The sequence below is a fragment of the Erinaceus europaeus genome, chromosome X (genome assembly GCF_950295315.1).
Source record: "Erinaceus europaeus chromosome X, mEriEur2.1, whole genome shotgun sequence".
Taxonomy (NCBI): domain Eukaryota; kingdom Metazoa; phylum Chordata; class Mammalia; order Eulipotyphla; family Erinaceidae; genus Erinaceus; species Erinaceus europaeus.
Genome location: NC_080185.1, coordinates 7867462 through 7939550, shown reverse-complemented (window position 1 = coordinate 7939550; position 72089 = coordinate 7867462). Strand labels below are relative to the sequence as shown.

The 72089-nt window shown below is 41.5% G+C and overlaps 1 protein-coding gene across 1 annotated transcript; it reads left to right on the top strand.

Moving 5' to 3' along the window:
- Positions 1–14203: 14203 nt before the first annotated feature.
- Positions 14204–51313, top strand: FMR1NB (FMR1 neighbor). The gene is made up of 6 exons (XM_060183402.1): positions 14204–14531; positions 23669–23782; positions 30241–30381; positions 32435–32531; positions 49378–49529; positions 51154–51313. The coding sequence occupies exons 1-6, from the start codon at positions 14204–14206 to the stop codon at positions 51168–51170; spliced, it is 849 nt and encodes a 282-aa protein (XP_060039385.1). The 3' UTR covers positions 51171–51313.
- The last annotated feature ends 20776 nt before the right edge of the window (positions 51314–72089 follow it).

The window sequence follows — 72089 nt, the reverse complement described above, 5'->3', positions numbered from 1 at the left end:
ACAGGTCTTTTACTTTGGTGCCCTACTCCAAATTTAGTCAAATTCTGCTATTAATCTTCCTTTCTATTATTCTTTCTCAACTTCTGTTTATGAGTGGAATCGTCCCATACTCATCTTTATCTTTCTGACTTAGCTCAATTAACATAATTCCTTCAAATGCCATCCAAGATGGGTCAGAGAAGGTGGGTTCATTGTTCTTGATAGCTGTATAGTATTCCATTGTGTATATATATACCACAGCTTTCTCAGCCACTCTCTTTTGTTGGGCACCTGGATTGTTTCCAGGTTTTAATTATTACAAATTGTACTACTGTGAACATAGGTGTACACATATCTTTTTGGTTGGGTGTTATGGAGTCTTGGAGTATATCCCCAGGAGAGGAATTACTGGGTCATATGGAAGGTCCATGTCTATCCTTGTGAGTGTTCTCCAGACTGCTCCCATTTTCAATTTTCAATTTGGCTGTGCAGAAGCTTTTCAATTTGATGTAGTCCCATTGGTTTGTTTCTGCTTTAGGGTCCCATTGGTTTGTTTCTGCTTTAGGGTTCCTTGCATTTGGGTAAGGAAAGGTCTCACCCAAGTAATGAAGCTGAAGGGTTGTCATCCACACGTGAAGTCTCTGGACACAGTCTGAGCTGAAGCATGTTGAGGTGGCAATCGTTGTGTTGATTAGGTTGCGATCGGCAGATGCAATATTATTTGATATGGATTGGGAGAGGCATACGGGAAAGTGGGCCCTATCCAAAGGTTCAAGGACTGGGGGAAGTAGAGGCTCTATAGTGGAGATGTGAGGTTCCTGCTGTCTTAGGGTTCAAAAAGACAATGTAAAATTAATGTTATCATCACATTATTTGGTAATTTGTTAACTTTGAAAAGTCCTTCTGTTAGGGTTTGCTGTACAGTACCCAGTATCTTGTATATAGCTGTGCTATTGGTTGCTTCTGATCTACTTGGTCTAGGCTTTTGAGAGAGTCCGCACATCAAATACACATCCTATATATTAAAAAGCCTGTGTTTTAAAAAACAGTCTGTGTTTTAAAAACTTCGAGACATACAGTTAATTTTCCCCCTCTTATATTAATTATCTAGTGATTTATATGACTACACTTTACTAGGAGTGTACATAAACACCATGCCCACCACCAAAAGACAGTGACCCATCCCTCCCATCCACTCCCACCCCCCACTGTCCCAGGAACAGCTGACTGGTTTTTTTCACCAGCAAAATAAATGAGACTGGTTGAGGAAAGCATCAGGATTTAAGTAAGGACTGTTGCAGTAATAATAGAAGGGGAGAATGGGATTAAGAATATTTTTGAAGCAAAAATCAGTTCTCCACAAATCCAATCCATCCACAAAGAAATCAAGAAAGCACAGTGGTTTTCTTTTTCTTTTTGCCTCCAAGGTTATCACTGGGGCTCGGTGCCTACACTACAAATCTGCTTCTCCTGGAGGCCATTTTTTTCTCATTTTGTTGTCCTTGTTGATGCCCTTGTTGTCATTGTTATTGTTGCCATTGCTATTGTTGTTGGATAGGACAGAGAGAAATCGAGAGAGGAGGGGAAGACTGAGAGAGGGAGAGAAAGAAAGACACCTGTAGACCTGCTTCACAGCCTGTGAAATGGCCCCCCCTTGCAGGTGGGGAGCCAGAGGCTTGAACTGGGATCCTTTGCACTTTGCCCTATGTGTGCTTAACCCGCTGCACTACTGCCTGGCCCCTTGTGGTGTTATTTATGTATTACCGCCACCAGGGTTATTGCTGAGGTTGGTGACTGCATGGTGAATTCACCATTCTTGGTAGCCATTACTTTTAATTTAATTTAATTTAATTTTGGATAGAAAGAGAGCAAAATGAGAGGAAGTGGGGAAACAGAGAGGGAGAACAAAAAACAGACACAGACCACACTGCTTCATCACTCATGAAGCATCCCTCCTGCAGGTAGGGACCCAGATCTTGAACCTGAGTTCTCGTGCATAGAAACATGGAAACTCTGCTGGGTGTGTCACTGTCCAGCCCCTGGTACAGAGACTTTATTTTTCCTCCAGGGTTATTGCTGGGGCTCGGTGCCTGCACTAAGAATCCACCGCTCCTGGAGGCTATTTTCCCTCTTTTGTTACTCTGATTGTTTATTGTTGTTGTTGTTGTTGTTGTTATTGCTGTCATTGTTGTTGGATGGGAAGAAAGAAATGGAGAGAGGAGGGGAAGACAGAGAGGGGGAGAGAAAGTCAGACAGCTGCAGACCTGCTTCACCACCTGTGAAGCGACCCCCCTGCAGGTGGGGAGCCGGGGGTTCGAACTGGGATTCTTATGTGGTTCCTTGCACTTCGTACCATGTGCACTTAACCCGCTGCACTACTGCCCAGCCCCCTGGTATAGAGATTTTAAGTAACAGAGATCAGAAGGAAGAGGACATCCACACGGAATAGGAGAGCTTAGACTTGGACCCACTTTTCTGTATGGCAGACTATTTATCCCTGATCCCCAATTATGCCATGCCTATTCTACCCTTTAATTCCTCCAATTCTCTGTTCAGCCACACCAGTGAAAAATACTTCTCCCACTCTGTTTGTCTGGACATTTTCTGTTCAGTCTTCAAAGTGCAAATTAAATGTCACTTCTCAGGAGCTATCACTGACAACCTTGGTCTGGATTAATCGTCCTCTCCTCTGTTCAGAGCACAGTGTGTCCTTGCTTTTGCTTTCAAGGGCATTCATCACATTGTGTTATAATTGAACTTCAGTTGCTAGCTTCTTGCACCAGTTTGGAGGTCCCAGAGCCCAGGGCCTCTGACTTAACTCCATCTGGTTCTCATTGAACTTGTTTGCTTGATCTCCAGCTTGGAGCTGGGGACAGAGAGAAAGCTATATATAGAGAAAGGTGATTTCTGAAGAAATTAAAATGCATCTAGCATACAGGAAAAGGCCCAGAGATCAAAAAGAATAGGAGGCAGTGGTCAAAATCTTGAGGCATTGTTATGTTTAGCTAAGGAGACAGGTGTTTTTTAATATTTATTTATTTATTCCCTTTTGCTGCCCTAGTTGTTTTATTGTTGTAGTTATTATTGTTGTTGATGTCGTTGATGTCGGATAGGACAGAGAGAAATGGAGAGAGGAGGGGAACACAGAGAGGGGGAGAGAAAGATAGACACCTGCAGACCTACTTCACCGCCTGTGAAGCGACTCCCCTTGCAGGTGGGGAGCCGGGGGCTCGAACAGGGATTCTTATACATTTTGCGCCACCAGCGCTTAACCCGCTGCACTACTGCCCCACTCCCTAGGAGACAGTTTTTTTTTCCCCTTTTGTTGCCCTTGTTGTAGCTTCGTTGTGGCTATTATTATTGCCCTTGTTGACGCAATTCGTTGTTGGATAGGACAGAGAGAAATGGAGAGAGGAGGGGAACACAGAGAGGGGGAGAGAAAGACAGACACCTGCAGACCTGCTTCACCGCCTGTGAAGCGACTCCCCTGCAGGTGGGGAGCCGGGGGCTCGAACAGGGATTCTTATACATTTTGCGCCACCAGCGCTTAACCCGCTGCACTACTGCCCCACTCCCTAGGAGACAGGTTTTTTTTGTCCTCCCTTTTGTTGCCCTTGTTGTAGCTTCGTTGTGGCTATTATTATTGCCCTTGTTGACACAATTCGTTGTTGGATAGGACAGAGAGAAATGGAGAGAGGAGGGGAAGACAGAGAAGGGGAGAGAAAGATAGACAGCTGCAGACCTGCTTCACCGCCTGTGAAGTGACTCCCCTGCAGGTGGGGAGCCGGGGGCTCGAACCCGGATCCTTAGGCCGGTCCCTGCGCTTTGCGCCACATGTGCTTAACCCACTGCGCCACCGCCCGACCCCCAGGAGACAGTTTTTAGGGAATGAAAGTTGTCCCCTAAAAAGGTCGCAGATACGTGGCGCAAAGTGCAAGGACCGGCCTAAGGATCCCGGTTCGAGCCCCCGGCTCCCCACCTGTAGGGGAATCACTTCACAGGTGGTGAAGCAGGTCTGCAGGTGTCTGTCTTTCTCTCCCCCTCTGTCTTCCCTTCCTCTCTCCATTTCTCTCTGTCCTATCCAACAACGACATCAATAACAACAATAATAACTACAACAATAAAACAACAAGGGCAATAAAAGGGAATAAATAAATATAAAAAGAATTCAAAAAATGGTCACAGGTAGAGGGAAGAACATGAGGACATTGAGATCCTGGGTTCGATGCCTGACACCATACATTTCTCCCTCTTATGAAATACACATTTTCCCCCCAAAAGAAGCACATGAGGGATTATTCCTAGGTGAGTAACTAAGGAGATAAAAGGCAACTACCAGATGGTTTCACACATATGTAAAATAAAGATAATTGAAGCACCTGAACTCATGAAAAATAAGAGTAAAAGAATTGTCTTTTAGACTTTGTGAGAACTATGCTGGTTACCAGATGGGCTGGGGTCAAAGAACTTTGGTGGTGGATGTGATGTGGAACTACAATCCTGTAACCATAGAAACCATTATTAAATCATTAATAAGATAATGCTACAAATAAAAAAAAGATAAGGAGCCAAGATTTGTCATAAAAATTCCTTATTAAATATATGTATTTCATGGATCACAGGTGTCACTCACTGCTTAGGTGATGAAAATGCATCAATAAATAACAACAACAACAAAAAAATCCCTGCTTTCACAATTTTCCTTTCACGCTAGCAGAAGAGTGGCCTTCAGGTTTGAAAACTCGAAGAAACTATGTAGTCAGTTTCTTTCTTTCTTTCTTTCTTTCTTTCTTTCTTTCTTTCTTTCTTTCTTTTAATGTGCCAGTCAAAAGCAGGTTGGTATAATCTTTTATTTTTTATTATCTTTATTTATTAGATAGAAACAGCTAGAAATCGAGAAGGAAGGGGTTAACAAGGAGACAGAGAGACACCTGCAGCACTGCTTCACCACTTGCAAAGCTTTCCTCCTGCAGGTGGGGGCCAGGGGCTCGAACCTGGGTCCTTGTGCTTTATAACATGTGCGCTCAACCAGGTGTGTCGCCACCTTGCCCCTGGTATTTCATCTCAAGGATAATGGTCAAGAACTGTGAAGGAAGGGAAGTCAGATTGTCACGTGCTAAAATATGGCAAAAAAGGCTAGAGTTTTCTGGAATTTTCATGGGGCTTTGCAATATAGAAAATGGGACATGTGGTGTGATTAGGTAATGTGAACTCCAAAAGAGAGAAGAGTTACTGCTTCCTTCACCTGGAAGTGAAAGGAAGACCGTCATCCATGGAAGGTAATATCCAGGGCAGTGAGGAACCCAAGGAGAGGTCATCAGTAAGAAGTTAAACCTCACTTAATTCCAGAGAAAGGACAGTAGGGAAAACAGGATGGGGGCTCACAAGGTGGAGTGGAAGGAGTTGGGAGAGTGGGAGAGACACACATGGAACAGTAAAGGTCGAGAGGGGCATTGGCCTAGCCAGTCCAGTCAGCCAGATCAACCCTGGATATCAGTGATGTGACAGATGTCACAGTCAGATCGCCCTCACCTGCAGGAAGTGGCATTTGAATTCTATATCTTCAATTTTTTTTACACTTTGTTTCTCATTTCTACAACTTCAATTTATGCTCTTTTAGAAACTCCTTTTCCAGGAGAGAAATAGCTCTTTTATGGTACACGGTTATAGTTCCCCTGAATTGGAAGCTGAAATTATATACCATCTCCTGCCAACAGGCAAATCAACACAGAGAGAGAATTGCTCTGTTGACAGGGGAGACTGATCTTGACCAGCGTTATACATCAGTACGGGGTGCAAATGTTTGAATGTTTTCTCTTCTACTCCCCTAACAAAATAAAGAATGAAGACACTCTTTATTTTGTTCTCACTTTGACAATGAGTATCTTTGCTTTTTAATTATTTTTTCCCTTTTATATAGAGACAAGATGGCAGAGAGAGAGCAAGAGAGCTCAGCCCTGAAGTTTCCTTCAAAACAGTGGGTGCTAGATTCAAGCCTGGGTCACACACAAGGCAATGCTGATCCAATGTATATTCAAATATATATATATATATGGAGAAAGAGAGAGAGACCAGACCTGTCTTAGCTTTGGATTATGTCAGGGGATCAGGCAGTAGCGCAACTGGTTAAGTGTTAACATTATAGTGCTCAAGGACCCAGGTTCAAGCCCTGGTCCCCACCCGCAGGGGGAAAGCTTCATGAGTTGTGAAGCAGGGCTTCAGGTGTCTCTCTGTCTCTCTCCTTCTATCTCCTCTCCTCCCCCCTCAATTTATCTCTGTCTCTATCTAATAATAAATAAATAAAAATAAGCAAATAAAAAATAAATGGATTACGCTAGGAAATTGAGCCTAGAACCTCTGAAACCTCGGGTATGGAAGGGCTGTGCTCTCACAAATGGAGCTATCGCTATTGCACTATTTCTACAAGTAGTTTTATTTATTTATTATTGGATAGAGGCAGAGAGAAATTGAGAGAGGAGGGTGAGATAGGGAGAGATACCTGCAGCTCTGCTTCACCACTTGTGAAGCTTTACCCCTGCAAGTGGGGACCAGGGGCTTGAACCTGGGTCCTTGCACACTGTAATGGGAGCACTTAACCACTTGTGCCACCGCCTGGCCCCTCACCCTATATTTTTATTAGTATTTTAACTGTGGTTTATATAATCACAAGACTTCAGAGGTATAGTTTCACACTCATATGTGTGTACATCTAACCCACCAAAAAGTTCCAGTGCCCTCTCCCCCTAGATAGCAACCACAACTTTTACAAAATCTAGGCGATAGTTTAGTTACCTTTTTATTTAACTTCATTTAACATTTTTTAAAAGATATTTGTTTATTTATTCATTAACTAAAGAGAGAGAGAACCAGAGCATCACTCTGGTGCATGTGATGACAAAGATCAAATTCAGAGAGAAGTTAGAGCATCCCTCCAGGGGGCATGGGACCAGGAACAGTGCAAATCCAGGGCTCTAGCAACTAAGCTAGCTGCCAACCACAAGCAGAACTTCTTTCTGCGTCACTCCTCGTACACCTGGGTGACAGAACAGAAACCCTCACAGTCAAATTTCTGGACCACAGATTAAGTGTATATTTTATTTATATTATTATTATTATTACTATTGTTATTATTATTATTGCCTCCAGGGTCATCCTGGGGCTCAGTGCCTGCATTATGAATGCTCTGCTCCTGGTGGCCATCTTTTTTCCATTGTTGTTGTTGCTGTTATTGTTGTCGTTGCTGCTGCTGTTGTTGTTGTTGGATAGGACAGAGAGAAACTGAGAGAAGAAGGGAAGACAGAGAGGGGGAGAGAATGACAGACCCCTGCAGACCTGCTTCACCGCTAGTGAAGCGACCCCCCCCTCCCCCGCAGGTGGGGAGCTGGAAGCTCCAACCGAGATCTTTGAGCTTGTCCTTGTGCCTCACACTCTGTGCACTTATCCCGGTGCGTTACCGTCCAGCACCCTAGGTGTATATTTTAACTTTAGGAGATGTTGTACAGTTAGTTTCCAACGAGGCTCCACCCACTCACAGCCCACCAGGAATCTGGGCATTCCTACATCTGCACATACTGGTGAAGATTGACTTTCGCCATGATGAGCAACAAACACTCTCCCGATGTTGTCTAATTGCACCCCCCCTAAACCCCTGAGGTTGAGAGCCTTTCCTTTTTTTAAAAAAAATTATTTATTTATTTTCCCTTTTGTTGCCCTTGTTGTCTTTTTATTGTTGTTGTCTTTTTATTGATGTCGTCATTGTTGGATAGGACAGAGAGAAATGGAGAGAGGAGGGGAAGACAGAGAGGGAGAGAAAGATAGACACCTGCAGACCTGCTTCACCACTTGTGAAGTGACTCCCCTGCAGGTGGGGAGGTGGGGAGCTGGGGCTTGAACCGGGACCCTTAGGTCGCTCCTTGCAATTTGTGCCACGTGCGCTTAACCTGTTGCTCTACCGCCTGACTCCTGAGAGCCTTTATCATGTCTGTATGTAATGATATTTTACCAGGTCAATTCTATGTTTCCCAGAAGAACTGTAGTTAGTTACCTTGTCATCTATGGTATGTACCGTCTCATGAAGCAGCTCTTCATTCAAGTTCCTGTAATGAAATCTCCTCCTGAACTGGATCTGCATTGTCTGATGTAATACTAAGCTCCTCTGAGGATATATGATGAAAGTAGAAAAAATATTTCAAATCTTCAGCAGCTACTCTACAAAATAGATACTTCATATGGTCTTGATGTAAAAAAAAAAAAAAGCAGCATTTTTTTATTGTTAGACCATAGGAAAAAAGGGGTACAATTTCACACTGTGTCCATCACCAGAGTTCTGTGTCCCATCCCCTCCCATGAAAGCTTTCCTATTTTTTATCCCTCTGGGAGCATGGACCCTGGGTCATTATGGGGTGCAGAAGGTGGAAGGTCTGGCTTCTGTAATTGCTTCCCCACTGAACATGGGCATTGACAGATCAATTCATACTCTCACTCAGCCTGTCCCTATCTTTCCCTAGTGGGGCAGGGCTTTGGAAAGGTGGGGGTTCCAGGGTACATTGGTGAGGTCCTCTGTCCAGAGAAGTCAGGTTGGCATCATGGTAGCTTCTGCAAGGTGGTGGCTGAAAAAAATCATTAAGAAATAAAGCAGAACATATTTGTTTAATAATCAGGAAACTAAAAAGGCAAGATATTGCAGATGAGTTTTGGGTTGTCCATTTTGGAAATAGCTAGTAGGTCTATTTTAGGTATATTCCAAGGGGCCCATGACTTTACTAGTTTTTGCCTGAGCCTGACAGCTAATATGCTGGTGTAACCAGGTTATTGTCTGGGGAGATGGTGTCATAGTCGGAAAAAGGAAAGGACTAGAAAGCTGGATCAAGGAAGAGGGTAGCTCCCAAATATGGGAAAGTATATAATATTGTGAACTGTAAACACCATCGATTTGATCTGGGGCCATATTCAGCACATGAGCCTATGCAACCACTGCATCCCTGCAGGTCCAAGCTCCCATTCTGTGGTCATGGCTAGGAACAGTCCAGGCTGCACTAATTTCAGGACCCATCTTCCTCAGGTAGTAGGAAGAGTATGTTGTCCAACCTCTCTTTGGAGAATGGAACATTCCCTACCAGTGTTGAGCCACACTGAGGGCAAGGTCCTATAGGGGCCCACAAAGTGTTTCATTATGTTGTTCCTGATGGAGATGACCAGTGGAAGTATCTAGATGGATCTGTTAGAGGTCTAGGCCCATCATGTCTGTGTGGGAGTCCCAAGACTCCCTAACTAGGGCTCCAGGTGATGGGGTGGGCTGATAGTGACTGAAGAGTCATCATTAAAGTATGCCAGTCTCTTGCCCTTATTCAGCTTTTGTAGTCCTTACTTTGTTTGACAAGGTTAGCTTTGGAGTGATTGGGGAAGTGTAATAGGAAGTAGGTGAGGAGGGCATCTAGGTCTAAGTAGAAACTATTTTATTAAGTACTTTATGGTGTCTTTTTATGTTTTTCTGCTTGATTGCTGCATTATTGACTCACTGAAGACTATTGTGCATTTTTGCTTTAAGGTATCTATTTTGCCCTAATTTATGGATACATGTGTACATCTTCCCTATCTCATGGAACCTGTTCTATCTACCTAGGTTTTGGGGGGCCTTGTTAGGAAGTGAGCCACCCAAAATGGAATTAAAGAGTCCTGTGAGAAAGGAAAGGTCCCACCCAATTAATGAGGCTGAAGGATTGACATAGTACACCTGATGTCTCTGGACACAATCTGAAATGAAGCATGCTGAGGTGGTACTGGTTGCCTTGATTAGGTTGGGATCAACAGATGCAGTATCAGTTGGTATGAATTGAGAGAATCAGGCAGGAAAGTGAGCCCCACTCTAGAGGTTCCAGGCCTGAGAGAAATATGAATTTTATAGAGGAAGTGGTAGATTCTACCATTCCGTGAGGGGTCTCTTTGTGTGATGGTTTCTCTTGCTGTGAAGAAACTTTTCAATTTGATGTAGTCTCATTGATTTGTTTTTGTCTTCCTTGTAATTAGGTTTGTGTCATCAAAGATGTCCTTGAAGTTTAGGTGGAAAAGTGTTCCACCAATGTTCTCTAAGTAGTTGATAGATTCTGGTCTAACATCCAGGTGCTTGATCCATTTGGAGGAGTTGGCTTTTGTTTCTTATGAGAAAAAGTGGTTCAGTTTCATTCATCTGCACATTTCAACCCAGTTTTCTCAGCACCATTTATTGAAGAAAGCCTCCATCCTCCATTTAATAGTTTTCTTTTTTCTGGTTCTGTTTTTACCAGAGGGGCAAACTACTTGATTCCGGTGAGACTGGGGTTTGAACCCGAAGCTCTGCTGCCTCAGGCATGAAGGCCTATGTGGAGATTCATTACACTAGGTAAGCAATCTAAAAAGAAGGGGGGAGGAGGCGCACCTGGTTGAGCACACATGATGCAGTGCACAAGGACCTGGGTTTGATCCCCTGGACCCCACCTGCAGGAGGAAAGCTTCACAAGTGGTGAAGCAGGGCTGCAGACATCTCTCTCTCTACCTCGCTCTTCCTCTCAATTTCTCTCTGTCCCTATCCAATAATAAATAAAAATAAAAAACCCCTCCTTATCTACTTCCTATTATACTCCCTTCACTCACTCCAAAGCTAACCTTATCAAAGTAAGGACTACAAAAGCTGAATAAAGGCAAGAGACTGTCATACTTTACTGATGACTCTTCAGTCACTATTAGGCCACCCCATCAGCTGGGACCCTAGTCGGGGAGTCCTGGGATTCCCACACAGACATGATGAGCCTAGACCTCGAATAGATCCCTCTCTCCATTGTCACTGGTCACCTCCATCAGGAACAACATAAAGGATCCCTTTGAGGATCCTCATAGGACCTTGCCCTCAATGTGTATCAACAATGGTAGAGTCTGTTCCATCCTCTGAAGGGAAGCTGAATAACATACTCTTCCTACTACCTGAGGAAGTGGGGTCCTGAAATTAGTTCAACTTGCAGTGTTCCTACTCATGACCACAGAATGCAAGTTCAGACCTACAGGGATACATATGCTCCTATGCTGAATATGGGCCCCAGATGAAATCTATGGGATTTACAGTCAACAATATTTATGCACTTTTCCCATATTTGGGAGCTACTTTCTTCCCTGATCCAGCTTTCTAGCCCTTTTTCCAGCCATGACATCATCTCCCCAGACAATAACCTGGGTCCACCTGCATATCAGAGAACAGGCTCAGACAAAAAAACTAGTAAAGTCATGGGCCCTTTGCAATATACCTGAAATAGACCTACCAGCTATTTCCAAAATGTAGACCCCAAATCTTCATCTGCAGTATTCTTGCCTTTAGGTTCCTGATTAGTCAACAATTTGTTCTGCTTAATATCCTAACTCTTTTTCAGCCACCAGGTTCCAGATGCTACCATGATGCCAACTGGACTTCCCTGGACAGATGACCCCACCAGTGGGCCCTAGAGCTCTGCTTCCCCAGAGTTCTGTCCCCTAGGGAAAGAGAGAGACAGGCCGGGAGTATGGATTGAACTGTCAATGCCCATGTTCAATAGAGAAGCAATTACAGAAGCCAGACCTTCCATCTTCTGCACCCCATAATGACCTTGGGTCCATACTCCCAGAAGGTTAATGAATAGGAAAGCTATTAGGGGAGACGATGGGATACAGAGTTCTGGTGGTGGGAATTGTACCCCTCTTATCCTATGGTCTTGTCAGTGTTTACATTTTATAAATAAAAAATTTAAAAAATCTTGAATTGGTGTTGGTTAAACCAGCGTGTTCCCAAGAAAGATATTAAGGATTGTGGTGGTCTGGAAGGTGGTGCAGTAGATATAGCATTAGACCATCAAGCATGAGTTCCTAAATTCAATCCCTGGCAGCAAATATACCAGAGTTACATTTGGTTCTTTCTCCTCCTATCTTTCTCATAAATAAATAAATAAATATTTACAAAAAATATTTAAAATAGTAGCCTCTATAGAGGAGACGATTTATCTTTCTCCTTCTCTGTTTTCCCCTCCCTTTTCAATTTCTCTCTGTCCTATCCAAAAAATTGAAAAAAAAAATGGCCACAGGAGCAGTGCATTTGTAGTGCAGGCACTGAGCCCCAGCAATAACCCTGGAAACAATAATTAATTAATTGATTAATTAAGGATGTGCTTTATAATTGACAGGACCTTAGGTGTGAGGACATATTATAGACAAATAGATGAATATCAAGCAAGGAACAAATATTTAAACATAGGGAAAATGTATAAGCATAGGAAAAGTATATAAGCATAGGTAAAAGGATCACACTATATAGTTACTAATGATTGTCTTTAGTGGTCAAATTGAAATGACAGTGAAAATCTTTCTTTTAAAATATTACCAAATTTAATCCAATTAAATAATTTTTCATCTTAAAAGCAAAAAAATAACAATTAATGAACATACAAGAGACGGGAATCCTTTGATCAAATTAGTTTGGGAAAACCAGAGGCCCAATAAAAAATGATTTAAGAAAGATCAAAGGTTGGCTTACCTGGCAGAGTGTTCATGAAACCACATTTGAGGAACTGGGCTCAAGCCCAACTGGGCTCGAGTATGTGGTGGAATGGTATTGCAGATCTTTCTCCTTTTCTGTCTGTCTCCCTCTGTCTCTCTCTGTAGCTTGTCTTTAAAACAATTTCCCAGGAATGGTGTAATCATGCAGCCACTGAGTTCCAGCAATCACTATGGCAGCAAGAAAAAATGAAAGAAAAAAAAGTATATTCCAAAGAAAGTACGGAAGGCAAATTCTTTCCGCTGTAAGATAATTTAATAAACTAAAGAGAATTATGAGTGCCCCTGTATATGTGAGTGATATGGAGGTGGATTGTACACCCAGTTAAGTACACACACTACCATGCTTAAAGACCCCCTGTTCAAGCCCCTGGTCTTCATCTGTAGTGGGGAAGCTTCAGGACCAGTGAAGCAGTGCTTCAAGTGTTTCTCTTACCTCTTTCTCCCTATTTTTCTCTGTCTCTATCCTAAAAGAAAAGAAAGAATTTGGGAAGCATGAACAGAATAAAAATGTACCAAGAAATAAGGAAGTGTAGTTTTACATCCTTTGAAAAGTAAAATGAAGTAGGCCCACAGGTATTCCAGCATCATGATCTATGTTATTTTAATAATAATACTATTATTATGACTCTGAATTATTTTCCCAGAGCACTGCTGAACTCTTGTCTCTTGTGGTATTGGGGGTGGAACACCTGACACCTTTGATGCCTCGGGTGTGAAAGTCATTTTGTATAACCAATAGCCTCCACAGTATCCTTTGTTAAGTGCCTTACTGAGATTTTGTCCAACATTCCAGTTGTAAAGCGCTTTAGAGGCAAAGCTAACTCTCATTTCACATATGCAACATTGAAGTTGGTGGGGGCATCTATTCCTTGGTAGCAAATAGTGGGAATAAAATCCAAGTGTTCTGAGCTACTCTTCCCCAAATCTCTCACACCCTTTGTTCTCTTGTCCTGTTCTTTCATCTATTTGTAAGTCAACATAAAGGTCTATGAAGGCAAAAACCTTTCAGAACCTTTTATGAAGCACAGCAGTGTACTGAACATTTACTGTATTCATCATAGCAATCACTCAAGAACAGAGTGAAAAACTCATGGGGAATTGACAGTATTGCTATAGACTTGTTCAGCACAATTTTCTGCCATGCTGGAAATGCTGGCGTCCAATATGTGGCCATGAGCCAGATGTGGTTATTGAGTACTTGACATGAGACTACTGTGACACAGGGACTGACTTCTTAATTGCTTTTTGAGTTCAATTACTGTCAAGTGTGCATTTCAATGGTCATTTCTGGCTTGTCTAGTATAATCAAGGGCTGTAGCAACCACAGAGGCTACAGGGTGTGTGTGTGGCAGGAATGAATGTGAGGGATCTTCTAGCGCAGGCCAGTTGGAGTGAGGGTCTCTTCATTGGTCTGGGACTGGTATAGCGCAGGCCTCAAGCTGGGAAGTCACATTTCCGGTACATCCCAGAGGTTGGGTTTTGAACGGAGGAGGGGCTACCAGACACCCCGGGCAGCTGTTAAAAATAGGCGGTGTCCAGGGGCAGTTACTGGCACGTGTCGCCACAGTGCGCATGCGCAGTTCGCCAGTGGCGTCACCCCAGCTGGGGTTTGTGGTACCTGGTAACCGCCGAACGGTCTTTTTAGCGATAGCTCAGCTGTGTGGCAGCCATCATGCGCATTGAGGGAAGGCCTGCGTGGGGTCGAGACAGGCCTTGGGTGGTTTTGCGGGCCACCAGGCCCAAGGCCATTCCTCTGGAGGAGGAGGAGGAGCTCATTCTGGATCCGCCGGCTCTGGGCTCCCACCCGGGCGGCGTCCACGTTTGGGGGCGCCGAGGAGCTTTCATGGCGGCCACACCTCGGCGTGGCTGGCAGGCATCTCTGAGGGGCTCCGGGTCTGGGGGCGGCTTAGGCCCTGTGACCCTGCAGCCCCTCAAACGCCTGGGGCTGCTCCTGCTGACCTTCTGGGGCTTGCTCCTGGTGTGCTTCTGCTTGGCCGCTGGTGAGGAGGACGGTGGGGGTGGCGCAGATACTGGGGGGGCCGGGCTGGGGCATCCGGGGCCCAGTGGACTAGAGGCCACAGGACCACAGAGGCCTGGGTATGGGAAGGCGGTGGGCGGCCCGCCAGGCTGGCTCTGGGCTGGGCGGCTTGGGGGCTCTGGGGACTGGAGGTCGCTGGAGGGTGAGGGGCGCTGTGGGGGCTCTGGGGCGTGGAGGCCGAGCCTCCTGGAGGGCCAGGTGGCGGTGGGGGGGCACAACAGGGCGCCCGGTGCCCACATCGGCTTTAGGGTTCCTTCGAGCTCTACAGCCTGGGCGGCCAGTCCCGCCCCGCCCCCACCTTCCCCCCTACTGCCCCTCCCCCCTCTGCTCTATAAAGCCATGGGGTGACATTTGCACTTCACAGAATAGAACTTGTTTCCAGCCCCTTGGTCTTGAGTGTTTAAGTGGCTAGTTCTCAGCACCCCCAATGAACCCTCTGGCCCCATCTCCTGTTTTTTTTTGGTTTTTGGTTTTTGTCTCAGTGGCTTTTCCTATTCTGGGTTGTGATGAAAGCAGTAAAAGCAAGATGTTTGTTAATTTCTTTTAGCCTTGGTTTATTTTGCATCGGGTTTTCCAAGTTCGTGCAGATTGTAGTAGCAGGTTGCTGCAGTAGTTCTGTCCTTCTTCATGGCTGAGTACTATTCCAGTGTGTGACTAGACAGCATCTGCTTTGCCCATTTACCAGGTCATGGGCGTTTGTGTCGTTTCAAATTGTTGACGTGTACAAAGACTGTGATGAATTATGAACCATGCTGCTATGGACATCAGTATACACGTATCTTTTGTGTCAACCTGTTGTTAGTGCTTTGGGGCATATATGTAAGTAATGTTTCTGGACTGTTGGTGAATTTCTCAGGTTAACCCAGACTTTTTTTTAGACAGTGGCTGAATGACTTTACAAAGTACAAGCATCTTCATCTCACCAGCATTTGGGTCCTCTCCTCTTTCTATTTCTGTCATTCCAGGTGGTATGGAACACTGTTTTATGGTTGTTTTCATTATGGTTTCTATAATGACTAATGGTGCCTGTTCATGTGCTTGTTGTCAATTTGCGTTTTTCACCATTTGTAACTGGATTGCTTTTGATTTCATTCCAGAATTCTGAGAGATCTATCTTAGAGATATATGATTTGTACAGATTTCTCTGCCACTGTTGATGTCTTTTTAATCGACAGTGTTTTGGGTATGGGGTTTTTAGAGATTCAGAGCTGAGGAGATGACTCAGGCTGTTAAATAACAGCGATTTGTATGGCTCAGATCTGAGAAGCCAAAGACTCAGTCCCTGGCACCACTTTATGGCAGAGCAGAACAGTGCTCTGATTCTCTCATATAAATAAATACATATTAAAATAGAAGACTTTTACTTTAAGGAGTCCAATTTACCTATGTATTTTATTTATTTGTACTTTGTGTCACATCAAATAATTCATTGCCAAATGAAAAAAAAGATACCTATTGTGATGTTTTAAAAGTTGTGTAGTTTCAGCTTTTAAATTTTGATTGTTGAACTGTTTTAATTGATTTTACAAAAATCATATACAATAATGATCAAGAAGTGAATGTCACCCTTTAGTTGATAAGTAGATTTTCCAAAGAAGTCTATGAATTTGAGTGAGAATAGAAGTTATTATTGGATGCAATACAAACAGAAACTGGAGTGCTTAGGAAAATGTGAGGTTGATTCACAGAGAAGATGCCCTTAACTGTTTTTTGGTTTTTTTTTTTCCCACCAGGGAATTAGTTTCCTGTAAAGTTCCACCAGTCTTGGTGATTATTTCCCCCTTTTTCTTTTAATCGTTTTTAATGAGAGAGATAAAGAGAGAAAGATAGAGACCAGAGCCCTGCTCGGGTCTGGCTGATGGTGGTACTGGGGATTGAACCTGGGGCCTCAAAGCCTCAGGCAGGAATAACTGTTGCATAACCATTGAGCTATTACCGAGACCTCCCTCTGTTCGTTTATTCATTCATTCATTCATTTATTTATTTATGTATTGCCTCTAGGGTTATTGATGGGGCTCTGTGCCTGCGCTACAAATCCACTGCTCCTGGCAGACATCTTTTTTTTTTTTTTTTACCCCCCATTGTTGTTGCCCTTGGACAGGATAGAAAAACAGGAGGGGAAAACAGAGAGGGGGAGAGAAAGACGCCTGCAGACCTGCTTCACAGCCTGTGAAGTGACCCCTCTGCAGGTGAGGAGCCGGGGGTTCCGAACCGGGATCCTTAGCCAGTCCTTGCGCTTTGCACCCTGTGCGGTTAACATTGTTGCTTTACCACCCGCCTCGGGTTTTGTCTTTTCTAATGTGTTAACATTCTCACAGGTATAAACTTGTGTCATTGTTTTTATTTGCATTTCCCTGGTCATCTGTGACTTTGAGCATTTTTTTTTTCATGTGTCTGTTGTCCCTTTAGATCTCTTATTTGGAGGAAATTCTGCCCATACCACCCCCATTTTTCTTTTTCTTTTTAAATTTTTATTTATAAAAAAGAAACACTGACAAAAACCATAGGATAAGGGGTACATTCCACACAATTCCTACCACCAGAACTCCATATCCCATCCCCTCCCCTGCTGGCTTTCATATTCTTTAACCCTCTAAGAGTATGGACCCAGGGTCATTATGGGATGCAGAAGGTGGAAGGTCTGGCTTCTGTAATTGCTTCCTCACTGAAATGGGTGTTGACAGATGGATCCATGCTGAACTATCTTTATTTTTTGGATAGAGACCGCCAGAAATCAAGAGGGAAAGGGGTGATAGAGAAGAAGAGAGACAGAGAGACACCTATAGCACTGCTTCACCACTAGGAAAGCTTTTCCCCTGTAGATGGGGACTGGGGGCTCAAAGCCGGGACCCTGGGCCATCTACCATGTGCTCAACCATGTGTACCACAACCCGGCCTCTCCCCCTCCCATTTTTTCAATATGGTTTTGTCTTTTTATTGTTGAGTTTGGTGAGTTCCTCGTGTATGTTGGTTATTAGTCCTCTTATCTGATTTATGATACAATTTTTTCTCCTACTCTCTGTACGTGTGTGGGGGGAGGCTCTCTGTTATGGTGATGGTTCTCTTTGCTGTGCAGAAACACTTTGGTTTGATTTACCCCCATTGATCTGGTTTTGCTTTTGTTTCCCTTGCAGTTGGATTCGAATAGGGGATGTTGCAAAACCTTACCTGGAAGACATTTCTGCCTGTGTTTTCCTCTTAAGTATATGATGGCTTCTAGTCTAATTTATAAATTTTTGATCCATTTGGAGTTAACTTTTGTAGATGATGAAATTTGGTGATCCAGTTTCATCCTTCTGTGTGTTTCAGTTTTCCCAACACCACTTGTGGAATGGGATCTCCTCTTTTTTATTTTATTTTACTTATTTATTTTCTCTTTTGTTGCCCTTGTTATTTTTATTGTTGTTGTAGTTATTGATGTCATTGGTTGTTGGATAGGACAGAGAGAAATGGAGAGAGGAGGGGAAAATAGAGGGGGAGAGAACGAACCTGCAGACCTGCTTCACCTCCTGTGAAGTGACTCCTCTGCAGGTGTGGAGCTGGGGGCTCGAACCTGGATCCTTATGCCGGTCCTTGCTCTTCGCGCCACATGGGCTTAACCCACTTTTCTACAGCCCGACTCCCATGGGCTCTCCTCATTCTATCTGATGTTTTGGGAGCCCTTGCCAAAATTAGTTGGTTGTAGATGTGGGGGCTGATTTCTGGGTTTTTAATTCTGTTTTTCTGATCTGTGTATCATTTGGTTCCAGTACCAGTCCGTTTTTGATTATAGTGTACTCCCAGGCCACCTTGCTTTTCAGATTATCTTTATATAGAAGGCATACAGACCTGTGATTTAAGGATGAGAAGGCTAGGACTGACTGCTTGATCCCACTTCCTCTACCAATTCTTGGTCCCCTAGTGTGCTAGTCTCTAGCAAATATGCTTTTTTAGGGGAGATAAAAAATGAGAACTAAGGAGTGACTAATAGGTACATGTAGCTCGTTTCTGTGTTATTAGATAATTTCGTTCATCTGCCATCCTTGAGGAATGAATCTAACAGAGTATCTGGCTGTCTGCCATGGGCCTTATTAGGCACCAGTCTTGCTTTAACCATTTCTGCAGGTGGTATACTTGAAGGAACTTGGAACTAGGGGCTAGGGGGCCCAAGTGGTGTTGATTCTGAGGAGATTGGGCCTGATCAGGCTGGAATAGCCCTATGACCTTTGATGAGTCCTCTTACCTCTTCAGTTACCTTCTCTGAAAATAAGAGAATTTACTAGATGGTGTTTCTCTAGCCTCAGATGTCTGTGTAGCACCTTCATAACTGTTAGTTATCTTTTTTTTTTTTTTTTTTTTTTTGCCTCCAGGGTTATTGCTGGGGCTTGGTGCCTGCACTATGAATCCACTGCTCCTGGAGGCTATTTTTACCCCTTTTGATTACCTGGTTGTTTATCATTGTTGTTATTGCTGTCCTTGTTAGATAGGACAGAGAGAAATGAGAGAGGAGGAGAAGACAGAGAGGGGGAGAGAAAGATAGACACCTGAAGACCTGCTTCACATCATCCTGTGAAGAGACCCGCCCCCTGCAGGTGGGGAGCCAGGGCTTGAACCAGGATCCTTATGGAAGGGCAGGTCCTTGTGCTTTGCGCCATGTGCGCTTAACCCGCTGCGCCACTGCCCAGCCCCCAACTGTTAGTTATCTTAATGCTATTACTTATTCATATTTTTCCTTCAACCTGCTTTATTTTTTTAACTGTTAGTTATCTTAATAACTAACTGTTAGTTATCTTACTGCTATTACTTATTCATATTTTTCCTTCAACCTGCTTTATTTTTTTAACATAAATATATTTATTTTAACAGGATGCTCTAGTGTAGCAGTTATAAATATAAAACTGGCCATATTTGTCACTAGAATTATTTATGACATTTAAAACTTTAGATCATAAAAATAAACAATGAAAGACATTTAACAAATGCTAACTCATGTTACATTGTACTAACCCACTTCGTATATGACTTTATTTAATCCTTATGATCCTTCAGAATGAAAATTCCCAGTTTTCCTGACCGGTTTCATGAAGTAGTATGTAACAAAGCCAGTATGCATGTTTAGGTTTAATTGAGGCCAAGGTCCAGAAAAACAGCAGCACAGGTAGATCATCAACCTCCCAAAGTCCCTGCTGTAAACTGATTTCATTAGTCATTCTTCCCACCTGTGTCCTTAAGCTTTAATCCAGTTCGCCACCACCACCTGAGAGACTTTAAGGCATTAGCAGGACTGGTGATGTAATTTGCAAAATGAAAATACAGGACCCCTTGTTCAGAATTTATTAGGAATTTCAAGATGATCACAGAACATTAAACCGGAATGGGGCTTTTCTAAGAGCTTTTCTGTACAGATGGTATGCCCTCTGCCTCAGAGTGTGTATCCCCCCCTTTAAAATGTTAGTTTTTAAGTCTTTTTTTTTTGGTGACTGAGAAAATAAGTAAAAACTTTTTTGTGACAAAGAAATAGAATTGATTCTTTACTATTTCTTAATGCCATATAAGGGAGCTGACTCCCAATCTTTTGTTTGCTGAGTGTGCTATGCAAATTAGAGGCCTAGAGGATGGGATCATTCTGCATATGAAAAGCAGCTGGGGGGAGGGGAATGGGTCTGAAGCCTGCTTGGGTATAAAGGGAATTCTGACCTGATCTGAGTAGTGACTGAGGGGAAATATTGGACAGGCACAGAATAAGGGACCACTTGTTCCCAGGAAGGAAACAAGAGTTGTATTTATGGGATTTTTTTTTTGCCTCCAGGGTTATTGGTGGGGCTCAGTGCCTGCACTATGAATCCACTGCTCCTGGAGGCCATCCCCCCCCATTTTGTTGCCGTTGTTGTTGTTGCCATTGATGTTGTTGCTGGATAGGACAGAGAAAAATGGAGAGAGGAGGGGAAGACAGAGGGGGAGAGAAAGACAGACACCTGCAGACCTGCTTCACCGCCTGTGAAGCAAATCCCCTTGCAGGTGGGGAGTTGGGGGCTCGAACCCAGATCTTTACAGGGTCCTTGCGCTTCGCACCTTGTGCGCTACTGCCCAACCCCCTTAAGGGAAGGGAATTTTTTATAAAGTTTTTCTTTTTTTCTTTCTTTTTTTTTTTTTTTTTGTTATGGAGGTTTTACACTCTGGACCAACATTATTCACACAGAAAGGGAGATGCTAGAGTATGAGAGTGAATGAATGATTTGGTGGAGGGTGAGGTACACTGACACCTAGCTTGGGGAAATGTGGGAATGACCCTTGTGACAGCAACCCTGTGAATCAATAGTAGTTTATCAATGAAGTGATATTAAAGTTGAAAAAAAGGGAGAGAGAGGCAGAGGGAGAGACACAACAGCACTGAAGTTTCTTCCAGTGTCATAGGGACTGGGCTCAAACCTGGGTCTTCTGCATGGCAAGGGGAGCTATATCCCCAGCTCATACAGAGGTCTGATGTCACGTTTTCTTAGGCCATGGTATTTTTAATGTACTTGTCACAACATACACTTGGTCACGGAGGTGATACAGTGGATATAGCATTGGACTCTCAAATCTGAGGTCCTAAATTCAGTCCTTGGCAACACATGTACCAGAGGGATGTCTGGTGTTATCTGTCTCTGTCTTTCTGTCTCTGTATCTCTCTCTCTTCCTGAATTCTTCATGAATAAATAAAATCTTTTGTTCCAAATATATATTTTAACATTTTCTTTATTAGATATAGACAGCCAGAAATTGAGAAGGGAAGGGTTGATAGAGAGGGAAAGAGACAGAGAGACACCTGTAACACCTCTTTTCCCCTGCAGGTGGGGACCGGGGGCTCGAACCCGGATCCTTGTGCATTGTAACATGTACGTTCAACCAGGGACCCTTCTTTTTCTCCTCCTCCTCCTCCTCTTCTTCCTCCTCATATAATGCTGGGTGTTCTCGCATACACTTTGAGGAATACTGCTCAAGTCAATTTGTAGCTGTTTCTTTGGAGTAGGGAAGACTGGTGACAGAGGGCAGGTCACTGCTGGGTACTACAGATGCGGGTCTCCACTTACAGCACTGCTTTGAGTGCGTGTCACTTAACCTCCGCTACTTCCATGAGCATGGAAAAGACAGTCAGGTCTATAGTTGCTGATGACCCAGAGAACCACGGAGGCTGCCATTTGCCAAAAGTCTACCAGAAATTGGGAGGGACTGCTGAAAGATAAAATGCAGGTCAGGCCAGAGACTATCTCAAGTCCCTTGGTTTCACCTCAGGCCGAGGCCTAGTGTTCTGGCAGTGACTGGAGGCTAGAGTACTCACAATCAAATTGTCCGTCTCTCCCCTGGAGGGACTTCAGAGGGTGTACAACTTGCAGAGAGCCTAGAGTGGCAACTCAGGCCTCAGTGAGATACTGCCAGCCAACACATGTTGAGTCAGGTGCCAGTGACTGGGAAGGGGTCTCTGAGCAAACCAGTGGCAGCAGATGCTGCTGGGACTGTTTCTGTTTCTAGGTCTATCATCATCATCATCACCTTCTTCTAATTCTTCTTTTTTTTAAATTTTGCCTCTAGGGTTATTGCTGGGGCTTGGTGCCTGCACTATGAAACCACTGCTCCTGGAGGCTATTTTTCCCCTTTTGTTGCCCTTGTTGTTTTATTGTTGTTGTTATTGATGTCGTTGTTGTTGGATAGGACAAAGAGAAATGGAGAGAGAAGGGGAGACAGAGAGGGGGAGAGAAAGATAGACACCTGCAGACCTGCTTCACCGCCTGTGAAGTGACCCCACTGCAGGTGGGAAGCCAGGGGCTGGAACTGGAACCCTTACACCAGTCGTTGTGTTTCACGCCATGTGTGCTTAACCCACTGTGCTACCGTCCTACCCCCTTTCTTCTTCTTAAAAAGAATATATATTCTTCTTAAAAAGAATATATATATATACACACACATATATATATGTGTGTGTATATATATATATTCATGAGGCTTCCTTGCAGGTATGGACTAGGGGCTTGAACCCAGGTCTTTGTGCATGACAATGTGTGCATTCTGCTGAGTGGTCCATTTGTCTGACCCCAAGGAATACACTCTTAACTTAATAAAAATATCTGTCTTAATCCAGCATCCAGTGGGACACTTAATGATGAAACACTAGAGCAACTATACAAACTTTACTTAGGTGCATAGAAATCGACTTGAATGAAAGGAGAAACAGTTATAATCTTGGATAAACTATTTTTGCACAGTTAACAGTTTTTTCAAAGTGAGCATGCATTTAACCTTGCATATAAGACACAACAAATCATTGTGAATGAATCTTAAAATAAATAAACATGGTGATAATAAAACATCATTAGCATTTTTGACTTGACCATGATTCTAAGGTTCATTTAAAACTTCTTTGGAATTGAGAATAGTACAGTTTTGATAATAAAGTCTAATGAAAGATTATCAGGTTGCCTATTAGAACACATTCTATAGTTACTATAAATATCCATAGAAAATGGGGGCTGGCCGGTGGCTCACCAGATCCACAGGAGGAGCCCCCTTTGAGCCCTCGGCTCCCCACCTGCAGGAGGTTGCTTCACAAGTGCTGAAGCAGGTCTGCAAGTGTGTCTCTTTCTCTCTCCTGATCTATCTCCCCTCCCCCTCAATTTCTCTCTGTCCTATCCAATTAAAAAATAGTGGAAGAAATGGCCTCCAGGAGCAGTGGATTCATAGTGCCAGCACCGAGTCCCAGCAATAACCCTGGAGGCAAAAAAAAAAAAAGCCATAGAAAATAATAAGTGCTGGGAGCCAGGTGGTAGCACAGCGGATTAAGTGCACGTGGCGCAAAGGTAAGGACCAGCATAAGGATCCTGGTTCTAGCCCCCGGCTCCCCCCCTTCAGGGGAGTCCCTTCACAGGCAGTGAAGCAGGTCTGCAGGTGTCTCTTTCTCTTCCCCTCTCTGTCTTCCCCTCCTCTCCATTTCTCTCTGTCCTATCCAACAATGATGACATCAATAACAACAACAATAATAACTATAACAACAGTAAAAAAAAGACAACAAGGGCAACAAAAGGGAAAATAAATACATAAGAAAATAAGTGCTTTATATAATTAATTGTTTGCTTTCTTCTTAAGGTTTTGAGAATTCTGAATATTCAGGCAAACTTATTCTGTGGGATGATACTAATGAACAATCTCTGGAACATAGCTCAGTATGGACAACTCTGCAAAGCTTTTTCTTTCCAAAAAGTAAGTTCTTGTTTTATTTATCTATTTTTTTCCCCAGTGTCCTTAGATAGTTAAATCTTTAAGAGACAATGTGGTCTATCGGCGTTGGGTGGGACAGACCTCACTTTTAATTCTGATTTTACCCTGACAAAAGAACCACTCTTGACTCTGTGTCATCATCTTTAAAAGGAAGATATTGACTATAGTTATTGTGAGGATCAGCTTAGACAACAGGATTCCACAAATATCTGTTACACTTTTTAATTTTTTCCCTTTGTAAACATCTAAACCTGTCACAGTTACCTTACTGGCAGGGTCTGAAATTTAGTCACTGATTCAGTATTGTGAAATCAATGTCCTTTGTGGCATTAATCAGGTACCACGTGGCTCTGATGTTATGGAATATACCAGATGTTTACCCATCTGTTTTAATGATAGAAAGTTCAGGTTTCAAGTCACATTGTCTTTTTGTGATTCTGTATATAATATGTTTATCAGGCTCATGATGACCCCTGAGAATTATTACCCACAAATAAACACGTTTCATTTTGTGCACCATGTGGTGCCCTTTCAAGGAGATGCTTCAAATAAATTGGCATGTGTGAATTACAGATATGAAGCTTTTATTAAACATCATGCAGAGCTTATTCTAACAAAATTTGATGTACATATATAAATAACCAATCATTTCTATTGTTTAATTCCAAACTATACTATTGAATTCTTTTGTGACCATGCATAACTGTATTCCTGTTTTGCTGTATTGATTTTATCAAGTACAAAACAGGCATTATAATACCTATTGCCCACATGAATAGCAAAATAAACAAGCACTGTAAGTAAATTAAAAACACTGCCATGATCAAGCTGAGTGGAGAAAGATTTATTTGTCAATTAATTTTTGTTAGCGATTTAGATTTAGTAGTTATTTATAAGATTATAAGATAATGGGGGTATAGTTCCACATATCCCATCACCAAAGTTCTGTGTTCCTTGACCCTAAGGGTAACCACTATATTTCTCCCAAGATCTTAGAGATGGTTTTGCTACTATTCATTTTTTTACTTATTTTTTTCAAGTTTGTGTGTTCCAAAGGTATTTGAGAAGGTGGTATGCTGTAAATATGTAAGAATAGTTAAATGAGTGCTGGATTTGGTCATAAGCAACAGATAACTTAAGTCTTAGCATTTACGAAGGTAACATATACACACTGTACCATAGCTAACTACATTATCCAAACACTGAAGTAATCTTGAAAACATTTTAATCTATCTGTATTTCCAAAATATCTTCCAACTCAGTTCAGTCTAAATCAGTTGTGTGAAATAACTGTTTTGCTCTTCAAAATCAGACTGTTCTGGGTTGAGAAGTTAGCATGATGATTATACAATAAAAAAAAAATTATGCCTGAGGCAGCAAAGGTCCTAGGTTCTATGTCCAATATCTCTATAAACTGGAGATTAGCTTTGCTCTTGTAAAAGGAAAACAAAATCTGAGCAAATCAGATTTTTGGCAGCACGGCTACCACTGGTTTTTAGTGCCTGTACAACTCTACCACTTGTGGAAACCATTTTTTTTTCTCTCTGGTTTTTTGATAGAAAGTGAGAGATAGAGAAATGGAAAAAGACACACACTGGGAGGAGAAACATCTGCAACACTTCTCCATTGCTTTTGAAATTTCCCTGTTGCAGGTTGGGGACCTAGGGCTTGAACCTGGTTCCCCAAGAATGGTAACATGTTCACTGTACTATGTATGCCACCACCTGGCCCCTAGACTGTTTCATTTTAAGAAAGTCATCTGATCTTGTTGATCTAAATCTTTCATAGTGTTAATGATGTATTTATAAAATATATATTACTGTCTCAAAAAATAAATGCAAGTTCATAAAATGTGAAATAGTTTTAACCAATTTATTTCCCCTGTAAAACTGAAAATGAAGTTTTTTATTACTTAAGCACTAAAAAGTCTATCGTATTGCCATTAAGCTATTTATAAAAGATTCATATTTTGCAGATTAAAATGATAACCTTGAGGCAGACAGGCAGGAAGGCTTGGGAAGTCACATGATTGATCCTTCTCCCTTTGGACACAATTATAAACTTATACCTGAAAAAATTATTGTACCCTTTTATCCTTCAGAATTACAAGTGCCTTGCCAAAAATTGAATAAAAGTGATTTTTAGTACCTAGCGTAAATTCCATCAAAAGCAGTTTAAGTATAAAACAATAAGCTCAGTTATTGGAAGGAATCCTAAAGATCATTTACTGTAGAATTTTCCATGATTTAGAATCTCTTCTTGATTTCCATTCCTGGAGCTTGGTTTTTGAACAGTGGCAAGAGCGATTTAGCACTTAACAAAACCACCCCGCAGTATTAGACCCTGAGGTCCATCACCCTTTACTGGGTTATGAGATGCTTAGAACTGACTTTGGTATTCCAGATGCAGATCAACCCATGAAGGGGAGCCACTTTGAACTTGGCAGAACTGAAGACCAGTCTACTTAGAGTACATAATAGCAAAGCAGACTAAACACTCTAAACAGTTTAAATGTTGGAGAAAGGAATCTTTAGGCGAGCTAGCCATGCATTAAACTTGTGACCTTGTAGACTTTACTTAGTTTCTGTTTCTTTTTGATTTTTTCTTTGCCTTCAGGTGGCTGCTAGGGACCACTGCTCTAGATGGACTCTTTTTCTTTTTTCAAGCTAGCAGGTGAAAGACACGAAGAAACAGAAAGAAAGAGAGATACCACAACACTGCCTCTCTGTTTGTGAAGTTTCCCCTTTGTGTTGGGCTGCCCATAGGATAGATAGGGGCTCACATAGGAGTGTGGTAAAGTGTGTGTTCTGTTGGGTGAACCATCTCCTGGTGGCCTGTTCATTCTCTTCTCCCCTTCTTTTTCTGCCACAAGGCTTATTTTTGGGAGAGGAATTGCAGGGTCATAGGGTAGGTCCATTTCTAGCCTTCTGAGAGTTTTCCAGACTGTTGTCCACAGAGGTTGGATCAACTGACATTCCCACCAGCAGTGCAGGAGGGTTCCTTTGAGCCCACACCCTCTCCAGCATTTGCTGCTGTTACCTTTTCTGATGTATGACATTCTCACAGGAGTGAAGTGATATCTCATTGTTGTCTTGATTTGCATTTCTCTGACAATCAGAGACTTGGAGCATTTTTTCATGTGTTTCTCGGCTTTTTGGATCTCTTCTGTGGTGAATATTCTGTCCATATCCCCCCCCCCCCCCATTTTTGGATGGGGTTATTTGTTGTCTTGTTGTTGAGTCTGGCAAGCTCTTTATATATGTTGGTTATTAAACTCTTATCTGATGTATGACATGTAAAGATCTTCTCCCATTCTGTGAGGGGTCTCTTGGTTTGGGTAGTGGTTTCTTTTGCTGTGCAGAAGCTTTTTAATTTGATGTAGTCCCATAGGTTTATACTTGCCTTAGTCTTCTTTGTAATTGGATTCGTTTCATTGAAAATGTCTTTAAAATTTATGCAGAAAAGAGTTCTGCCAATATTTTCCTCTAAGTATTTGATAGTTTGTGGTCTAACATCCAAGTCCTTGATCGACTTGGAATTTACTTTTGTATTCGGTGAAATACAGTGATTCAGTTTCATTCTTCTGCATGTTTCAACCCATTGTTTCCAACACCACTTGTTGAAGAGACTCTGCTTTCCCCATGTAATAGTCTGGGCCCCTTTGTCAAAGATTAGATGTCCATAGGTGTGGGGCCTCATTTCTGGGCTCTCAATTCTATTCCACTGGTCAGAGTGTCTATTCATGTTCCAGTACCAAGCAGTTTTGATGACAATGGCCCTATAATACAGTTTGAGATCTGGGAGTGTGATGCCTCCAGTTCTGTTCTTTTTTCTCAAGATTGTTTTGGCAATTCTAGGTCTTTTCTGGTTCCAGATAAATATTTGTAGCATTTTTTCTATTCTCCTAAAAAATGTGCTTGGGATCTTGATGGGGATAGCATTAAATTTGTAGATGGCTCTGGGTAATATATTCATTTTGATGATGTTAATTCTTCCAACCCACGAACATGGAATATCTTTCCACTTCTTTGTGTCTTTTTCAATTTCTTTGAGTAGTGACTCATAATTTTCAGTATACAAGTCTTTCATTTATTTGGTTAGGTTTACTCCTAAATATTTTATTGTTTTTGTTGCTATAGTAAAAGGAATTGATTTCTGGATTTCAATTTCTTCTAAGTTAGTGTTTGCATAGAGGAATGCCACTGACTTTTGAATGTTAATTTTGTAGCCTGACACCTTACTGTATTGCCTGATGATTTCTAAAAGCTTCTTGCTGGATTCCTTAGGTTTTTCCATGTATACTATCAAGTCATCTGCAAATAAGGAGAGTTTGACTTCTTCTCTTCCAATCTGTATCCCTTTAATTCCTTGCTCCTGCCTGATTGCTATGGCAAGAACTTCCAACACTATGTTGAATAGTAATGGTGATAGTGGGCATCCCTGTCTAGTACCTGATCTGAGGGGAAATGCTTCCAGTTTTTCACCATTGAGTATGATGTTGGCTGTAGGTTTGCTATATATAGACTCGACTATCTTCAGGAATTTTCCATCTATTCCCATTTTTTGTAGTGTTTTGATCATAAAGGGATGTTGTATTTTGTCAAAGGCTTTCTCTGCATCTATTGATATGACCATGTGGTTTTTGGTCTTGCTTTTGTTGATGTGGTGGATCACATTGATTGATTTACGTATATTAAACCAACCTTGCATGCCTGGGATAAACCCCACTTGGTCATGATGAACAATCTTTTTGATATACTGCTGTATCCGGTTGGCTAGAATTTTGTTCAATATTTTCGCATCTATGTTCATCAGAGATATTGGTCTCTAGTTTTCTTTTTTGGTTTTGTCCCTGTCTGCTTTTGGTATCAGGGTGATGGTGGCTTCATAGAAGCTCATCTGCTTTTTAGTTGTCATTTGTTTCTCTTATAAAACATAATTTAAAAACAGCTATTTGAGCTTATGAGTTTTATGGATTCAAATATGTGTGAATTTATTACTGTTGCATACATTTGGGGGTTTGTGTCATAAATCATTGCTTATTTGAACTATAAATTCATAACTCAAAGTCAAAAAGAATAACCACAAACTGTAATATAGAGCCAGGGTGATGAGTGCTCACAAAAGTAAGTCAATACCATTAGTATCACTTTACCTTACCCTCTAGCAGTAAGTTGTGAATTTTACTTCTCATTGATGAAGTCAGTGAGTTTCTATAGCTGACTAAAATTGTGAGAGAATATCCCCAGTATTATTTTAAAGCAGTATTTGTTCAACATTTGGCCTAGCACCATACGCTTTATATTTGTACCATCACCTCTCAGCTTATGACTTAAAAAGACTGTACCAGTGATTGGTTAACAATTTATAATTTTTTTCAGTTCATCTAGCTTTGAGAACGTGACATTATTAGGGCTGGGTGGTTGTGCACACCTTACCATGTGCAAGGACTCAGGTTCAATCCCCAGGTCCTTACCTGCAGGAGGGAAGCTTCACCAGTGTTGAAGCAGTGCTGCAAGTCAGTCTCTTCCTTTCAGTCTCCTTTTCCCTCTCCCTCTCCCTCTTTCTCTCTCTGCCAATTACTGTCTGCAAAATGTATAAATACATCTTTTAAAAGGTATTTTCAAAAGAAAATACAGTGCTAAGCAACAATGTGGCATTATTATTATTATTTATTATTATTATTGTTGTTGCCACCAGAGTTTTCCCCTGGGGTTAGTGCCTGCAGTATGAACTCATCATGCCTGGCAGCCATGTTATCTTTTAAAAATATTTTATTTATTTGTTGTATAGAGCTAGAGAGAAATTGAGAAGAAGAGGGAGAGGGAAAGAGAGACTCCTGCAGTATTTCTTTACTGTTTGCTAAGCTTTCCCCCTCCAAATGGGTCTTTGAACATTGTAACGTGTACAGCCAACCAGGTGTGCCACCACCTGGCTCCGCCCCTTTCTTTTTATTTTATAAGGCAGAGAGAAATTCAAAGGGGAGGGAGAGAGCGAGAAAGAAAGACACTTGCAGTACAGCTTCACCTTTTGTGAAGCTCTCCTCCATCTGCAGATGGGGATCGAATGCTTGAACCCTAGGTCCTTGAGCATGGTAACATGTGGCTGAACAGAAAACTCTATTTCCTGACCCCACTTTGTAGTAATTTCTTTTTCCTGAAGCTTTTCCCCTGCAGGTGGGACCATGGATGTGACTTTTAAGTCCTTGTGCATTGCCCTGACAAGTGTGCCACCACCTAGCTCCCTTCTGTCTAATTCTTCAAAAATTTTTTTAAAATTGTAATAGTTTTTCAACATTCATCACTATTTGTATAAGTACTTGATCCTTTCCTTTAACATGCTATCATACTTTTACTTTTGTCTTTGAGTTATTATTTAATCATGAAAAGTGCGTAATAACCATGATGACTTAACCTTTCTTGGACTTTGTTTTTTTAAAGAATGCATCATAATGGATAACCAGGTGGGAAATACTTGTGGTAAGCGTCAAGAACCTAATGAGAGTGAATGCTTGAGTTTCAAATGCTGTTATTCACCATTTGCAACCAGCAACTTCAGCTGTTTTGCTCCACGGAATGATAGTAAGTTATTTAAAAAAATATTTTATTGTATTTCTGTTTTTAAAAACTGAGTAAACATGTCACAGTGGCATACATTTGAATTTACTGCCCGCGGGGGTCAGGCGGTGGTGCACTAGGTTAAGCACACACAGCATGGAGCTTCAGAATCTGCACAAGGGGAGTTGGGCGGTGGCGCAGTGGGTTAAGTGCACGAAGCGCAGGGACCAGCGCAGGACCGGTGTAGGGATCCCGGTTCGAGCCCCCGGCTCTCCACCTGCAGGGGAGTCGCTTCACAGGCGGTGAAGCAGGTCTGCAGGTGTCTATCTTTCTCTCCCCTCTCTCTCTGTCTTCCCCTCCTCTCTCCATTTCTTTCTGTCCTTTCCAACAACAAAGCAACGTCAACAATGGCAATAATAACCGCAACGAGGCTGCAACAATTAGGGCAACAAAAATGGGGAAAAATGGCCTCCAGGAGCAGTGGATTCATGGTGCAGGCACCGAGCCCAGCAATAACTCTGGAGGAAAAAAAAAGAAAAAAGAATCTGCACAAGTATCCGGGTTGGAGCCCCAGTCTCCCCACCTGCAAGGGGCTTGCTTCACAAGCAGTGAAGTAAGTCTGCGGGTGTCCATCTTTCTCTCCTCTTCTCTGTCTTCCAACAACAACAGCAAAATGGAAAAAAAAAAAAAAGAAAAAAAAAGAAAGGATGCTAGGAGCAGTGGATTCTTAGTGCAGACACCGAGACCTAGGGATAACCCTGGAGGAAAAAAAAAAAGCTTACTGCTCCCTTCTTGACACTTAAAGAAGGGTCCCAGACCTAGAGCTATAATGTCCATAGAAAGGCCTGAGGTGAGCGGTCCTCTCTTCATGAGTAGTTTGTGTTTAGTCCCTACGTGTGATTCTGGAAATTCAAAATCAGTCACACCTTTTCTTTTGCTCTAGTCACTTTCGGTCTTTGTCTTTAAATATTCCAGCTCTGTGATAAATAATCCTCAATTTGGGGGAAAAAATACCAGTCAGGCCTGCCTTATCTTTTCTCATCTACTCATTCTGAGTAGAATTCTTCCTATTTATTTTTACTTCCACAGCTCAGTATTTAACAGTAGATTGGAGCATTCCTTATTAAGATATGCTTATTGGCTTCTCTTTGTTCTCTTTGTTTTATACTGTGTTGTTTTCTTAAGGTTTTATTCTTTACGAAGTTTTGAGAGATAGAACATCTATTTTTGCTTCTTTCTGATACAGAGGGTGCATCACTAGTTGGACCTATGATTGATGAATGTTTGATATGATGAAACACTACCAGATTCTACAAAAGGGATGCATGCAAAACAATTTCTTTGGTTAATGTAGTCCCTCTTCACTTTACAGCTTTATTGAAAATCTAATACTAATAATGGAAACTGAAAGCTGATCATGAATACAGAAACCTGATCATGAATATAGTATGACAATTTTAACATTGTCACATGTTGTTTCTAATTCATTCATCAGTTTAGTCTTTATATTGTGTGTGAAGAGACATTTGGTCTTATAGAGGAAAAAAATTACACCGTGACTTTCAATTCCCCAACCATATTAGAATGCATTTCCAAATGAATGTAAGAATTAAATATGCTTATTTACCTGCAAATTCATGATTTGTTGTTTAATTTAATGTTTTATAATTTAGAAGTAGGCATTTAAGAAACCACTCCTTTATCAAATGAACTATTCATAGGTTTATTCACTCTTTGAGTGCTCTAGGATGTAACATATGGGCAAAGGAAAAACATCCTTAGGCTATAGGAATAAACTAAATTCATTTTCCTTGCTCCAAAAAGAAAAGAAATATCTAATTGCTCACCAAAATGGTGGGATTTTGTTAAGATTTCCATTCTAGCTTTCAGTTATATTTCAGGATCATTGTGTAATCCCTGCTGCTCATAGAAAAGCAAGGATATTTACATATCACTTAAGAATACTTCCTTATTTATTTTAAGAACTGATCATTTTAAAATAAAGTCTTATAAGAATGTTCCGATTTGCTACTCTTACTGAAGTCATAAAAGTAACAGGATGTAATTAAACCAACAGCTCCTACACAGATGCTCCGGCTCTTTGGGCTTAGTATGTTCGGTATGATCATCCTGGCATGTCTGCCCATTTTTTGCTGCTCTCTGTGGCAGAGGAGGTAGGCACATGTTCTTTTTTATTTGCTGATTGCTAAATATACTTGGGTATTTCTGCATACACATAGACATTTATATGCTCTGGAAATGTGGGATTATGTTTGGCTACCTCTTGTTAAAAAGAAAGTATCTTCAGAACAACCTAAAAGTAGATACCATAGTATTTTTAACACACATATTATTTTATTTCTCCATGAAGTTAAGACATCTCCTTGCATAGTTTACATTCCCACACGAAGCACAATCTAAGTTGGAAGGAAAAGCACATTCTCAAGCTGGGGGTGTATGGAGTGGAGGTGGCTATTAACTACAGATTGGAGGGATTCCCAGAAGTGTTAGGCTCTCTGGAGTAGATGGTCCTTTACCACTGGGTCTTAAAGTGCTGGTCTGTCTTCAAGTAAATTTGTAGCAGATTGATTCTTAACTATTTTATACAAAATCTCAGTGGGATACTGACATGATGCTTTTAAATTTGTGTATTTTTAAAATACGCTGTTTACCTACTTCGACAGAGGGAGTTTGGAATAGGGAGCAGAGCCAGGACAGAGATGGAGTGAGTGAGGGTGAGACAAGGATGGGGCTCATTTCAGTAGGCTTGTACCCTTGGGCTTGTTGCAAGTGCAGAGTCAGAACAGCAAAGCTCTGAGAATGAATGTTTCCTGATAATCTCTGATAAAGAGAAGGTACTTGTTGAAGACTAAGTACCTCTGATAGTTTTGTTAGTGTTAATGAGAAAGTAATATTTGAGTTATAAAAAAATAACAGTTTCTGACACTGCCAAACTGGAGTAATGGCTCTGCCTGTGGACTCTGAGACAGACAGACACACCTCTCAGGTTCAAAACCTGTCCTTCCCAGAAGCTGGTGGTGGTTCACTGAAAAAAAAAATCAGATAAGAGGCTAATAACCAGAATATATAAAGAACTTGCAAATCTCAACAAGAAGACAACAAATAACCTCATCCAAGAATGGGGGGAGGACATGGACAGAATATTCACCACAGAAGAGATCCAAAAGGGAGAGAAACATATGAAAATGCTCCAAATCTCTGATAGTCAGAGAAATGCAAATAAAGACAACAGTGAGATACCACTTCACTCCTGTGAGAATGTCATACATCAGAAAAGGTAACAGCAGCAAATGCTGGAGAGGTTGTGGGGTCAAAGGAACCCTCCTACACTGCTGGTGGGAATGTCAGTTGGTCCAACCTCTGTGGACAACAGTCTGGAGAACTCTCAGAAGGCAAGAAATGGACCTACCCTATGATCCTGCAATTCCTCTCCTGGGGATATATCCTAAGGAACCCAACACACCCATCCAAAAAGATCTGTGTACACATATGTTCTTGGCAGCACAATTTGTAATAGCCAAAACCTGGAAGCAACCCAGGTGTCTAACAACAGATGAGTGGCTGAGCAAGTTGTGGTATATATATATATATATTACTCAGCTGTGAAAAATGGTGACTTCACCGTTTTCAGCTGATCTTGGATGGACCTTGAAAAATTCATGTTAAGTGTAATAAGTCAGAAACAGAAAGGACCAGCATAAGGATCCCAGTATGAGCCCCGGGCTCCCCACCTGCAGGGGAGTTGCTTCACAGGAGGTGAAGCAGGTCTGCAGGTGTCTATCTTTCTCTCCCCCTCTCTGTCTTCCCCTCCACTCTCCACTTCTCTCTGTCCTATGCAACAACAGTGACAACAATAATAGTAACAACAACATCGATAAACAACAAGGGCAACAAAAGAGAAAAAATGGCTTCCAGGAGCAGTGGCTTCGTAGTGCAGGCACTGAGCCCCAGCAATAACCCTGAAGGCAAAAAAAAAAAAAATTCTGGCTGGAAAAAAGGACCAGAAAGCTGGATCATGGAAGAGAGTAGCTCCCAAATATGGGAAAGATACATAAATATTATTGACTGGGGAGGGGATGGGATGCAGAGTTCTGGTGGTGGGAATTGTGTGGAGTTGCACCCCTCTTATCTTAATGGTTTTTGTCAGTGTTTCCTTTTTACAAATAAATTTTTTTAAAAAAGTAATAAAGTTAAAAAAAAAAACTTCTATCTCTTCCTAGGCATCTCTTCTTTTTTCCTCAGGTGATAGGAAACAATAGTGGAATGTTTGGCCTTTCCTTCATCTCTCAGAAGGGAGAAAGGTTTAATATTAATATTAACCATAAATAAAAGTGAAATAATATTTGTAGGGCTGGGAGATGGCTCACACATTAGAGCACAAATTGAACCCTGCACCAAGATTCATGTTCAATGTCCCTCTGACCACCTGCATAGAGAGCACCTGTATGGGGAAGCCCCATGAGCAGTGGAACAGTGCTCTGGTGTTTCTCCTTCTCTGTTTTACTTTCTAGCTAATAACAACAACAACAATAATAATAATGACAATGAGTCTACCTGTAGTAGAGGAATTACGCAGGGTGTGAAATCCCAGTGATAATGTTGGCGGCCAAAATATGAAGTAATGTTTGTGAGAAATTGATGACTAGTATTATGATAGTCAATTTAGAAGTGCAGGCGATGTGCACTGGTAGAATGCATATGGTACAATGAGCAAGGACGGGGGCCAGGTGGTGGTGTACCTGGTTAAGCGCATGCATTACAGTGCACAAAAACCCAGATTCAAGTCCCTGGCCCTCACCTGCAGGGGGAAGGCTTCACAAATGGTGAAGCAGAAGTGTAGGTGGCTCTCTGACTCTCTCTTCCTCTCAACCTCCCCCTCCCCTCTCAAGGAGCAAGGACCTGGATTCAAGCTTCTGTTCCCCACCTGTAGGGGGCCTGTGTGGGTGCAGAAGCATCACAAGCAGTGAAGCAATGCTATAGGTGTCCTTCTGTCTACCCCCACTTCTCTGTCGATTTCTCTCCGTCTCTGTTTGATAAATAAATACATAAAATAAATATATGTGTCTGGGATAATATGCCTGATAAAATCATTTCTTTATGGTTTTTCTATTGTTCCTCTGCCAAGGAGTATCATTGGGATGTTCAGCTACATTGGCTTCTTTCTAAGCTGAATTAGAAAGGATTACTACTCGATAAAACATTTTCACTTCTTGCTAGATAATATAAACTGCTTGAGAGACTTCTCTAGTGTCAATATTACTTATATTGAATGCCATACATTTTGTGTTACTCTGATCTGCTTACTAATTCTGCTATTTTGTATAAAAGTGTTATTTTCCTTCAGTCACCTTGAACTATCACAACCCCAGAGCAGGTGTCAGTGGCAGCCTGGTGTTTATCTGAGTTTCCATGAATGGGATGTGAGAGTGGATGGAGGGGGGGGTGGGGGCTCTCACGTTTTCCTGGAAAGCTGGAAAATCCTGGGAGTCAGGCGGTAGCGCAGTGGGTTAAGTGCACATGGTGCAAAGCGCAAGTACTGGCATAAGGATCCTGGTTTGAGCCCCCAGCTCCCCACGTGCAGGGGAGTTGCTTCACAGGCGGCGGTGAAGCAGGTCTGCAAGTGTCTGTCTTTCTCTCCCCCTCTCTGTCTTCCCCTCCTCTATTTCTCTCTGTCTTACCTAAAAAAAAAAAATTTTTATACCAACTGCATTTCATTCTTTTAAAAATATATAAGTGTATTTATTCTTTGTTTATTATGAGAGAAGAGAGAAAGAGGACTAGAGCCCTCCTGGCCCCTCGGGCATGCAGGTTCTATGGTCTAATAGATTGAGCTATCTTACTCCTGTTATTTCATTCTTTTGGTGCCTACTCTTTGCTTTCCACAATTGACCATATTGAATAATTACTTGCTAGGTATAACAGAGAACATAGAAAAACCCAAGATATAGGTCTTATTTTAAGAAGCTTAAATCTACCTTAAAATAAATACCAAGCAAAACACATTAAATAGCATCATAGAATGAGATATAATTAAAGACTAAAGTGAATGATGATAGTAACTCACAAATGCTCTAGGGCAGTATAGTATAAAATATGGTGAATAGTAAAATATGGGGAATAGTATTGAATAGTAAAATATGGTGAATATATGGTGAATATATTGAAAATATGGTGAATATATTGAATAGTAAAATATGGTGAATAGTATTGAAATACTTTTGCTATTGCTATACTCATAAAATTAGGACACCGAGTGAGTTAGATGATTTCGGTCTTTCTCATCATGATATCTTAGTCTTCTCTAGGTGAATAATTCTTAAAGCTAAACCCTGATTTTTTTTTTTACCTTTACCTGTTCAAATTTCCAATACCCTCCTGAATCATGTTCTGGTAGTACCTTATAAACAGCATATACAACACTGAATTTCAGGGAGAATAGGAGAGGGAGGCGGAAACTCACAAATGCTCTAGGGCAGTGGCTGGCGGGGGTGGGATCAGGGAGAATAGGAGACGGGAGGCCAAGGTATCTTTCTTTAGATAGTGGCAGAGACAGTGAGAGTGAAAGAGACCATAACTTCGAAGCTTTCTTCAGTGCAGTGGGGAGAGGGCTTGAACCACATTGCACACATGGCAAAGCGGCACCCTCTCTGCGTGAGATACTTTCTGAACGGAGTTTTGAAAGGAAGACGAGTTCCATTAGAAGGGAAGAGGGCCCTGCTACTGAATTAGTTACCTTCAGATTGTGTTTCCTCACTATAGACCCCTTAACTATTTGTCCTAGAATTTCTGAGCAGAGGTGACTTAACTTTGTCCCTGAAATAATCTATAGCTGACTGTCTGGTTGACTTACTTGACTGAAGGTCAGGTATGATATGAACTTAGTCAGAGAGAACTCAATCCAACTTGAACTGGTTGTGCATAGACAAAAGGGAACAGAGGGCATTAATAAAAATCTTTCTGAGAATTGCCTACTAATAACCTTATTAAACTTGCATATAATATGTTTTGAAATTCATTACACCCTCAAGGTTATGTAAGATGTTTTTTTTATTTTCACTAATAGGGATCAGAAGCCTCATTAGGTATAAGTGTCACTGCTAGGCTTAAGACTTGCATAGAGATGAAGGAAGGAAAAGATCAGGTGTCTGGGGATAAAAGGAAACAGGAGAGGGGGCTTTGGAGAGGGTGGCTGGATTGTTCCCATTACAGTGATAGAATGCCAATAACAGTAGTCTCCAGTGCCCAAACTAGCTTCTAACTGCTCTCTGTTTTTAGATAAAGTTTAGTCTGTATGCATATGCCAGTTAAACATATGTTTATTAGATATTGCTGTGATGCTTAAGTGTGTACATAGCTTTGGTATGATGGAGATTTCACATAATATAGTGCCATGCCTGTTGGACTCAGATGAAGAGTATTTTCACAGTCACTGTTTGAATTTGTACCTTCAGATTAAGAAAAATTCAGCATTCAGTTTGAACAGGACATAAAATATTTACTCCAACTAATAAAAAGTCATTTTTCAGATTGCAGATCATCTGATACATATGATGTAAATAGCAGTACATATTCCATATAATTTCAATGCTGCTAATGCCAGATGGCTGTTACTGACAATTTCTACATTTAGACAAGTCCTTCTGTGTGATTCTCTGTATCATAATGTGATTTTCAATTTGCAGATAGTCTTAATTCCATGTCGTTCTTAGAATGGGAGGTAAAGAATTGGAAATGAATGTGCCACAATTGCCTAAAAATCATCACCCATTGAATTTTAAAACTAGGCATTTATGTGTTCAAATCCCTACGTTTGTGTGTTTCATTATGCTGCATAGTGTATTTAGTAATGCTATTTTCAAAAGCTCTTTGCTGTAGTTATCCAAATGCTGAAAGGTTTGGCATTCCTAGGAGTGTACACATATTACTTCAGAGAAAGACAATAAAATATCCGAATTTAAAAATATGGCTAAGGTCTAAGAGATTTGGTAAAATATCATCAAATGAGATATTGTGAGCAAACTGGAACCCGACTTGAACATGAGTCAAGATAGATTTGAAATTCACATAAACTGGGATCTTCTTGGATTCTGTTAAAGGTGCTTTAGCTACTGAAATAATCAGAGTACCTCATTATCTGAGGATTATATGTCCGAGGTGTTCCCACTGCAAGGACACCAAGGGCAGCATTTTAGAGAAATCTAGAATAGTAGGTACTGTTAAAACGAACAGTTTGTTGCCAAGAAACGAATAACCTCATTGCAAAATGTAGTGTCCTTTTCTCAGTCTCCATCAAGCTTGACCTTTTTTGTCACATAGCACTGTAGACTGCTCCATTTTTGAAACTTTCTTTCTTTGGACTTCATTCTTTCCTTTACTATTTCGATCTATCTCAATATGATTTTCTTTGTTCTCCCAGCTGTGTTTTTTTGGTGAAAGCCTTGTTCTAATCTAACGGGATATTATAAGCATGTAGCAAAAAAGATCATTTGAAAAGATCTGTATTCTAATTCTGCTTTTACACCAAGTTTTATAGTATAAAATATGGTAAATAGTATTGAAATACTTTTGCTATTGCTATACTAATAAAATTAGGACACCGAGTGAGTTAGATGATTTTGGTCTTTCTCATCATGATATCTTAGTCTTCTCTAGGTGAATAATTCTTAAAGCTAAACCCTGATTTTTTTTTTACCTTTACCTGTTCAAATTTCCAATACCCTCCTGAATCATGTTCTGGTAGTACCTTATAAACAGCATATACAACACTGAATTTCTTTTTCTGCTAACTCATCTCCCGTTGACAAATGTCCACTTCTGTCAGTGATATTTTTAGTCTCACAGACTAGAAACCCTGGAGACATCTGTGATGATTTCCTTTACCTTATCCTCTGTAAGGACTCTATTCTCAGTCTCACTGTCAATTTTGGTTTACAACTGAAGCTGGAGTTTGTTCAGATGCGTTGAGTGAATATAGATTTTTCCCAGTCTCCCATTTTATTGTTCCTAATCTGGGCTTTGTATGCTGTCAGTCAGTTGTCTTCCTGATAATTGGTTATTGGAAAGGAGCAGAAGTGAACTAAGGTGTACTTTTCTTCTAGGACTTCCATAGCAAAATGTAGACTGACTTAAAAAAAGACATCTGGGGGGTTGGGCGGTGGCGCAGTGGGTTAAGCGCATGTGGCACAAAGCGCAAGGACCAGCGTAAGGATCCCGGTTCGAGCCTCCGGCGCCCCACCTGCAGGGGAGTCACATCACAGGCGGTGAAGCAGGTCTGCAGGTGTCTATCTTTCTCTCCCCCTCTCTGTCTTCCCCATCTCTCTCCATTTCTCTCTGTCCTATCCAACAATGAACAACATCAACAATGGCAATAATAATAACCACAATGAGGCTATAACAACAAGGGCAACAAAAGGGGGAAAAATAGCCTCCAGGAGCGGTGGATTCATGGTGCAGGCACCGAGCCCAGCAATAACCCTGGAGGGGAAAAAAAAAAGTCATCTGTTGTCTCTGAGTTCTGGAGGTTAGAAATGCATGATCAAGGTGCTGGCTAATAAGCTGCTGGTGAAGTGTCTTCTGGGTTTGCAGATAGCCATTCTATCACTTTCTCTCTTGTGTTCACATGGCCTTTCATTCATTCATTCATTCATTCATGAAGGAAAGAGAGAGAGAAGAAGGAGGAGGAGGAAGAAGAACAGGAGGAGGAGGATCTGGTATCTTTTTTTTTTGAATAACACTAAGTTTACCAGATAAGTGTCTCACAATGGTAGATAGGACTTTGAAATAAGAATTTTAGTAAGGAAGTGAAAGACTGTGTGGTTTTACTCATATGTGAAACATAGAGAACTGAAACATGAAATTACAAAAAAAAATGTAGCCAATTTGTCTGTAAAACCTTGGGAAAATTATTGTGGTTACCGTTGGGTGGATGAGGACACAGAATTTTGGTGGTGGAGTTGGTGTGGAACTACAGCCTTGTTATCTTATAGTCTTAATATATTTTATTTATTCATTCATTTATTTATTGCATAGAGATAGAGAGAAACTGAGGTGGGAGGAAAAGTTTGAGAGGGAGAGAGAGAGAGAGAGAGAGAGAGAGAGAGAGAGACTTCTCAGCACTATTGTACTACTTCTAGGGACTGGGGACTTAAACCTAGGTCCTCAGGCATGGTAACATATGCTCTCAGTGGAGTGTGCCACCACTTGCCCCCATTATCTTACAGTCTTGTTAAACAGTAATAACTATTAAAAAATGAAATAGACAAAAAAATAGGATCTTGAAATCTAGAAAAGAAATAGAAATATGAGCTTTATGGACACAGAGATTCAGTCCACAAGACAGGTTAGTTGGGGGTCTGATGGTAGCACAGCGGGTCAAGTGCACATGGTGCAAAGCGCAAGGACCAGCCTAAGGATCCCAGTTTGTGCCCCCGGTTCCCCACCTGCAGGGGAGTCACTTCACAGGCGGTGAAGCAGGTCTGCAGGTGTCTATCTTTCTCTCCCCGTCTCTGTCTTCCCCTCCTCTCTCCATTTCTCTCTGTCTTATCCAACAATGAACGAAGTCAACAACAACAATAATAACCACAACAAGGGCAACAAAAGGGGGAAAATGGCCTCCAGGAGCAGTGGATTCATGGTGCAGGCACTGAGCTCCAGCAGTAACCCTGGAGGCAAAATAATAATAATAAAAAGACAGGTTAGCTAGCACCCATGGGCAAAGGCAGGATTGGAAACTCAGCAGGCATTGTAATTAGATGTCCAGTCGGAAAAGCAATTAAGTGGGACAGGACCACAGGTGTGATATGCAGGATGGCTAGGAGTTGGTTCCTGAAAAAGTTTCCCTGACATTTCAGTAATCATGCATACCTGTGTCCTTAGGTAAGGAGTGAATAGGGATGTTTGCCAAATCAATTTGGACATATATATTTGCTCCCAATATACTCTTCTAATTCATCTTCTTATATCTGTCATACCTAGGATTCAGCAATTGTATTATTTCATTTCATTGTATCATTCAAGATTTTCAAGTGCATTCATGATTATTTGTATTAGAGACTTTGTTCTCAGAGGTGGGGAACTTCTTTTTTTTTGGTCAAGGACTATTTGGATATTTCTAACATTCACAGGCCACACAAAATTACCAACTTAAAAAGACAGAAACAGTCTGGGTGTTGTATGCTTTACATTGGGTTCTAGTTCTCCTCCGCCAAGAGAATTGGATCAATCCAGTTAGTTTTCGCGGGCCCACTTGGCCCCGCCCCTAAGAACCCGGAGAGAGGGTTCCAAAGTGGGAGAGTGTCAGAGTTCCAGAGTTGAAGAGTTGCAGAGTTGGAGAGTTCCTGAGTTTGAGAGCTTGCGCCGCCGCAAAGAGACAGCAGAGTTCTGTTTGGTGATTAGTTTGTCTTAGTTTATGAATCGTTGTTCCTGAATAAAGAAATACAGCTTCCCTGCCCAGCCGTATGTCTCTGGTCGTCTCTGTTACCCGCCCGTGAAGCTAGCCTGGCCAGCTAGAGCCGCCGAATTTTTAACAACAGCTGGGGGTATGTCTTGACCTGTCAATCCCCATGTCTAGCAGAGAGTCAGTCACAGAAGCAAGACTTTCCACCTTCTGCACCCGATTATGATCCTGGGTCCAGAGTCCCAGACTCCTAGAGGGATAAAGAATAGGAAAGCTTCCGCACATGCTACGGAGTGCAAGGACAGGCATAAGGATCCTGGTTCGAGCCCCCAGCTCCCCACCTGCAGGGGAGTCACTTCACAGGCGGTGAAGCAGGTCTGCAGGTGTCTATCTTTCTCTCCCCCCTCTGTCTTCCCCTCCTCTCTCCATTTCTCTCTGTCCTATCCAACAACGATGACATCAACAACAACAACAATAATAACTACAATAACAAGGGTAACAAAAAGGAAAAAAAAAGCTTCCAATGGGGGAGGTGAAGGGGGTATACACAACTCTGGTGGTGGGAATGGTTTGGAATTGTACCCTTCTTAACCTGTTGTCAGTCATTACTAAGTCAATAGTAAAAAATAAGAAATGATGAACTTGAAAAAAAAACTTTCGATGTTGCCAAATGGAAAAAGAGCTCCTTGATTTATTGAAGTTTGGCCCCATCTGTGGTTATCTTGACTGCCTAATGATTTTGTGGGCTGTATACAGACTCTGGCCTAGAGGTTACCCATTCCTGTGTTAGATGCTGTGAAAGGCAGGCAAGTCAGATCATGCAAGGTGCTCTCAAGGCACACATACTATGTATGGGACCAGAGATATTACCTAGTATTAAAGCACCATCTTTTCATACCAGAGATGTAAGAGGCCCCAAGATCAGTCCCCCGGCACCACTGTAAGCCAGACCTGAGCAGCCCTCTGTTGTCTCTCACATAGAGATTTAAAGGGCTCACATATAGTAAAGGACACACTCAGATATGCAAAGGATAAAATTAAATTTCATTAAAGATATATAGAAACAAGCATGTTTGGTACTTTCAGGCTCATGTGGAGTTTCTCTCACACATTTTATGTGACCTGCAAAACTGAAGTGCAGGATGTTTGACCTCTTGCTCAAGTTCAGATAGGAAGTAGGACACAAGAACTGACAATAAAAATATAGGGACATTTTATTACTGCAGATTCACTCAGAGGGGTGTAGCTTTCAAAGTCTAATATATAGGAGTTATCCTATAACCTCAATGATTTTGATATAACTTCATGTTTTTTACTCCAACCAGGAAGAAACTATCTTAATTTTCTAGGCACATCTTTATGTTTATTCATCTCTGTTCATTTGTCTGTGTTGCTCCCAGTTCTTGGGATTTTCTTCTTCATCCTCTTCACTTATTTGAGTTTTTTTCTTTTCTTTTTTTGACCTTCAAGTAATAGCTTCCAGACTTTCATAGCTGTAGATCCCAAAATGTTTTTTCTTATAATCATATTCTATATTAACCTTCTAATCCATATAATGGAACACACTATTGTGCTGTGTTTCTTTATTTTTTAATGATTTTTAATATTTATTTTCCCTTTTGTTGCCCTTGTTGTTTTTCTTTCTTTCTGTTTTTAAAATTTCCTTGTTGGGGTAAAGCCATCTTCAGTGAAATGAATCCAGTTACAAAGAAGACTTAGGCAAGTATAAACCTATGGGACTACATCAAATTAAAAGCTCTTGTTGTTTTTCATTGTTGTAGTTATTATTGTTGTTGTTATTGATGTTGTCAATGTCAGATAGGACAGAGAGAAATGGAGAGAGGAGGGGAAGACAGAGAGGGGGAGAGAAAGATAGACACCTGCAGACCTGCTTCACCATCTGTGAAGTGACTCCCCTGCAGGTGGGGAGCCGGGTGCTCGAACCAGGATCCTTATGCCGGTCCTTGTCACTTTGTGCCACCTGCACTTGACCTGCTGTGCTACTGCCCAATACCCTCCTTTGTTTCTTTATTAGGTTTCTTTCTTTGATTATATTGTGATTTCTGTGAGACACAGAAGTCAAGCTTCATACTCTTTGGGGCCTAGAGATGTGGTTCTGTAAATGGGGTTCCTATACTAGGGTCATCTTCATTCCCTCGGAGTAGGCAACTGGGACTTAAAATGAGTCAGAAACTAAGGGCAAAGCCTAGCAATTTGTATTTAACAAGCCCAGGAAGTATCATTTTCATGCACACACAATTTTGAGGCCCACTGATTCTTAGACTATGCAGTAGGTCCTCAATATGTAGTGAATGGAATGATATAGTAAGTCATTTCTGTGGATTTTGCTCGTCTTTTACTTTGCAAATGATAAATTAAGCACACATAAAATTGAGGTGTTCTTTTGCTGTCTTAAATAAGTGTATATGGGTTACAGTGTGTTAAGAAACATGGAAAAATCAACCTACTAGATTTGTGTTTCTTAAACACTGCTTTCTATGGAAGCAACCTTAGGGTTGTTTCAAAATACTGATGTGAAGGATGTGCTCTAGAAATGCTAATTTATTAACTCTGACATTTGGTCCTGAAACATATTTTTGAAAGCACCCTGCATGAATCTGGTGCACAGCTTATTTGGAACTCCACTAGTTTCTTTCTGGTTCATTTCATTTTCTCTGAAAGTACATACTGACCTACTACATTAATCCAGGTACTTGAGAAGTGTGTTCCGCATCTCAGCATCTTCCTGAGGAGCCTCACTGGTGATGGAATGAACCATTTATAATGCCTGGCTTCAGAGTTCCTGGTGTAATGAATTTTGATGAATATTTTTCACTCTGGCCACTCATGTTTTAAGTCTTACTGATCATCAAAATATAAATCTCTGAAATCAATATCCTTCCCTGACTATACTTGGACTTTTTTTTTCTTTACTACTCTTGCTACATCTGTTCTAATTGAGATTTTCAGGCACTATAATTCTGCCTTCCCTTTGCCTTCTGTCTTTATATTATTTATTTTTTTAAAAAATATTTCCTTTAGATAGATGGGTGGATGAATGGATGGATGGATTGGTGAATAGGCAGGAGCAGCACTTTGGCATATACGGTGCCAGAGATTGAATTTAGGCCCCCAAGCCTGCAAGTTCCAGGTCACCTCATCTGATTTCTTACTCTAGCCGGTATGTTGTTGCCTAGTGCATTAATTAGCCCCAGGCCCTTTGTTTCATTACAACTGAATCCTCACCACGTCTGTGCTCTTAGATATAGGCTTCTTGGATTCCTAGAGAAAACATAAAACCCTTCAACTGTGCATATCTGTATCCTAGAAAGTCTTAGTTACTATTCCTGTCCACACTGCTCAACATGATGTTAGCAAACAACACACTACCTCACCACTCAGCACTTCCCTCCCCCACCCCATAGGCAGGGGTATTCTTTTTTTATTTTCAAATAGAGGCAGAGAGAGGGAGAGGGTGGGGAGAGGGAGAGAGGCAGTTTGCTTTAGGGGCCAGATTTGAGTCTGGGTGGCATGCGTGGCAAAGCAGCACAGTATTCGACACTGAACTTTGCACAGAGTACCTTCTACCCCTCGAAATGCTCTGTTCACCTCTCCACCTCTGCTCTTCATTATCTGGACCTTGCTACTCTGACTTCAAGCCTCAGTTCAGGTGTCCTTTAGGAAGTTTCTCTAAGAACCATCACCCCCCCCCCCCCTTACTCAGATTGGGTCAGATTTCTTTTTGTCTCCTACCAAACTCAGATTGCCTTAACTTGGATTATATTAATATAATGTAATTATCAGTTTTTTATATTTGTTTTCATTTCTAATTGTAGGTTCTTTGAAGGAAGTTTCTATGTCTTATTCATATTTGTCTCCAATGTTTAGAGTGTTTATTTTCTAACAGAGAAAATGTATCAGTGGATATTGAATGAATAAGGGGTAAGCTGACCTGTGCTTTTCAAGCGTCAGTATGCTTGCCATAATATATAACATTTATGTGAAAAGAAGAAAATCCTCTGTATGACACTCAAAAAACCATTTAAATCTAACTTTTCCCCTTGCTCATTGTTTTCCGTTTCCTCTGCTCTCCTCTCCCCTCTCCCCTCTCCCCTCTCCTTCTCCTCCTTCATTTTTTCTCTTTCCTTCCTTTCTATTTGTCTGTATATGTCTCTGGGGCTTCACTGATCCAAGCTGAGTTTTTAGACAGAAAGAGCAAGACAGGCAGGAAGAGGGGAAGAAACCACCACAGCACCAAAACTTCTTTCAATGTGGTAGAGGCTTGAACCAAGATGGCACACACAGCAAAGCAGTACACTATCCAAATAAGCTATTTTGCTGGCCCTTCTCTTAGACATTCTTACTAGATATTGGGTACACTAAGAGGCTCAATCTAAAAGCAAGTCTTTTGCAACCTAAACTAGTGCAGCTTTTTTTTTCCTGCTCACTTTTGTGATTTTTTTACACTTTATAGCTTTAAAATTAAAAATTAAAAAATTTAAAATGTCATGCTTTTGATCAAATTTATTTGGCAGAAATCTTTATATGATCTGAATTAAAATGTTTTCTAGTCATTACATAGTGTTTAAAGCGAATGTTCATACATTTTATTGCAGAAATATTGAATTGGATCATGAGATACTGTCCTAGACCCTGTGAGAATGTCATGTACATCCTGTCTTATCTTTCTAACATATAAATATTCTGCATTCTGAGACATATCTGGCCCCAGGGGCCTAGTTCTTTTATTTTTTGAGACCATAGTTATTAGCACTGTAACATAAAGAGGCCATGGGTAAATCATATAAAAATATTTTTGACCTTCACCCACTATTTCATTTATGCCTGGAGACTTTTTTATGATGGATTGAGAAAAAGGATTTTATTTTTTTCTCATCTGCCTTACCTAGTGGAACTCAGTGACAACTCTGTAATATAGTTTTAGGGGAGAAAAGTGAGTACTACCTTCAAAGCCATAATTTCAAAGGGTGACTTATCTGTCTCTGGGTTCCACATGGTGTGCAGATATCATCTCCCATCTATTGGGTTTCCTGGTTATACTTGTGTAGTTTGCTTTTGATGCTTTTTAGTTTGATGTAAACCCAAGGGTCTCCATTCCTAACTCTGGGCATTCGTATTCTTTCAGTTTTATGAGGTCATCTCAAAGATTAAATGAAGCCATGCATGTGAAGTGCTTATGCACAGCCATGACACGTAGGAAATCCATCATGCTTCCTGTTGCTGGCTATTATTAGCCAGTGTTGCAGTGTGGTCTCTTGAAAAGAATATGTACTTAAGCCTCTGATTGATTGACCCAGTTCAGATGGTAGTTTTTCTACTTACTAGCTTTGTGTGATCATGGAAAAGTTATCTTAGTCATTTTTCCTTCCTTCCTTCCTTCTTTCCTTCCTTCCTTCCTTCCTTCCTTCCTTCCTTCCTTCCTTCCTTCCTTCCTTTCTCTTTTCTTTTCTTTTCTTTTCTTTTCTTTCTTGCCTCCATCGTTATTGCTGGGGTTCAGTGCCTGCATTATAATCCACTGCTCCTGAAGGCTATTTGGCCCCTTCTTGTAGCCCTTGTTGTTTATTGTTGTTGTTGTTCCTAGTGTTTTTATTGCTGTCGTTGTTGATGGATAGGACAGAGAGAAATCAAGAGAGGGGAAGACAGGGAGGGGGAGAGAAAGATTGACACCTGGAGACCTGCTTCACCACTTGTGAAGCGACCCCCCTGCAGGTGGGGAGCTGGAGGGCTCGAACCGGGATCCTTACTCTGGTCCTTGCACTTTGCGCCACATGTGCTTAACCTACTACACCACCGCCTGGCCGTCTCTTCGTCATTTTCAAAATAGGAAATACAGCATTCATTTTATTGGTGTTGTGAATGTTAAATTAGATAAAGTCTGAAAAATATCTGGCCAAGTTCTTAGCTTCTACTAGGATCTTAAACACACCCCCCACACCCTGCCACCACTGGCAAGGAAATGAAGGGTTGGGTGCCCAATCATAGTAATAGTAAGTGAGAGTGTTTTGAATATTGTAGATGCAGGGGCTGGGCGGTGACACACTGGGTTAAGCACACATAGTAAGAAGCATAAGGACTCACACTAGGAACTGGGTTCGAGCCCCTGGCTCCCCACCTGCAGGAGGTCACTTCACAAGTGGTGAAGCAGGTCTGCATGTGTCTGTCTTTCTCCTTCTCATTATTTCTTTCCTTTAATTTATTATCTTGATTTGATAAAGACAGCCAGAAATTGAGAGGAAGGGGGAAACAGAGGAGAGAAACAGAGGCACCTGCAGTCCTGCTTCACCACTAGTGAAGTTTCCCCCCTGCGGGTGGGGGACTCTGGGCTTGAAGCCGGGTCTTTGCACATTGTGACATGTGCTCAACCAGATGTGCCACAACGTGGCCCTCTCTCTCCCTCTCTATTTCCCCATCACCTCTCAATTTCTCTCTGTCCTATCAAATAAATAAATAAATAAATAAATAAATAAATAAATAAATAAATAAAATGGCCAGAGGAGCAGTGGATTCGTAGTGCAGGCACTTCTTCTTCTAGCGTTTGCCCTTCTTCCATAGCCAGTCAACAGCGTCAGGTTGAGCCTGATGTCAAGTTTCGAGACCTCCTTTGAATCTGGAGAGGTGGCAGTCGTTGACTATGTGGGTCATAGTCTGTAGCCGCAGGGGCACTGATCCACAGCAGTAACCCAGAGGCAAAGAAGAAAGAAAGAAAGAGAGGAATGAAGAAAGGAAGGAAGGAAAGAAAGAAGGAAGGAAATTGTAGATGCTAATGTAATGTGAATTGCTACTATTTAGTTATTTTAAATCCATTTCTAGGTACTTAACACAGAGCCCCACACATGAAAGTATGTGCTCTACTGTTGAGCCACCTCCCTTACCCTCACTCCTCTACTATTTAGTTCTCAAGTCTAGAGGAAGGACTCCTATAAGATGGGAGTGAAAGGGAAGGCTTCCTAGACAGGATGATTTATTTATAAACTGTCTTTTAAAAAAATTATTTACTTGTTCCCTTTTGTTGCCTTTGCTGTTTTTTTTATTGTTGTAGTTATTGTTGTAGTTATTGTTGTCATTGATGTCCTTGTTGTTGGATAGGACAGAGAAAAATGGAGAGAGAAGGGGAAGACAGAGAGGGGGAGAGAAAGATAGAAACCTGCAGACCTGCTTCACCACCTGTGAAGCGACTCCCCTGCAGGTGGGGAGCCGAGGGCTCGAACCAGGATCCTTATGCCAGTACTTGAGCTTTGCGCCACCCATGCTTAGCCTGCTGCGCTACTGCCTGACTCCCATAAACTGTCTTGAAGGGCAGGTAATAACTGATACTGGCAGAATGAGCTAAAATATAATTTCTGTTGTAGGAGAGCAATTTCTTAAAATAACTGTACAAAATAATAATCATCTTTATAATGACAAATATAAGTGAATCAGGTACAATATTTTCTATGAGATTTATTAAATTTCATGACATTACATAATCAGATGGGAATGTGTAAAGAGTTATGTGGGAAAATATCTTTTCCTTATAGCTCCTTCAGTAGTTACTGTTTCACTGTTAAAAAGTAAGAATTCACTTTGAACTTTTAATATTACAGCAAATGGGCCAATTCTTTAAGAAGGAAAGGCATCCGAATTCTAAAGAATTATAAGAGACAAAGGAACAGCTCAAGGATATATGCTGGGAGGTTCAGGAAAGCAAAGAAAGATGAGAAAGGATTGGGTAATGGAAAGGAGGAAGAGGCAAAAGGTAATTCCAATAAAAAATTCTGTTAAAACATTCAGTATTTGATTCTTATTACCATCATCTTGATTTAACTAGTGCTTATCTTTTATTCCAAAAATTTGTATTATAGGAGTGTCAGCTTCTGACGTGATACTATCACTATGTCTGCTTGGATGGTAGGAAAGTGAAAAGGAGATGTGCTAAGTTATTTGAGCACCACATTTTGATATAGATAGTTTGGCCCTTCAGGAGAAACCAGAAGATGAAATCTGTCCACACTGACTCTGAAGCTACATCATAGTTAAACCTTTCTCAATAATAATAATATCCAGGTGAAGGGCTGTGGCCTTAGGAGTCAGACTGAATACTGAATCCTAGCTGTTAGCTACCTGCTCTTCAAATATACACAATACCATATTAGAAGAGTTTGAGATACAGGACTGTAGAATCATCTGCATACATGGACCACCACACTTGCATAGAGTAGAGATTCCCTAACCTTGACCTGGGTCTCTTTCTCCCAAAATAATTGTGGAGAGACAAGTTACAATGAAATGGTTGTGAGAAAGGAGGTATATTCCAGGGAACAGAGAGTATTAGACAAGGGAGTCAGAAAACTCCGGCCATTAAGTAATGGTGCTTCCATGAGCAAGTTAACTTTTCAACCTAATACATCAGCTGAGAATTCTCATGCAACACAATGTGAAGATGCTTTGAAAGTTGCAAGGTGTTACTCAAATTTAAGATGTTAATTTCTAGTCTCAGTTACAGAGAAATAGAAGGGTAGAATAGCAGATCCTTGAACTTAGTGTCAGAAAGTTCTGGCTCTGCCTTTATTCCTTAAATTTATTGTATTGAGGTAAAGCTGGTTTATAAGGCTATGCATGTTTTAGAGGAACAACTTCATATCTCATTGGACTGTGTATTATCGGGATGCCCATCACCAGGGTGTTAGAACCCTGCCCCAACTGCCTATTTCACACCCCCTCTCCCACTTTGGGCTCTGCCATTATTTACAGTGCTAGCTTGGACAAGTCCCTTCATTTACTTAAGCCTTCCTTCACACGGCTGCAAAATGAGAAGTTAGCACTAGATGAATAGAAAGAGTGACATCTCAGGGAAAGCAAAGGAAAACCCGATGTAAGGCATTGTATGTGGGATATATATATATATATTGCCTTATTTATGTGAGATAATACATGCTTATATTTAACAATCATATATGTACATCATTACACATACCTTTATATTACTGTCTGAAGCCTGATGCAGTTTAAGTGCATGCCTTTGTATGCATGCTCACATATGAGATATTACATCTAGACTGACAAAATCTTGATTTCTCTGGGCCAGTTACTGTAACATGGAAGTGCACTCTTATTCAGAGATCGTCATTGTAATGGTATTTATTATAGTGAATTTTCCCTGTATGCCTCACAGTAACATAATATGTTGACAATATTTAATAATATTCAATATAGAGATTAGAGAGTTCATATATATATACATATATATATATATATATATATATATGCAATGTAGAGAATTAAGAGAACTTTGTTCCAGTCATTTGCTTTTACAACGAAATGTGGTGTGTGCACATTATCACTTTCAAACTGCTTAACTCTACTTTACTTTTCTCCTCTAGCACTAATTTCTCCTTGAGATGAATGAAAACCATTCAAACCACAGGAAGCTGTCCCAGTCATATATACCTGACGGAGCATTTTAAAATGATAAAAACATTGGTTTTCATCATTACTTCCAAATAAAAAATAAAGTTCATAGTTCTGTTTATGTGCATCAAACCAGAATTTGAATCTTTCTTACTTAAAATAATTTCGACGGCATTTTAAAAATGATAAGAAAACTACTGATGACGTTTCAGGTCTGATAGCGATGTGATTCTTTTTTTTTCAGCCTGGAGTGCGTCAGCAGCATGTACTTCAGTTATTGACAAGATAGTTTTTATGTTGCCCTTTAGCTTCCAGAAAGTGGGAAAATCCAGTGATCATATTGCACTACAGATGACGGATAGTCTGCTTGAGGCAAGAGGTAAAATATATCCTACTAGGAGTCTTATAATGTCATAGTTTTTTTAAATAGCGTTTTATTTTTTAAATTAATCAAATATTAATTTATTTGAGAAGGAGTAAAAGAGAGAACCATAGTACCACTCTGGCACATGTATTACTGCAATTGAACTCAGGAACTCATGCTTCAGAGCCTGACACTGTATTCCCTGCGCTACCTTCCAAACCACTTAATTTATAATTAGTGACCGTTTTTACCGTACCATTTAGGACACATTTATCATAGAAAAAAGTAAAAGCTGCTATGTAGAAGAAAGAGAAAAAATGAGCCATAGCCCCAATGCTCAGAGCTGAACACTTGTTAACTATGTTCTGTGTAGTTGTTTTGTTTTTGCATTTTATTGTTTTACTTATTTTTAAATATTTATTTATTTATTACTCCATTGTTTTATTGTTGTAGTTATTGTTGTTATTGATGTCGCCGTTGTTGGATAGGACACAGAGAAATGGAGAGAGAAGGGGAAGACAGAGAGGGGGAGAGAATGATAGACACCTGCACACCTGCTTTACCACCTATGAAGCGACTCCCCTGCAGGTGGGGAGCCGGAGGCTTGAACCAGGATCCTTACACTGGTCCTTGTGCTTTGTTCCACATGCGCTTAACCTGCTGCGCTCCCTCCCGACTCCCTTGTTTTTACATTTTAAAGAAAGTTCTGGGGGGCCCAGGTGGTGGCGCACCTGGTTGAGCACACATGTTACAATGCGCAAGGACATGGGTTTGAGCCCCCACCCCCCACCTTCAGGGGGAAAGTTTCATAAGTGGTGAAGCAGTGCTGCAGGTGTCTCTCTGTCTCTCATCCTCTCTATCTCCCCCTTCCCTCTCAATTTCTGACTGTCTCTATCCAATAAATAAATAAATAAATAAAGATAATTAAAAAACAAAAAAGAAAGTTCTGGTTGAAGTTTACTGTATTTAGCTGCATGAATGTCATTGATGATGTTTTCAATGACAGTTTCAAGATGTAGGAGCAGAAACTAGGTTAACTTTGAGCTGTGGAAGGACTGGAAGGTAAGAAAATGGAAGCAGAGAGTGTAGCCAACTTGTGAAAGATTTACTGTGACGGGAATCAGGAATGATAGTGTGGAAACTGGCAGTGTAGATGGGGAAAAGTTTGTCCACAAAGGAGAGTAGGACATTGAGTATAAAAATGGAAGGTGAACTTGGAGGAGGGGTTAGGGGCAAGAGAATGTTGCAGACACCCATGATGTGGAGCTGGGAAATGTATCCTTCTTCCTCTCCCCCCACCCCAGCACCAAAACTTCCTCCAATGTTGGGGGGGCAAGTTTGCAGCTGGGTAGTGTGAATGGCAAAGAAGATACAGTATCAAGGTGAGCTATTTTGCTTGCCCAGCTTCATTTATTTATTTATTTTTATTTATTTTTTTATTTTTTAACAAGAGCACTGTTCAGCTCTGGCTTATGGCGGTGCGGGGGATTGAACCTGGGACTTTGGAGCCTCAGGCATGCGAGTCTGTTTGCATAACCATTATGCTATCTACCCTCCGCCCTTTTAAAATTTTTATTTACAAAAAAGAAACATTGACTAAACCATAGGATAAGAGGGGTACAATTCCACACAATTCCCACCACCAGAACTCTGTATCCCATCCCTTCTCCTGATAGCTTTCCTATTGTTTAACCCTCTGGGAGTATGGACCCAAGGTCATTGTGGGATGCAGAAGGTGGAAGGTTTGGCTTCTGTAATTGCTTCCCCACTGAACATGGGCATTGACAGGTTGAGCTGAACTCCCAGCCTGCCTCTCTCTTTCCCTAGTGGGGAAGGGCTCTGGGGAAGGGGAGCTCCAGGTCACACTGGTGAGGTCGTCTGTCCAGGGAAGTCTGGTCGGCATCATGAACCTGTTGGTTGAAAACAGAGTTAACATATAAAGCCAAACAAATTGTTGACCAATCATGGACCTAAAGGCTGGAATAGTGCAGATGAAGAGTTAGGGGGTTCTCCATTTTGGACCACAGAATTTGAGCTCAGATCTACAGGGATGCAGAGGTCACATAGGCTCCTAAGCTGAATATGGGCCCCAGATCACATCAAATCGGTGGGGTTTATAGTCAACAATATTTATACCCCTTTCCCATATTAGGGAGCTACTCTCTTCCCTGATCCAGCTTTCTGGTCCTTTTTCCAGCCATGATATCACCTCCCCAGACAATAACTTGGATCCATAGACATATCAGATTTCAGGCTCAGGGGAAAAACGAAAAGAAAAAAAAAACCTAGTATAGCCACAGGCCCTTTGGAATATAACTAAAATATGCCCAGCTTCTTTATTAAATTACTTGGAGTTTGTGCAGACATATATTTTGCCCCCCCCATGCCCTCTGGCAACCGCCATTAAGTTCTCGGTAACTGCCAAGTGGTGGCTTTTGAAGTTATGCACCAACAATCTAATATGGTAACTAAATTTGAAGGACTGCATTCAGAAAAAAACTAATGGAAAAAGGACAACCAAGAAAGCTTTTTGGGAAGACTTATGTAATAAAACAACTACACAAAGAAACAAATTTTAGAAAGTATTGAAGCTTTAGGAAATACAGCTACAGTCTATGAGGAAAATCGGCACAGCCCACAGCTGTCCTTGGGAAGGAACAGAGAGGAACATTTGCGAATGTTCTTTGTTGAGTTAATTAGAAAGGTTGCAGGATGCACTTTCTGAGATGACCACTAAGTGGGGAAAGAAAGCAAGTTTCCAATGGCTGTGGAAATGCAAAATAAATACAGCATTAAGAGTTGAAAAGCTGAAGCAATTGAGGATTGTCGTTATTAGTGATTCAAAGCAAAGGGGCCCTCACTTGAGTGGGAAGGAAATAAAGTTGTTTAGTGTTGGGCAGTATGCCAGCTTCCCCCAGCTTATCCCTACGGTCTATTTACATAACCAGTTACCTAGGAACCGCCCTGCCTGCGTTGTAGGTGCCCGACAAGAGCTTGATCTAAGATCCTGTGTAGCTAAAATCCAATTATCTGGGTGTTCGTTCTTAAGACTGATACATGCCTGTCGGAATTCCGGAAGCATGCCATCCCAGACAATGGATCGCAGGAGAAGAAAATGGGCGTCAGGATTATAAATCTTCCTTTCCAAACTCGATTGGACCCTGGCAATGAATTTAGCCAGGGATTCATCCGGTTCTTGTTGAAGGGAGAGAATGGGGGCTGAGGCCGCTCCCATGGGTGGTGTTAACCGCTCCCATGCTCTTAATGTGCAGAGGTGTACCTGATCAAAATACTCGGGTGGAAACTTGGCCTCTGCTATTGAATTCCGGTTTCCAAATGACCCGTTCCAAACAATGCATCAGAATTCCCCTCTGGCTGATCTTGACTATTTTTCTGCGATTGTTGTATACATTCGTCACGAAAAAATGCCTCCCACTGCAGGAAAAGGGGGCCTGGAAGCATAGCGCGAGTGACGTCCCTCCAATCTTGGGGGTATAAAGGTTCTGGAGCAGGCCTTGTAAAATGGACCTGGTCCATGGAGCATGAACACCATCATCCTTAATAGCCTAACAAAGTTGTTTCAGGTGTGTGGCGGAATACAGATACCAGGCCTGAGGTTTTTGTCTATTGGGGGCAACATTGACCGGGAATGTGTGGACTTACTCTGATAGCTGTATAGCAGTGGGGGGAGGAGTCACAGAAGTGGAAGCCGCTGGAAAAGCAGTGGCCGAAGAAGTGGCTGTGGAGGCTGCAGGAGAATCCGGACATGTGTCTGCCAAAACGGGAGCCTCGGGGCAAGGTGCAGAGGGCTTACGGTGGGTCCGGATCGGGACATGCTTTGCTTCATCTTTTAAGCATTTATGGTGCTGGGCAAGTGCTATGACCATTTGCTTTAATTCTTGGACCTCAGCCTCAAGGTCCCTTGGCAGAGAGGTCTCAGAAAAATAATAAGAAAAGAGAAAAAAAAAATCACAGTGCCTTAACACAAGGTTGCAGATACCCAAATGGTGTATACTTATCTGGGATGTCTTCTAGTAAATCTGCTGGTTAATTGCATCTCTGCTGGACATTGGCATTGGCAGGTAGATCCATATCCCCAGCCTGTTTCTATGTTTCCCTAGTGGGAGAGGGCTCTGGAAAGATGAGGTTCACGTTGGTGAGGTCATCTGTCCAGGGTGGTCAAGTTGGAATCATGATAGCATCTGAAACTCGGTGGCTGAAAGGCAGTAAGATATAAAGCAGGACCAAATGATTAATGAACAGGAACCTACAAGTAAGAACAGAGCAGATGAGAATAGAGATCTTAAGGTGGAAAGAACTGCCATCTCATCATTTTGTAAATCGATATTAAAAATAAAAAAACAAGTTTTTAATAAAATACTATAAAACCAAAGTTGGGGCTCAGCTCTGCAGACATTGATACTTCACACTAGGAATTCCTAAATGATGAAACAAGAAAAAAGGGAAAAAAATGGGGGCTGCGCAGTAGTGCAGAGGGTTAAGCACATGGTGTGAAGTGCAAGGATCAGCATAAGGTTCCCCTTTTGAGTCGAGGCCACAGCTCCCCACCTGCAGGGGAGTCGCTTCATGGTGGTGAAGCAGGTCTGCAGGTGTCTTATCTTTCTCTCCCCATCTCTGTCTTATCCTCCTCTCTTGATTTCTCTCTGTCCTATCCAACAGCAGCAATAGCAACAATAACAACAACAACAACAACAACAAGGGCAACAAAATGGGACAAATGGCCTCTAGGAGCAGTGGATTCATAATGCAGGCACTGAGCCCCAAAGATAATCCTGGAAGGAAAAAAATCTACCACAACCCTTGACCAACAGACATTGACAGAAAATCTGGGTGGGTAAGGTTCAGTCCCCTGGAAAAATAAGGACAAGATATCTCTTAGAAATTAGCATAATGGGATGTGGTAACTCTTCATAAAAATGGGCTTCTCTTATTGCTGGATGGTGGTGCATGGGTTTGAACATAGGTTACAGTACCCAAGGACCTAGGTTCAAGTCCCTTTTCCCCACCTGAAGGAAGAAGTTTCACAAGCAGTGAAGCAATTCTACAGGTGTCTCTCCTCTTTTCCTCCCTACCTCCTTCTATTTTGATTTCTCTTTTATTTTATTTTATTTTCTTTGCCTCCAGGTTTATCCCTGGAACTTGGTGCCTATACTACAAATCCACTACTCCTGGAGGCCATTTTTTCCATTTTATTAGGTATGATAGGGGGAAATTGATAGGGAAGGTAGATAGAAAGGGAGAGAGAAAGACACCTGCAGACCTGCTTCATCACTCATGAAGTAACCCTCCCTGGAGGGGAGCTGGGGGCTCGAACAGGGATCCTTGTATGGGTCTTTGTGCTTTCTTTTTTTTTTGTATTTTTTAACTTCATTATTGGGGAATTAATGTTTTATATTCATCAGTAAATATACAGTAGTTTGTACATGCATAATACTTCCCAGTTTTCCATATAACAATGCAACCCACACTAGATCCTCTGTCATCATTTTTGGACCTGTATTCTCCCCCCCCCCCAACCCAGAGTCTTTTTATTTGGTGCAATATGCCAATTTCAGTTCAGGCTGTATTTGTATTTTCTCTTCTCATCTTGTTTTTCAACTTCTGCCTGAGAGTGAGGTCACCCCATATTCATCTTTTGTTTATGATTTATTTCACTTAAGATGAATGTTTCATCCAAGATTGGTTGAAAATGGTGAAGTCACCATTTTTAATAGCTGAGTAGTATCCCCTGTGTTTATATACCACAACTTGTTCAGTCACTCATCTGTTGTTGGACACCTGGGTTGCTTCCAGGTTTTGGCTATTATAAATTGTGCTGCTAAGAACATACGTGTACACAGATATTTTGGATGGGTGTGTTGGGTTCCTTAGGATCTATCCCCAGGAAAGGAATTGCAAGATCATAGGGTAGGTCCATTTCTTGCCTTCTGAGAGTTCTCCGGACTGTTGCCTGCGATGGACCGCTACAGCGGAAGAGCAGCGGGAAGGATCAGGGAACTCCAAAGGCGACCGCCTGGTGGGACAGGAATCGGCGCAGGGGAGAACAGAACAGGAATCGGCGCAGGGGAGAACAGAATACACCACACTCTGTTGGAGGGGGAATCTGAACTCAATTTTTATTTAGCAGGTGAGAGTTTATATATCTTTCAGTCTTACATAAACAATATCTGTAACAGAAAGTAAAGCTAGTTTCTTGCTTAGAAGGCCTTGTGGTTTTACACAGAAATGTCGTACTTCATGGGGTGATGCATTTCTGAGTAATAGGCTTAGCGGATAGTGTTTTATGTAGAGTTTTAACATATTTCATAAGAGGAGGTGAGTAAGTATTATTAAGAATTTTTCCTAAAACTTTATGTATTTGATGACCCATAACTTTGTCCACCTCATTTCCTGTTCATCTGTATCTAATCTGGGAACAGGGGCTGTTTGTCCCCGATTACACAGCATCATTACCATGTACATAATGAAAACAATAATAAGAGTTTCCAATTTAGATCTGCTCAGGATGCCAACTCCCAGAACTCTTCTTCCTTGAAGAGAGTTTTCCGGGGTGCTGACTCTATCAGACCCATCATTCTGGAGTTGAGTGGGGTGTGGTAGTTTTATTTTTACTTTCACTTTACTGTAACATTCTTTTAGTTTTATCTACACACTCTCAAGTATGATTATCTCTCTTAAAAACTTAACTCAATTTTACTTGATTAGAACTTCTGCTTTTATACAGTTTCACAGTTACATAAACACTGGTATGAAACGAAAGCAAAAGATAAGTATCGGGGTTTGTAGTTTTGCCTAGAATCATAGTTCCTGCTCTGTACTATTTGTTTTTAGTTAATTTGTTTTTCCCTTGACATTTGTATAATCAGCTGGCCTATCAGTGACTTTATTGTTTGTCCTGCAAATTCTTTTGGCTCGGATTTTTGGAGCATGAGTCTTATGAGTGCACGCCTATGTTTTTGTGGGGGGTGCCATCTTCTAGTCTTAGGGGATTTATCATGCATAGGGGCTGCTTCTGGAAAGTTTCCAGGTTCCTAAGCTACTACAGCTAGCTCAATCATCAGAATCATCAACACATTCCAACGTAGATTCCCTTTGTGGCGTCCTAGCCCATTCCCGGGGATGTAGCTTCCTTGAAGTCTGTCATCCTCATGGCCATGGCAGTTGACCTTGTCAAGCTCCACGGGGGGTCAAGGCACTGGGCGCTGCAGTTGTCCACAGAGGTTGGACCAATTGACATTCCCACCAGCAGTGTAGGAGGGTTCCTTTGACACGACAGCCTCTCCAGCATTTTTCTGATGTATAACATTCTCACAGGAGTGAAGTGGTATCTCATTGTTGTCTTTATTTACATTTCTCTGATAATCAAAGACTTGGAGCATTTTTTCATGTGTTTCTCTGTGAATTTCTTCTGTGGTGAATATTCTCTACATGCCCTCTTCCCACTTTTGGATGGGGTTATTTGTTTTCTTGTTGTTGAGTTTGGCAAGCTATTTATATATTTTGATTATTAAACTCTTGGCTGATATATGACATGTAAAGATCTTCTCCCATTATGTGAGGAGAGGTCTCTTGGTTTGGGTAGTGGTTTCTTTTGCTGTGCACAAGCTTTTTAATTTGATGTAGTCCCATAGGTTTATACTTGCCTTAGTCTTCTTTGTAACTGGATTCATTTCATTGACGATGTCTTTAAAATCTAAGCGGAAAAGAGTTCTGTCAATATTTTCCTCTAAGTATCTGATAATTTCTCATCTAACATTCAAGACCTTGATCCACTTGAGAATTACTTTTGTACTTATTGAAATATTATGAAATGTTATGGTGAAATATTATGGTTCAGTTTCATTCTTCTGCATGTTTCAACCCATTTTTTCCCAACACCATTTGTTGAAGAGACTCTGCTTTCCCCATTTAATAGTCTGGGCATCTACTACAAAGATTAGATGTCCTTAGGTGTGGGGGTTTACTTCTGGGCTGTCAGTTCTATTCCACTGGTCAGTGTGTCTATTCATGTTCCAGTACCAAGCAGTTTTGATTACAGTGGCCCTATAATACAATTTGAGATCTGGGAGTGTGATGCCTCCAGTTCTGTTCTTTCTTTTTAAGATTGTTTTCACAATTCTAGGTCTTTTCTGGTTCCAGATAAATATTTGGAGCATTTGGTCTATTCTCCTTATTAAAATGTGGGTGACATCTTGATGGGGATAGCATTAAATATGTATATGGCTCTTGGTAGTATATTCATTTTGATGATGTTAATTTTTCTAACCCACAAATATGGAATATCTTTCCACTTCTTTGTATCTTTTTCAGTTTCCTTGAGTAGTGACTCATAATTTTCAGTATACAAGTCTTTCATTTATTTGTTTAGGTTTATTCCTAGATATTTTATTGTTTTTATTGCTGTAGTAAAAGGAATTGATTTCTGGATTTCATCTTCTTCTATCTTTGTGTTTGCTCAGAGGAATATCACTGACTTTTGAATGTTAATTTTGTAGCCTGATACCTTACCGTATTGCCTGATGATTTCCAAAAGCTTCTTGCTGGATTCCTTAGGTTTTTCTGTGTATAGTATCATGTCATCTGCAAATAGGGAGAGTTGGACTTCTTCTCTTCCAGTCTGTGCTTTGTGCTTTCTATGTGTGCTTAACCTGGAGTGCCACCCCCAGCACCCCACCCCCCATTTTGTTTTCTCTATGACTCTATCCAGTAAATAAAATATTTTTAGACAGGCTCTTATTTAGTGTAATAAACTTTAATTCATTATGAAAGTTTGTGAATACTTTTTTTTTCATGATTTGATGACTGTTCCATGGGGTTTGCAAGAACAGATCAATGGTTCCTTTAGGACGGTGAGGCTGGATTTAGAGCCTCTGGCCATGCTCCATGAAGGAGGCTATCTGCACCCCAAGATGGCTCACCTGGGTAGTATAGCTGCTCTCTTATGCATATGACCCGGGTGGACCCCAGCTTTTAGCTCTCTGGAGGATGCCTTAGTGCTGTAGTTTCTTTCTCTCTCTCTTCCTCTCTCTCTATCTGAAAAAATTAAACACAGAGCAGAGCATCCCTAGTGATAGCAATGAAAGAGAAAGAAAGAAAAAGAAAGAGGAGGAAGGAAGGAAAGAAAGTATGTTGTCAACCATCCAGGTTATCTGTTGTCCGGTCAGGTTCACAGACAAATGTAACTGCATATGGGCTGTCCCTTCAGGGTAGAAAACTGAGCAGAGGGAGGCAAACACACATGGGGGCATGCTCAGGAACAGTAGGACTGGCCATGTGATGTGGGATGGCCTGGCATAAACTGAAGTCACGAGAGTCATGTCCACAATCATTCAGTCTCTCAAGATGCTAACAGCAGAACATTATCTCAAGCTCATGGCCCTTCAGAGCTGCAGCCTATAACTGCATAGGTTGGAGACCTGTGAAGCCTGCCTTGAGGACTAGCTGTCATGTGATGGTATGTGTGTTAAGCTGGGCTATTATTTATGCCCCACCCCAGCCCCTGTTTTACACTTAACTCCTGCCAATGCTGAAAACACTATAGGGACATTAGGGGAATTTGATGTCAGGCTTAACAACTAAAATAGCTGTCAAAGAGCTTAAGCCAGGACCTGTGTCTGAAGGGAGAAGACCAGGGAGAAGGCTCCCCCATCTTTAGATGTCAGAGCCGTGAGGCTAAACGTTTTCCCTCTTTGCCAGTAGTAGCAGGCACAATTTAAAAAAATTGGTTTAGTATGGTAGCTGTTTTTAAAGACTGAGACAAAAGGGAGAGAGGCATAAAGAGGGAATGGAAGAGACTGCAGCACCAGAACTTCCTTCAGTGTGTTGGGGACATGGTTCCAATCTAAGATATACACGTAACAAAGCAGCTCACTGTCCAAGTGAGCTATTTTTCCAGTCCAGTGGCCATAATTGGATATATTGTTCTAAAGGGTAGAATGGTAGAAAAACATTTCCTATCACTTCATTTTTTCATTTTATTATTATTGATTGATTGATTTATATACCTAAAATATATTTCATTTTCTTTTTAAGGTTTTTAAAATGCATTATTTATTTATTTTTGGATAGAGAGAAATTGAGAAGGAAGGGGAGAAAAAGTGAGTGAGTGAGAGAGAGAGAGAGAGAGAGAGATATGCAGCATTGTTTTACCACTTGTGAAGCTGCCCTTCAGCAGGTGGGGACCACGGGCTTGAACCTGGATGCTTGCACATGGTAAGGCTGTTAAGGAACTCTAGTAATAATCAAGATGACTGAAGCCGAGGTGAGTGGACGAAAGAAGGAGCCTTTTATTTGTGCACGGGCCAGGAGCTCAGATCATACTCATAACTCTGGCCTCGAACAAAGGGACGGTACCAGCTTATATAGGGGGTGTAGGCTTGGGAGCAAAAAGTGTCATTACAGAAGCAGAGGCTGCAAGGTTAAGGGGGTGGGGCTTGGACCCATTGCTCAAGGTCTGGTTGCCTCAGTTACTGCTATCTTTCCTGCACAGCTGTGTCTGGGAAAGTTTAGCCTCAGCATAAGATACACCACTGGGGGGGTGGGGGTACCTTTTAGGAGGGCAGAAGCTAGCCAGGGTTACAGAAGCTGCCTTCTCAGTAAAAGTTCAGTCTGGCCTTAGTCATCTCTACTTGTTACCACTTCTCATCCAGTGAAGGCTGACCTGCACTAACCACCTGCACTCTCTCAGACTTTCTACACATTCTTAGCCCTTTATTATATTTTCAGTCTTTCCCCTCTGTATTGAGGCGTACTTACAAATGCACCATAATCTGCTTATAAGCAAATATAATAAGCATATCCAGGGGCTAAAATCTGGGCATTTCCTATCAAGGTGTGTGCTCAACAGGGTACACCACCATGCGGTTCCCAACTCATCAATTAAATGAAGTTTGTATTCTATAGATTTATAGCCAGAAGACAGCACTACAAGAAAACAATGCCAGAGGTCAGTTTACCTTAAGGATATAGATAAAGGAATCCTGTGTTTGTGTGTGTATGTGTGTGTGTGTGTGTGTGTGTGTGTGTGTGTACGTATGTGTATACACATGCGTGCTGAATCCAACAATGTATTAAGTGACTTGTTTCCAGGAGTGCAAGGATGTTTAATGCTGAAATGCATAGGGCTTATTTTTATTAGTGGGCTGAAGGAGAGAAGTATATAATAATTTTCTAAAAAGGAGTGGATGAAAACAGTTGATATATATCAGCACACATTTAAGATTTTAAAGTTTTAGGAAATTAGAAGAGGGAAGCCCCCCCCCCCCCACCGTGTGGAAGTAAACTAAAATCAGCAGAATGGAGAAAAATTAAAAGGATGCCATTTACAGTCAAGAATAAAGCCAGTGGGGCAGAGGAGATAGCTCAACTTCCCAGCATACAGCTTGCAAACCTGAGGCCCCAGAGGTCCCAGGATCAATCCTCACAGCATATATGCCAGAGTAATTTGGTACTCTGGTTTCTATTTCTCTCATTCTCTCTCTTTCTCTCTCTCTCTGCCTCTAGGCACCTCAAATCCACTGCTCCTGGAGGCCATTTTCTCACTTTTGTTGCCCTTCCTGTTTATTGTTGTTGTTGTTATTATTATTGTTATTGCAGTCGTTGTTGGCTAGGACAGAGAGAAAATGAGAGAGGAGGCGAAGAAAGAGGGGGAGAGAAAGATAGACAACTACATACCTGCTTCACCACTCATGAAGCAACCCCCCTGCATGTGGGGACCCGGGGGCTCCAACCTGGATCCTTACACCAGTCTTTGCGCTTTGTGCCATGTGCACTTAACCTGTTGCACTACCGCCCGGACCCCTCTCATTCTCTTTTTTAAAATGTTCTTTTTTTTAAAAAGTTTCTTATTGGTTAGAAATAGAGACTTTGAGAGAAGGGAGGGAGAATGAAAGAGAGACAGAGAGATACCTGAAGCTTTGCTTCACCACTGATGAAGCTTTCCCCCTGCAGGTGGGGACCAGGGGCTTGAACCTGGGCCCTTGCACACTGTAGTATGTATGCTTAATCAGGTGCACCACCACCTGCTCTCCCCATTTCTCTCATTATCTCTTTTTTAAATTATTATTGGATAGAAACAGAGGGAAGTTGAGAGGGCAGGAGGAGATAGAGAAGGAGAGAGGCTGAGAGACACCTATAGACTGCTTCACCACTCTTGAAGCTTTCCCCCTGCAGGGGAGGACCACGAGTTTGAACCTGGGTCCTTGCACACTGTAATGTGAGCACTTAACTAGATGCACTACCACCTGGTTCCCATTTCTGTCATTGTCTGTCTGCCATAAAATACGTCTGCTAAGAGATCCATCACCCAAGAGAGTGTACACTTTTTCATGTGCAAGTCCCTGTGTTCTAGCCTCTGGCACTACAGAATACTTGCATCAGAGGAAGTTTCATGAATGGTGGAGCAGTGCAGTGATGTCTTTTCTCCTTTCTGTCTGTTTCTCTGTTCCTCTCTGTCTATATCAAAATTTAAAGGAAAAAGTGCCTTCTCGGGAATCAAGTGGTATCACAGTGAAGCACGCCAGCAGGTATCTCTTTCTCTCTCTCTTTCTCCATTTCCTCTTTCCCTATCAATTTCTCTGTGTCCACAAAAAGAAAGAGGAGAAAAAAAAAGTGGGAGCAGTGGGTATGTTGTGCAGACACTAAGCCTAAGGGACAACCCTGGTAGCAGTAAAACAATAAATAAAATCTGGAAGCAGTTTGATCACAGAGGCACATCAAGCCCTGGGAGACACACACCACTGACAAAATCGGCCAAGTCAACAGTGCCTGCTACCAGATCTGGAATTGCGCATGGCATTTGAGGGTTTTGTTAAATAAATAATTTAGGGCTAGCGCAACAGCTCACTTGGCTAGTGTGCTGCTTTGCCTTGTACGCAGTACAGATTTGAGCCAGGCCCCTCACCACATTAAAGGAAGCTTTGGTGCTTCTCTCTGGGTCTCTCTCTCTCTGTCTTGTCTTTATCTAAAAGCACGCTCACGCACACACATACATATTAAAAGAGATACAAAGACTTTCATGTGCATACAGTGCTATTTATGTAGGAATTCAACAATGAAAACAAACAATTGGGACACAAATGTGACCTAAGCATATTAGTTATCGCCCCTAGAATCTCCTATCTGTCACCTACCAGTCCACTGCATATCAGCTTCACTCTGGTGCTCTGGGTGGTGACAGCCTCTGTCCGGGTCCTGTGGGCTGAGGGTTCCCTGGATGTAGGACTTTCCCTGATACAAACCTGAGTCAGTCATCCCAGTCCTGTCCCTGATCCTTTTCTATCTGTATAACCCCTACGATTTACTTTTCATTCAAAGCTATATATTAAATTTTATTTGTTCAGCTGTGATGTTTGACTCAACATTCCTGGCTGCTTTACTTCATCTCAATCTGCTCTCTCCTTGCTGGAATTATCCTTATTCAGTCTTTAAGCATAAGGAAATGGTTAATGACCTGGGGGAATGTTTATATGTACAGTGAAAAGCAGACTATGTAATTCTGTGTGGAGGTGTTACTGTTTTAATTGTAAGGGTTTACTTAGTATTCATATCTTTGAAAATTTGGAGATGGCTAATAGAACTTCTAAAGAGTGTGGATTTCAGTGTGTTGTGGGAGATTATTATGCATGGGCCAAAATATTTTTATAGATGAGCACTGCATAAAGGGGGAGATTGGAAGGGTCTGAGAAGAAAAATGGTGACAGTTTGGGTAGGTGACACAGAATGTTTCCACTGTAGTTTCAGGATTTGCATTTTAAATACCCTGTGACCCATCACTTTTTTTTTCTACTTTACACATTGGAGAAAAAAAGTGATCAAATAATACTCCTACAAGTCCTGGATCCACATTGCATTGTCTTATTGAGCATGTAACTAGGTCATTGGAACAGGCTTTTTAAATAATTGCTTACTAGGAGGATTTCTGAATATCTTGCATCAACCAGGACAAGAATAAAATAAGCTAGTGAAAATATGTTTGCATGTTAAATATCCTTAAAAGGCTGCAGTCTTGCTCAGGATATTTTATGGCAATAAAGCAAACTGTTAGTTGTGAGCCCAGGCTCAAATCTGAGCTTTAAGGAGTTGTCTGGGCTCTGATGGAGGTTTTCTTTTGTAATTTATTTTATATTATTTTATTTGTTTAATTTGTCTCCAGGGTTATCGCTGGGGCTCGATGCCTGCACTGTGAATCCACTGCTCCTGGAGGATATTTTTTCCCTTTTGTTGCCCTTGTTTTTTATCTTGTTATGTTTACTATTGTTGTTGTTATTGATGTCTTTGTTGCTGGATAGGACAGAGAGAAATGGAGAGAAGAGGGGAAGACGGGGAGAGAAAGATAGACACCTGCAGATCTGCTTCACCTCTTGTGAAGTGACTCCACTTGCAAGTGGGGAGCCGGGGGCTCAAACCAGTATCCTTATGCTGGTCGGTGCGCTTTGCACCATGTGTTCTTAACCCACTGTGCTACCGCCCGACGCCCGCTTTTGTAATTTTGTAATTTTTAAGCATGTGTGTCATGATAGTGAAATTGGTCCAAGTTATGTCAAGGGAGCTGTGAATGTAAAGCTCCCTTGACATAATGGGATATTATCCCATACATGATGGGATAGTTCTCTCTGGATTGCAATAAAGATGACACTGAGGGAGTCGGGCGGTTGCACAGTGGGTTAAGTGCACATGGCGCAAAGCACAAGGGCCGGCTTAAGCATCTGGGTTCGAGCCCCCAGCTCCCCACCTGCAGGAGGTCGATTTGCAAGTGGTGAAGCAGGTCTGCAGGTGTCCATTTTTCTCTCCTCCTCTCTGTCTTCCCCACCTCTCTCCATTTCTCTCTGTCCTGTCCAACAACAATGACAGCTATGACAACAATAACAACTACACCAAGCACAACAAGGGCAACAGAATGGGAAAAATAGCCTCCAGGAGCAGTGGATTTGTAGTGCAGGCACAGAGCCCTAGCAATAAGCCTGGAGGCAAAAAAAAAAGGCACTGAGTCAACAATGGTGTAGATATAACATTAACAACAACAACAACAACAAAACACATGCACGACCAAAATTCATTTTGGTTCTGATACTGTACTGTAGTTATGTCAGAAGTAATCTTTGGAGTAAATTGGCTGAAGTCTATATGGTGACGCCTCTGTTCTATTTTTGCAACTCCCTGTTGATCCAGAATTACTTTAGAATATTGTTTATTGGGCAGGAAAAATAGCTCACTTGGGTAGTGTACTGATTTTCCATGTGAGTTACACAGGTTCAAGCCCTATCCCTCCCTGTCATATTGAAGGAAGCTTTAGTGCTGTGGCTATTCTTTTATATTGGGGAAAGTTGGTCCAAAGCAGTGAATCCCCAGAGATGACCACTGAAATAAAAATTAAATAGGGAAACGACAATAAAATCCATATCATATAGCCAGTAATCTCTCACCCAGGAAAAGCAAGCATGATTCCCACTTTGCTCCATGGAACAGCTAGACAGGGAGAATGAATGTAGACTGAACAACACTTGAGTAGTTCATCAAATAATGGAGTAGACAGTGGAATGGTAAACCCAGTCTTAAGAACCTTGTTTATTTTTACTTTTTTTTTTCTTGGTTAAAGAGTCTAGTTTCAGTCAGAGAAGTGACCTTTCAAAACATACTTCTACAGGTAGTTTCATTAGACAGTCCAGTCAAATGACTGCTTGATTTAGTTGGTGGGGAGCCACTGGATGAATTCACTGCATGATTGAAAAATCAGAATTGTAAATGCTTCACTCAGTATAGGCATAGGCTGCTGTTCTTGGAAAATTAACTGAACGGCTTTTTGGTAATTTGAATTAAAAATTTTAATTCAGTTTGTACCTTTTTATTTTTTAAAAAATTTTTGTTATCTTTATTTATTTACTGGATAGAGACAGCCAGAAATCGAAAGGAAAGGGGTGATAGGGAGAGAGAAAGAGAGATACCTGCAGCCCAGCTTAACCACCTGTGAAGCTTTCCCCCTGCAGGTGGGGACTAGGGGCTCAAACCTGGGTCCTTATGCACTGTAATATGTGCACTCAACTAAGTGTGTCATCACCTGACCCTCTCAGTTTACATCTTTTAAAAAAAATTTTATTTATAAAAAGGAAATATTGACAAAACTGTAGGATAAGAGGGGTACAACTTCGCACAGTTGCCACCACCAGACCTCCGTGTTCCATCTCCTCCCCTGATAGCTTTCCTATTCTTTAGCCCTCTGGGAGTATGGACCCAAAATCATTGTGGGATGCAGAGGGTGGAAGGTCTGGCTTCTCTAATTGCTTCCCCGCTGAACATGGACCTTGACTGGTCGATCCATACTCCCAGCATGTCTCTCTCTTTCCCTAGTGGGGAAGGGCTCTGGGGAAGAGAAACTCCAAGGCACATTGGTGGGATTGTCTGTCCAGGGAAGTCTGGTTGGCATCCTGCTAGCATCTGGAACCTGGTGGCTGAAAAGAGAGTTAATATACAAAGCCAAACAAATTGTTGACCAGTCATAGACCTAAAGGCTGGTATAGTGCAGCTGAAGAGTTGGGGGGTCCTCCATTTTGTAGACAGCTAGTAGGCATATTTTAGTTAAATTCCAAAGGGCCTGTAGCTATACTAGTGTTTTTTTTTCTTTCCCTGAGCTTGAAATCTGATATGCAGGTGGATCCAAGTTATTGTCTGGGGAGATGATGTCATGACTAGGAAAAGAACCAGAAAGCTGAATCAGGGAAGAGAGTATCTTCCCAATATGGGAAAGGGGTATAAATATTGTTGACTGTAAACCCCATCAATTTGATATGATCTGGGGCCCATAATTAGCATAGGGGCCTGTGTGACCTCTGCATCCCTCTAGATCTGAGTTCACATTTTGTGGTCACGAGTAGGAACATTCCATGCTGTTCCAGTATCGACCCATCCTCCTCAGGTGTAGCATAGCATCCTTTCAGAGGATGGAACATTCTCTACCATTGTTGATCCAAGTTGAGGGCAAGGTCCTATGGGGGCCCAACAAAGGGCTCTGTTTTGTTGTTCCTTATAGAAATGACTGGTAATAATGGAGAGAGGGATTTATTTGAGTTCTAGGCCCATCAAGTCTGGGAAACTCAAGACTCCCTGATTAGGGCCTCAGCTGGTATCAGTTTACATCTTTAAAAAAATCAACCTGCCAATGGGAAATTTCCAATGGAGGAGATGGGATGAAGAACTCTGGTGGTGGGAATTGTGTGGAATTGTACCCTGTTTATCCTACAGTCTTGTCAATCATTATTAAAGCAATTAAAATGAATTTTAATTTAAATAATGATAAGTGAAGTTGAACATCTTTTAAAAAATATTTATTTATTGTCTTTTGTTGCCCTTGTTGTTTTATTGTTGTAGTTATTATTGTTGTTGATGTTGTCCTTGTTGGATAGGACAGAGAGAAATGGAGAGAGGAGGGGAAGACAGAGGGGGAGAGGAAGATACACACCTGCAGATCTACTTCACTGCTTGTGAAGTGACTTCCCTGCAAGTGGGGAGCCGGGGGCTCGAACCGGGAACCTTTGCGCCACATGCACTTAACCTGTTGAGCTGCCACCCGACTCCCTTCTTCTTTTTTAGAAGTGCTTGTATATATATATAATTTTTATTTAAAAAATGAAATACTGGGAGTTGGGCTGTAGCACAGCAGGTTAAGCGCAGGTGGCGCAAAGCACAAGGACCAGCATGAGGATCCCGGTTCGAGCCCTGACTCCCCACCTGCAGGGGAGTCGCTTCACAAGCGGTGAAGCAGGTCTGCAGGTGTCGATCTTTCTCTTCCCCTCTCTGTCTTCCCCTCCTCTCTCCATTTCTCTCTGTCCTATCCAACAACTACGACAATAATAATAACTACAACAATAAAACAACAAGGGCAACAAAAGGGGATAAATAAATAAAATAAATATTAAAAAAATGAAATACTGACAAAAACCATAGAATAAGAGGGGTACAAATCCACACAATTCCCACCACCAGAACCCCCTATCCCATCTCCTCTCCTGATAGCTTTCCTATTCTTTATCCCTCTGGGAACATGGACCAAGGGACATTATGGGGTGGAGAAGGTGGAAGGTCTGGCTTCTGTAATTGCTTCCCCGCTGAACATGGGCATTGACAAGTCGATCTATACTCAAAGCCTGTCTCTATCTTTCCCTTGTGGGGTGGGGTTCTGGAGAAGCAGGGCTCCAGGACACATTGGTGGGGTTGTCTGCTCTGTGAAATGCAGTTGGCATCACAGTAGCATCTGGAACCTGGTGGCTGAAAGAAGAGTTAACATATAAAGCTAAACAAATTGTTGACTAATCATGAACCTAAAGGTTGGAATAGTGCAGATGAAGATTTTTTTTGGGGGGGGTCTCTGTTTTGTAGATAGTTAGTAGGCCTATTTTAGTTATATTCCAAAGGGCCCATGACTATATTAGTGTTGTTTTTTTTTTTTTTTTCAAGCTTGACATCTGATATGCAGGTGGAACCAAGTTATTGTCTGGGAGGTGATGTCATGGCTGGGAAAAATACCAGAAAGCTAGATCAGGGAAGAGAGTAGCTTCATAATATGGGAACGGGGTATAAATATTGTTGACTGTAAACCCCACTGATTGATGTCATCTGGGGCCCATATTCAGCTTAGGAGCCTTTGTGACTTTTGCATCTCTGTAGGTCTGAGCTCTCATTCTGTGGTCATGAGTAGGAACATTCCAAGCTTCCCCAATTTCAGAACCCAGTATATTGTCCAGCCTCCCTTTGGAGGATGGAATATTCTCTACCATTGTTGATCCAAGTTGAGGGCAAGGTCCTCTGGGGGGCCCACAAAGGGGTCTATTGTGTTATTCCTGATAGAGATGGCTGGTAACAAAGGAAAGAGAGATTTATTCAAGGTCTAGGCCCATCAAGTCTGTTTGGGAATCTCAGGACTCCCCCACTAGGGACCCAGCTGATGGGGTGGCCTGATAGTGACTAAAGAGTCATTGTTAAAAGTATGCCAGTCGCTTACCCTTATTCAGCTTTTGTAGTCCTTAGTTTGATAAGGTTAACTTTGGAGTGAGCAAGGGAAGTGTAATAGGAAGAGTATCTTCATATATGTCTGTGGACCGTATGTGTATCTTCTTTAGAAAACCATCTGTTTAGATTTTTGACCATTTTTATTGGACTATTTGCTTTCTGTTGTAGATCTATTTGAGTATTTTATGGATGACTGAGATCAATTCCTTCTTAAATGTGTGATGTGCTTACCAGCTTACAGTTGCTAGGTTGCCTTTTTCTCCTTGTGGGATTTTCTTTGGACAGATGGAAATCTTTCAAATTGATGTAGTCCCACTGATTTAATCTTATTTTAGTTTCATTTGCCCCTGAGGTTTTGTCTCCAAATACACAATTGATGTTAAGGCTCTGAAGAGGCTCACTGATGTTTGAGTAAACATTCAAAAACAGTCAGCACACTGGAAAACAGACATTAACTGTTAAAGCTAAGTTTATATGTGATAGGAATGCTTAGGAGTATAAAAGCCCAGAATTGTCTGATCCAATCACTTCATTTTTACATCATAAGTTTATATCTGAGTAAAACTCAAGATTCCTACATTTCCTAAAGTTGTTACAGCAGATATGGGGCTTAGTTAGGTTTGGTTTATGTCTGCCTCCCGGGGGCAGAATCTAGGCAACACTCTTATACCTGGGACTGACCTCATCCCACTAGTCTAGGTCTGTCCTGTTTTCTTCCGGGACTTATTTCTTCGTAAGCCAGTAAAGTTTTGATTGAATGCTAGCATCAAGTAAGAAAAATTGTAGAGACTCCTGGTTGTGTCAGCTTCATCCAGAGAGGATTATCCCTTTCCTCTGACTGGCAACAGAGGATTAGATCTCACCTTAATTGAATCAGAGACTTTGCTGACTCAAAGCTGCTTTACAGCCATTGCATGTCCTGGTTTAGTTTGGAGGGTAGTGCTCTAAGAAGTCCAAGTAAGAACTGGGGTCATGCAGCAGAGTAGGTAGTACAGTAGTAGAACTCAGGACTTGCATGCTTGAGATCCTGAGCTCAGCCCCTTGCACCACATATGCAAAGTTATCCTCTGGTCCCCCTTTCACTAATAAACAAACAAACATAAATAAAACAAAGTGGCTCACAGCCTGGGAGTTGTTGCCTTGGATAAAGGGTTGGACTTGAAAGCATGAGTTTGATCTTTGGTTCTCGTTCTCTCTCTCTCTCTCTCTCTCTCTTTCTCTCTCTCTCTCTCTTTTCCTTCCTCCTCCCTCTCTATTTCTCTTTAATTTTTAATTTTTTTTGCCTCCAGGGTTATTGCTGGGGCTCAGTGCTTGCACTATGAATCCACTGCTCCTGGAAGCCATTTTCCCCCATTTTGTTGCCATTGTTGTTACCCTTGTTGTCATTGCTGCTGTTGTTGTTGGCTAGGACAGAGAGAAATGGAGAGAGGAGGGGAAGATAGAGTAGGAGAGAGAAAGATAGACACCTGCAGACCTGCTTCACTGCCTGTGAAGTGACTCCCCTGCAGGTCGGGAGCCAGGGGC

Excerpts from the sequence above, each read along its gene's own strand:
- FMR1NB (XM_060183402.1), top strand. The coding sequence starts at position 14,204 with ATGCGCATTGAGGGAAGGCCTGCGTGGGGTCGAGACAGGCCTTGGGTG. Across the intron at positions 30,382-32,434 it reads TTTTGCTCCACGGAATGATA|CTCCTACACAGATGCTCCGG; the intron begins GTAAGTTATTTA and ends TTAAACCAACAG. Across the intron at positions 32,532-49,377 it reads TGCTCTCTGTGGCAGAGGAG|CAAATGGGCCAATTCTTTAA; the intron begins GTAGGCACATGT and ends TTAATATTACAG.